Here is a 72,089-nt window from a genome sequence, read left to right as displayed (position 1 = left end):
TCACCCCGCACAGCTGATGCTGGGGGAGAAACCCGGCTCCTGCTCACTGTCCTTTCCCGAGGAGCAGCTGGTGGATTGAACTGCCGACCTTGGGCTTGGCAACCCGATGCATAACTCTCTGCACCACGAAGGCTTTCTAACTGATACCGGTTCCTCACACTGCTTGCGCCATCAAGTTCAGTGACAGACAGAATGTCATCATCACCATGTAGACAGAATCATTCCACGCTCTCAAAAAGTCCATCTGTCTCAGCCCAGCCCCACCTTGCCCCCACAACTCAGCTCCTAGCAGCTACGATTCTCCTTGATCTGCAATCCTGCAGCGTGGAGCCTCGCCCCCCAGCTACCGGCTGCCTTGACCTGGCAGTGTGCAGCCAGTGTGCAGTGTGAGGCTACGTCGTTCATTCGTGTATATCACAGAATACTATTCCAGTAGATAATCGTGTCATGTCCACTCATCTAGTTACCTGTGGAAGGATATTTCGGTGGGTCTCAGTTTGGGGTGATCATAAATAAACCTGCCGTGAACATCTGTCTGCAGATTTGGGGGGGAACGGGGGGGCATCATTGTTGGGTTACATGGTATATGAGCAGGAGCCTCATCTCTAGATCAGATGGTATGATTCTGTTCTGTGTTGACTAGAAGCTACACAGAGAAGTGACTGCATCTTCCGGAGTGGTGATTACGTCATTGCTTCTTGTCCTCCCGTTTTCCTTCCCAGCACTCTCACTGAGGGCCCGTTACACTCACAGCTCTTCCATACTCACTGGGGGTCTGTCACACTCACAGCTCTTCCACACTCACTGGGGGTCTGTCACACTCACAGCTCTTGCACACTCCCACTGAGGTCTGTCACACTCACAGCTCTTCCACACTCTCACTGAGGTCTGTTACACTCACAGCTCTTCCACACTCTCACTGTGATCTGTCACACTCACAGCTCTTCCACATTCTCACTGTGATCTGTCACACTCACAGCCCTTCCACACTCTCACTGTGATCTGTCACACTCACAGCTCTTCCACATTCTCACTGTGATCTGTCACACTCACAGCTCTTGCACACTCTCACTGTGATCTGTCACACTCACAGCCCTTCCACACTCTCACTGTGATCTGTCACACTCACAGCCCTTCCACACTCTCACTGTGATCTGTCACACTCACAGCTCTTCCATACTCTCATTGTGATATGTCACACTCACAGCTCTTCCACACTCTCACTGTGATCTGTCACACTCACAGCTCTTCCACACTCTCACTGTGATCTGTCACACTCACAGCCCTTCCACACTCTCACTGTGATCTGTCACACTCACAGCTCTTCCACATTCTCACTGTGATCTGTCACACTCACAGCTCTTGCACACTCTCACTGTGATCTGTCACACTCACAGCCCTTCCACACTCTCACTGTGATCTGTCACACTCACAGCCCTTCCACACTCTCACTGTGATCTGTCACACTCACAGCTCTTCCATACTCTCATTGTGATATGTCACACTCACAGCTCTTCCACACTCTCACTGTGATCTGTCACACTCACAGCCCTTCCACACTCTCACTGTGATCTGTCACACTCACAGCTCTTCCACACTCTCACTGTGATCTGTCACACTCACAGCTCTTCCACACTCTCATTGTGATATGTCACACTCACAGCTCTTGCACACTCTCACTGTGGTTCTATTGCACTCACAGCTCTTGCACACTCTCACTGAGGTCTGTTACACTCATAGCTCTTCCACACTCTCACTGTGATCTGTCACACTCACAGCTCTTCCACACTCTCACTGTGGTTCTGTTGCACTCAGAGGTCTTCCACATTTTATTCTGTTTTGTTTGTCCAACTTTTGTCTCTGCTGTTCAGCTGAGCAAGTGTCTGCTGGCATGTCCTCAAGCTCTCGGATTCTTTCCCTAGCCTTCCCGGTCCACTCATGAGCCCAGCAAAGACACTCCTCATTTCTGATTTAGTGGTTTTGGTTTCTGGCATTTCCTTTTGAATCTATTTTAGAGTTTTTGTGGCTACACTAGGCATTTGTTCTTTCATGTTGTTTTTTCCAGGTGCCATCGAATCAATCCTGCCCCGGTGCACAACAGAACGGGATACTGCCCGGCCTGCACCCCCGTCAGAGAGGGTCCCCTGCCGGAGCCCATTGTTGCAGCCACTGTGTCCATCCATCTCATTGTGGGTCGTCGTCTCTTTCGCTCTCCCTCTACTTTCCTGGGCATGATGTCCTTCTCCAGGGACTGGTCTGTGTTACGTGCAGTGTACTTTTTTTTCCCTCTGTGAGCCTGTAGCCTCGCAATCAGGGTTATTTAAAATTCCTTGTCTAATCGTCATGACATTGCCGTTATATCTGAGACTGGCCCAGACGACTGTTTTGTCTCTTCTGATTGAGTTTTATCTTGCCGTTTGGCATGTCTTGGAATTTTGGGTTGACAGCATGTTTATTAGTTAAAAGGAACAGAAGGAAATAGGCTTTGGAGTGAGGCTTTATATTAAGAGGGCTAGAAGTTGGGGCTACATTAAATGTTTGCTTCAAGTCCCTCTTGTTTTCCAAGTCCTTGTTTCTATCCCCACAGTTGATGTTGGGCTTCTGAACCTTCTCCCCCTCTCAGAGAGCGTCTTAACTTGATAGCATTTTCTAGCACCCCGCTGTTGACCTGGATCCTTCCATGGGTTGTGCTGGATGGAGCGGAGGGGGAAGCATTCTGTAATTCTAAGATTGGATTTCAGCCTTTTAGTGAACCCGAGTCTCTGAAATGTGACGTTCAGAAGTTTTTCCCCACGGGAACAGTATATATTCCCCTATAAATTAGCCTTTATTTTATAGGTGAGACAGGAGTGCCAGAGGTTCTGAAGTGGGAGGAATGCCCTTCTCCCAGTTGGGATGAGGTTCTGGGTAAGTCTTCTTCTAGAGAGTAGGCCTTTGTCTTGGGGAACTTTGGGGCGTATTGCACAATGATTAATCTTCCCCACTCATTGTCAGTCTCCAGGAAATCTTTCTCAGCACTTTACTTGAGACAATGGTTCAATTCTTGCAGGTAAAACCCAGCAATGAGTGGGATGCCCCTATTGGCTGAAGCTCCTAGCAACTTCTCACTCTTAGTTGGCCCACAGTCAGCCTCCAGAAATTCACCAAGCTGACGGTCTCAGGGTTTCTCCCAGCTTACATCTCCAGCAGCCTCTCCCCAAGGGGAGCAGACCTTGCCCGTGACTCTCTGGGTTTGCCGTTTCCTCTCGATTTCATCTTCAGTTCTCTGATGGATCAGAGAACCATCATTGGCTTGCAGGGTTGTGTGTGTGTGTGTGTGTGTGTGTTCTCCTGTTTTAAGGACAGAAAGTTCCTCCTTCTGCTCTCTCTCAGAAGCCCATGCCATCCTTCCATTTCTGCCAACACATTATGTTTTATACTGCCAAGCAAGACAATATCTATGTTCTGATTTGTTAGCATAATAAAATTTCTGGGATTCTAGATGGCCCATATCTATAGTTTCTGTTCTATGTCAGATCATAATGTAAATACAGATATGAATTCTGATTTTCTCTGAATATTATACCTCCTAAACCAAAGCTTTAGCAACATTGAGAATTTTTTAGGCAACAGTGTTAGATGCTGCAAAAATAACATTCACAGGCTTCCTGTAACTGACGCAATCAAGGTTGAACTCTTTAGCCAGATCTTCAAAGGCCTCCACATTCTTACTGCAACCCAAGTTGCAGCCTCGTTTTCAAATAATAAAACTTGCATTTATTTTCCCCCTCCTGTTCATACACAGGGGCATAATATCATAAGGATGATCTCTCCATTTACAGATGTGGCCACTGATTGCAATGTCACCCAGCATTAATACCCAGATTAAATACCCTTCTCAGCCCAGACGATGTCTTTGCCGTGCTAATTGGGTTTGCTCTCTTTTCACGGATTTCACACGAATTGTTTCTACATGTGATTAAGCTTAAATTGTTTCATTGTCTTATACAAACGATATTTTAAACTATATCATTTAAACAAAATGTCGGACTACATGTGTAGGGAGCATGCCGTGTGCAGTTTGCTCTCCCACGTGCCTGGTGCAGGGTGGGCTCTCGGTGAATAAGCACTGAGGCACAATGATGGCTTGGCGAGCAAAATCACCCATCAGTCTACTCCTTTATATCAATTGATTTCTTGAGTATTTAAACTCCTAATTTCCCCTCTTCCTCTGGCACATGTAAAAGGAAAATTTGAGAAAACAAGTCGATTTTAAAAGGTTGTTTTTATTGTGTTAGGTGCCACCTAGTTGGTCCCACCCCTAGCACCCCCGTGCACAGCTCTGTGCCCCCTCACCATCGTTCCCTATGCCTGCTTACAACATGATACAAATGATGTAGAGACACAACTACATCCTGTCCTCCCCGCAATGCACAGTGAGGTAGCAGGAGACCTTGGAAACAGAGCCTGATCGCTGGCGGTCAAGGGAAGTCTAATTCACAAGCAATGAAGCTTAAAAGACTGGCTTTACAATATATCATCTCCCTTCCAGTTTGAAAATAACATCCAGGAAAAAAAGGAAGCGTCTTCCATTACCCACTTTGAGGATATTATTTGAGGCACTGAGGTAACGATGTCAGTTAAGGAGGACTATTGAGAACCCGGCAGACCAAGCCGTTTGCAGCAGGGCTGCGCTTTTGGTGTAAAATTCCAAGCACACATTTAAACATGATACGCTGAGAGCTGCAGGATTACAGGCCGTTTTCCAGTGAAGTCGGCGTGACACAAGGCACGAGAAGGCAGACTAGTCCCTGGGAGGCAGGCAGGGGTGGTGCTGGTGGGGGTGGTGTGACGATGGCTGGGTGTTCATAGAGGAAACCCAGACCCACCAAGTCAATTCTATTTATAGCTACCCTACAAAGGGTTGCTGCTGGTTTGAACCGCCAACCTTTCGGTTAGCAGTCCAATGCTTACTTTACAGCACCACCAAGACTCCAGTGTTCACAGAGGAGAGTGAGCAAGGCTTATTGAATAACAGACTTCAGAACTTTACTCAATAATCCCAATGAGAAAAGTCGCTTCTCCCTGCTGTCGACAAGATACGGTGCTGGTTAATCTGTGCACATTGTTCTTAAATCACTCTTCTAGATATCCAGCACAGGTGATTTTATTATGCCCATTGTACGGGTGGGAAAACTGATAGCACAACTGCCTGAAATGACAAAGGCCGTTAATGGCAGGCCTGACGTTTTCATGCATATTCATAACCCCAGGTCCAGACTGCCGTTTCTCTTACAAAGCATTGGTTTTCTACCTGGCTTTACACTAGCATCCTTTGGGGAACTTTGAACACTCATACTGCCACACCCTAGCCCCTGGCAATTAAACCAGAATCCAGTCTAGAGTTGGGATCCAGACAGACTATTCTCAAGTCGCTCCCACTATGGAGCCCAATGCGGGGTGAAATTTGAAACCCAATCTTAAGAAATCGTAGCTCATTAACACATCATCCATTCTCTGTGCTCATAAAGATATTTGCCTAGATGATTCCCCTTCAAATCTGAGTTTTCACATCTAGATCTTTAAAGCACCTGGGATTTATTTGGGGGTTAATTGTATTATTCAGGAGAGTCTAGATTATACCAGAGAAGCAAAACAATGCCCTGATCTTACAGGTTTAGATGAACTCACATCATTCTGTCACTGCATCCCATCTGGGGCTTTAGGTGTTTGACAGCTAACAGCAAAGCCAGTGGTTCAAACCTGCCAGCTGCTCCGTGAGAGAAAGAGGAGACTGTCTGCTTGCATAAAGATTACAATCTCAGAACGCCGTAGAGAGATGCTGTGTGTTGGACTTGACCCGATGGCAGTGGCCTGGATGATTGTGACAAGGAGCACAGTCATGGCGGCCCCCCTAAAGGGGGCATTTGGACGCTCTCAGCCCCTCTTTACAAGGACGAAGCTGGTTCCTCTCCTAAAGGGAACAGCCTGGGGAGGTCCAGGCCTAGCCCCGCTCTGTCCTCTAGGGTCGCTATGAATCAGAGTTGACTCCATGATAGTGGGTTTGACTTTGTGGATGCCAAGATCAATGGAGACTTGAAGAGACACCAGCATTGGATCGGGATCGTGCTTCCATCGGGGAGGCTGTGTAGCAAGTAAATCACCGGCAGGTGAAACTTCTGCTTGAAGGGGACATTCACCTCTTCTGATCGCGTTTCTGTGACCAAATGCAGTCACGTGACCGCTTCAAACTCCAAAAGGGACAGGGAAGCCCAGCCCCACCCTGCACCCAAAGGAAGTAAAGCATTGAAGTACCTGGTGAGCATCACAGACACCAGTTCCCGGGTTTGAAGCCCACCACCCACCTGTCAATTTGTCCTGCCATGATGATTTACATGTGGCCATGATGCTGGGAGCTGGTCCCTGGCATGTGAAAAACCGGGGTATGAAGGTCCCAGTGTAGCGCTCAGACTAACAAGGACTTGGAAGGAAAGTCTGGCAACCTGCTTCTGAAAATCATCTAAGAACCTATTTGTGGATAGTAACAGAACGCTGTCAGCTACACCATGGAAAGGGGGGCCTTGGATTGGACTCTCACTACCATTGGATCTATTCAGAGTCAAGGTGACCCTCCGCTCCTGGCACACAATAGACACATCTCTCTCTGCAAAACCTAGCAATGAACAGGAAGACAGAGCAGGACCGGCCTATGCTGGTCTTACAAAACAGGTTACCAGGAGTCTAAGCCCACTTTATGGGAACTATTAACAACTTTGAAGCTTGGAAATAACTTTTATTTGGAGAATCAATCCTTTTACCATTTTTAGAATAGTGCATGCTTATTGGTTTGCAATTCCACCCCCTAGCACCTGTCAACTTTTCATACGGGCGTGAGTTTGTTTCTGGCTTTCTAGTCTGTACCATGGCTCCACTTACCCAATTCTGTCATGATACCCCATTGATTTAATTATGAAGGCTTGACATAGAAATTAATCTGCTCTTGCGCTGGCGAAGACCCCTGACCTCGGCATTCACTTTTCTAATTTCTCAGACTATTTCGATCATTTGCATTCCTTTTGGGTTTCTACATCAGTCTGTCAACTTTTAGGAAATCTCCTATAGTTTTTGCCCAGGGGTACACAGCAAGAAACAGTCAAGCAACAACAAAAGACGAGAATCTGAAGCTAGGTCTCTTGGATTTGCACATGGAAAAGAAATAAGGCTGTCAGCTTCTGACCTGATCCCAGCGAGTGAGTGACCAGAGAAGGACTAATGGGTTTGCTTACTGCTCAAGTGCCTTCAACACATTGGGCGTTATGTCTGTAGATCTCTGGAGAAGAAATGAAAGTTGTCAATGATGTGATTCTACTTGGAATGGAATCCATGCCCATGGAAAGAGGAGTCAAGATATCAAATGATGTATTGCATAGCATAAATCTGCTGAAAAGATTTTTGTAAAGTCTTCAAAAGTAAAGCTCTCACTTTGAAGAAGATTAAAGTGCACAAAGTCCAGTCCTCTCATATATATGTGAAAGCTGTACAAGGTAAAAGGAAGCAAGAAGACCTGATACATGTTACTAAAGAATATCCGCTATCTCACAGACTGCGGGGACAAATCTGCAAGTCTGAAAAAGAATGCAACAAGAATGCATCTTGAACGAGCAGATGTGGTGAAGAAAGCTAATGGTGCCTGGCTATCAAAAGATATAGTATCTGGGGTCTTAAAGGCTTGAAGGTAAACAAGCAGCCATCTAGCTCAGAAGCAACAAAGCCCACATGGAAAAAGCACATCAGCCTGTGTGATCATGAGGTGCCATGTTGATGGGACCAGGTACCAGGCACCAAAGACGCAGAACAAAAAATTATATCAATGTGAATGAGGGGGAGTGTGAAGTGGAAACCCAAAGCCCATCTGTAGACAATTGGACATTCCCTTACAGAAGGGTCACAAGAAAGAGACGAGCCAGTCAGGGTGCAGTGTAGCACCAATGAAACATACAGCTTTCCTCTAGTTCTTTAATGCTTCCTCCCACTTCTCCACCCACTACCATGACCTCAATTCTGCCTTACAAATCCAGCTAGACCAGAGCATGTACATGGGTACAGATAAGAGCTTACAACACAAGGAATCCAGGACAGATAAACCCCTCAGGATCAATAATGAGAGTAGTGATTCCAGGTGGGTAAGAGGAAGGCAGGGGGAAGAAGGGGGAACTGATCACAATGATCTCTATATAACTCCCTCCCAGGGGGGCAGACAACAGAAAAGTGGGTGAATGGAGATATCAGTCAGTTTAAGACATGAAAAAATAATTTATAAATTATCAAGGGTCTATGGGGGGTAGAGGGAAAAATGAGGAGCTGCTATTAAGGGCTCAAGTAGAAAGCAAATATTTTGAGAAGGATGATGGTAACAAATGTACAAATGTACTTGACACAATGGATGGATGGATGGATTGTGATAAGAGTTATAAGAGCCCCCAATAAAATGATCTTTTTTAAAAAGAGAAAGAAATTGTGACGGTCAGACGTCAGCTCCCTAGCTTGGATATGTCATCAGGGAAGACCAGTGGCTAACCAGGACATTGTGTTTGGTGAAATAAGGGGTCAGTGCAAATGAGGGAAACACTCAATGAGGCGATGTTTAACCATGGGTTCAAACAGCCCCCTGGACGTGAAGGTGGAACAGGATCGGCTGCATTTTGCTCTGGGACCGCCAATGAGAACTCACTCTACGGCAGCTAACAGCAGCAACCAAACAGCCCTTCACAGGGAGTTTGTCCACAATCAGCATCACCCAGCACACATTTGCTGTGTGATGTGAATGAGCGAGACAAGTAGTCCAGATGCATCTGGCAGAAAGGGGCTTTGGACTATAACAGTGGTGGGAAATACATCGAGAGAGCCTGATATCATCGCTGGATGGTGAATGGATCAGCATTCAAAGCCCGAAAGTCTGGAAATGTGGTCTGGCTTGCTCTTCTGAAGCTTTGCTCTCCAATCATGACCCATGTAGCTCAGAAGCTCTTCATAGAAGCTGGCTCATAAGAATGTCTCAGTCCCAGCTCCCTAGTTGTTCCCTGTGGGCAATGGTCAGTGGAGACATTGCGTATGCTTATTAGGTCAAACGGACAAGGAGATAGTAATCAAGTCCTCATTCCATCCTGACATACGGCTAGCTGGGAAGGGAGAAAGGCAGTTAATGGGACACATGAAAGAGGATGTTTCTCTCATCTACTCCTCTTCTCCAGTAGGATTTTCCCATCACCAGCCTATTGTTAGATGACTCACCTGTTTCTTCCCCTGCCCTTTTGAAGGAGGAAAGCAAGACATTGAGCTTGTGGCTCAGAACTGTGCTGCTTATGACTCAATGGGCTGGGCTGTTAACATTGCTTTGTTCTTTCAAGCCTGTGTCTGGCAGCTACTCTGTCAACCGCAGGGGTGAGTGGGAGTGTGTGCTCACTTTTGGGCTTGGATGAGCCAGGCCATGCCTCCAAGGCTGCTGCTTTCTATTTGAGTGCCAAGCCCTACCCTTGCTGCTCCCGTGGTTAAAGCATTCAGCTACTAAAGATAATTCATAAATTATCAAGGGTTTATAGGGGGGGGGGTATGGGAGGAGGGGAAAATGATCTGATACCAAGGGCTCAAGTAGAAGAAAATGTTTTGAAAATAATGATGGCAACATATGTACAAATGTGCTGGACTCGATGGATGGGCGTATGGATTGTGATAAGAGCTGTAAGAACCCCCAGTAAAGTGGCTTAAATAAATAAATAAATAGATAGATAGTTAAATAAATAAATAGAAAGGCTGGTAGTTGAAAATTAGCAGTGTCTCCAAGGGAGGGAGATAAGGCCGTTGTACATTAGCAGAGAGTTATAGTCTTGGAAATCCTACAAGGCCGTTCTACTCTGTTCTGTAATGTTGTGAGGAGTCAGATTCTACTTGTTGGCACTGGCTTTGTTTGCTTGTTTGTATAGTTTGGTGGGGAGGAGATTGACTTAGTGCTGCTAGTCCTGTAGCGTGCGAAGGGTCAATGCCTTCAGCTGCTGACCCCAAGGTTGGAGGTTTGAGTCCACTCAGAGGCACCGGGAAAGAAAAGCTTGTTGAAAAGCTTCCAACCTTTAGCCCCTGGTAAGCGCAGGGTTGCCGTGAGTTGGAGTCAACTCAATGGTAATTGGTGACTTTGTACTGCCAGCACCTCCCTCTGTCATGTGCCTGGTCTCCTATTGCTTATTGCTTGATGCTGGCAGCTCTGCCATGGGTACTTCATATTCCAACAGGGTCTCCCATGGAGAATGGGCACCAGGGTTTCTTCCATATCAAGACAAAGTAGCAATAAAGTCTTGGCAATATGTTTCTGAATATCCATCAATGAAAACACTATGGTTCCCAACAGAATACTGTCCAACACAGTCCTGGAAAAGGGTATGCAGAGGAAGAAGAAAGAAGAGTTCTCTTTAAGGCCATATGTGGAGGTTAGATGGGCACTGACCAATAGTCAAGAAGTAGTAGAATTGGCTCTTCATTTTGATTAGACATTTATATATCTTTAATCTGATGAAATCACGGGATGCAGAAGGATCCTACAGGCTATTTCAACTTCGGTTGTCTCAGTAGCATTGAAAATTCTATACCATTTGCTAGATTAATGATGCTATTATTAGAATTACCAAAAGTCCCTTGGTAGTTACTTCCATTATCTCTCAAAAGCTGATAATGCTTCCAGTACAGTGGAGCATATATATATATATATGTATATATGTATATATATATATGGCTTAGATAGATGAATAGATTCTGAGTTCTCACTTAATTGTAAGTCCTAAGAATTCGTTCTTATGTGTGTCCTCACGTACATAATAAAATTCATGATCGGATTTTATTAATGCTTCAATTCAGAACCCTCAATATATGGAAGGCTATGGGTGACGGGAAAGCCCTAAATCTATCTGAAGAGTCCCCATGTGGATAAAGCCACCATTGGAACTCCTCTGAACACCAACCAGAGATATGAATAATCTTGCCCTGGGACTGAGTGCAATGGAAAGGACATTACCTCCATCCACCTGAAAAGCCCGGGGAGAGGCAGTCTCCCTTGGGGCCTCACCTTGGTGTGTCCTTGATGGAGATCACTGTAGGGGGGTTGTTACATTGACATGAGCGCAGCTTGGACCAAGACCAAGCTGCTCTCTCTACCAAAACATATGTATCTTGATCATGGCCCCATTCCTGCTCTGTTAACCCCACCGGTAACTATGTCTTAATATGCTGCAAACCAGGCACATGTGATAATTTTCCTCCAGCTCCCATGACATTCCTAAAGTTCTGTATATCAGCGAACTCTTAGACCCCGTGGTGACCCCCTGTGAAATGCTATTCCCCGCTGGATACTATGTCTTTGTCCTTGTTTCCTCCTTGTTCTGTCTAAGGCAATATTAAATACTCTTAGAAAAATAAAGCTATTCAGCTCTACTTCCAAGCTGGGGCAGGTCATGTTCACTAGCCTCTGGGATACTTCCAGTGACGGAGAGCTTGTTCCTCTGGAGACACCACCCTCCATGATTGAAGGGCCTTAATGATCTCATTGTGTGGGGATCCATGTGTTTATAAAAGAATTGTTAGTAATACTAGCTAAGCTTAAGCTTAGTTCATTTTACTTTCCATAGAAACCTCCATTCTGCATTCAGCAAGAAGAAGCCACAGAGACAAGCAGGAGCATACCTGCCGCTTAGCTCCTAACCTGGGCCCCATCATTCACCCTCGGGCGGCATGAGCTCGAGGTCTTGTTGTGAGTTGTCAGTGAATTATGGAACTGTTGACAGTTCCCACTCATGATGACCCCGTGTACACTAGAATGAACTAAGTGTTGCCCGGTCCCATGACATCTTCATGTGTTTGCTACGATGGACTTAATGGTTGTTTGTGCCCACTGTCCAGCACTATAGCTGACAATATTCCCCAAGGTGCTCCTTGGCAAGTAGCGTTCCAGACCATTCTTCCCTGACTGTCTTGGATGGGAAACTCCATGAAAGTCCGTTCAACACCTTGGCAACACACCCACCTGCACTGAAAGACAGGTCACGACTGCAAAGGGGGTGCATTGGCTGAGCATGAAACCCAGGTCTCCCATGTTGACGGGAAGAATTCTATCACGTCTCCACCCCTGCCCCACGGATTGTACTCAGTAGATTGTATAGCCTAGGCTTAGATTAGCATTGAATTTGATTTTTTCATGAATCCCTCGATATTTGCCAGCCTACAACTATTAGAGCTGTTCCTTATCGACTTTATAGACTTCCTCCCAACAAGCATCTCACACGTAGGGTGGAAAGCAAAGTCACACAAACCACACTTTCCCATGTCTAATCAGAAAACAGTGATACTTTGAAACAAAAATGTGAAAAATGAGGTGACTGGTCCTTTCTTAGGAGGACCAAGGCAAACCAGGGGGAAAATCTTCTCCAAAGACTTTCTCATTAGAATGGAAATAGTATTCTTCAGAGAATACTGAGTGATGCTGTGGTTAAAACAACTTGACTAATCACCCCAAAGTTGGTAGTTGGACTCCACCAGGCACGCCCCCAAAGAAGGCCGAGGCAGTCTCTTTTCATAGCAATGACCAAACCTACCTTTCGGAGTCCATGAGAACTCAGTGACCCTATAGGACAGGGGGGCCTGAACCTCCCCAAAGTGGTAAATCTTGGCTGAAACATTTTCCTCCCTCAGAAGAGCCAGTGGGTTGGAACTGCTGCCCTTTGCTGAGCAGCTGAGCGCTTATCTGCTGCGCCACCAGGGTTCCTTCCATAAGGATCACGGTCTTGGAAACCCAATGGGGCAGTTCTCCTGTACCCTGCAGGGTCGCTATGAGTCAGAATCGCGTTGATGGTGTGCTGCCACCACAACAGTGCTCCCAGTGTTGAAAGCAGGGTAACTAGACAGAAATATCTCTTTCATCCAACTCCAACAGGGAAAGGGCTGGCTGGAGAGCAAGATGGGAGCCGTGGTTATGGCCAGATGCAAGAGTTGAGCTTTTCATTTTCTGATTTATATTTGTCCATATTTAACAACGACTCCTCAATCCATGTACATTTCTTTCATCCTTGGTCATTATTTTGTTAATAAAGGTTGCTGAAGTTATAAGTCTTTGCTTCTCAAAGGCAGCGGCTGTGTCATATGACCAACCTACTGGGCTTTAGTTGTCCACCAGTTGAAGACCATCACCATACATAGATCGAATGACTATTGAAAGAAAATGGTGTGGGCCATTAAGTTTCATGAGAAATGATGCGATGCTTCCTTTTTTCCCCCTTTCTTTCTCATTTCACACTTCTAATTCACGTCATATGCATATGCCATAAGGAGTTATGCTAAGGAGTTGAAGTGTAGTTGACAATGTGCGTTTAGGTTAAAGTTCAGACAGGCACTGTAAGCTCCTGGTGGTGAAGGCCAATGAAGCGTGCTGCTGACCTCCCCTGGAGCTCCAGAGTGGTACAAATGGTCAGCAAGCGAAGCAAAAGTGTGGCCGTTGAAGTTCACCCAGAGGCACCTGGCAATCTACTTCTGGAAAAATCAGCCATTGACAATCCTATGGAGCAGAGTTCTACTCGGACATCACGGGGTTGCCATGAGCCAGACTTGAGTCAAAGGAAACTGCTATCTTTTAATGTATCCTGAAAATTATTTGTGAATTTTGTTGCTGGAAACCACAGCTACTGAGTTATTTTTCTGACGATCTCTGAAGTTTTTCTGCTTCAGTCCTCAAGGACTGTAGACTCCTCCTCTCAGAAAGAGAAACACCAGCTAGATATTTACCTAAGGGGAGGAACAAACCAGGGAAAGTGGGTGGAAAGAGATGGGAGGAGTAAGCCTTGCTGTCTGATTTAACTGGCTGTCTTACTTGGTTTATGTCGAGGTGTGGGGAAACTGAGGGTTATGTCTGCATGTATCCTTCGTGAGGGTCAGTAGTAACGAGGGAACCATTACTGACATGGTTTAACACAATCATATCAGCTATGGGCTCAAATATATCAGAGAAAACGGAGCTGGCGTAGGGCCAGGCAATGTCTTGCTCTGTTATAAAATAAGGTTGCCCTGAGTTGTACTCCATTCAGTGACATTTAACATCATCAACAACGTGAGTATAATAACTGATAGCGAAGGGAAAGCAGAGGAATTCCATAGAGAATATAGTTCCTATTGTCAAATGTTGGAAACAAGTTTTGAATGTAGACACCTACTTTGCGCTTCTTAATTGATCTCATTATCCAGCATTTTGTATTTGCAACAATAGAAAAAAATCTGGCATATGAATGGTGTGTGGTTTTTTTTTAATGGTGTATGTTCTTCAGTAACGAATGCCATTACGAATGAGGTTCAAGAGCAATGTCACTGACAGGGTGGGTTAGGTTAGCTACCTGCCTGGTCCTCAGCGTGTTGGCAGTTCTGTGTGGAGGTAACTTGACAGTTACATGATGATGCAGTTTGGACAGTAGGTCATGATGAAGTCATCCATCATTTTGTGATCTGATGGGGTCATCCTCTGTCTCTGAACAATGCTGATTTTTGCATAGTGACTCGATCTTTGGAATCCAACCATGCTGCTTGCTCTGTGACGAGTGGGTGTGTGTTAGTCTAGATTGACTAGAGAAACAAATTCATAGATACTCATATATGGGTCATAGATAACTTTATATCAGAGTCATTGTATGTTAAGAAAACATCCCAGCCCAGTCAAGATCAAGCCCATAAGTCTGATATTAGCCCATATGTCTGACACCAGTCTATAAATTCCTCTTCAGACTCACGTAACACATGCAATGATGCCGAATGCAGGAAGATCACAGGCCAGTGGGTGGGAAGTCTTGTGGATGCTGTGGCGGTGGAAACATCTGGGTGCTGGTGTGGGTCACCCATGTGGCTCATCCAGCTTCAGGGCTCTGGTTCCATCAGGGGTCTCCAGGTGGCTTGTCAGCAGGAAGACATGCAGAATGTCTGCGTGTATCTGGCCTCCAGTGAGCTATTTATCTCATGGTGCCTCCAAATGGAGGTCATCAAGTTGCGACCTGATCGACAGGCTAAACACCCCTTCACAAAACAGGAAAATTATGTAACTACCATGGGTGTATTACATTTTGATGTATATAAATTCTGGGATTAGGAGATGGGCCATGGAAAAAGCTGGGGAGATTTAGATCAATTGGATAAAAGATAAGGAGTTTTATTTTGAGCATCCTTTATCATCCACAGAGAGAGATAACGTGGATGAGATAAGGAAAGTGAAATCTGAGTAAAGTGCCCAGAGAATCAGGACAGAAACAAATCTAGAAACTAAGTAGGTTTCTTTCCTTTTGGACTAGAAAAGCACAAATCCGTGTACATATCTAACCTGAAATGATTATAAGAAAAATGATTAAAATAGGTCCTCCTATTGTTTATTGATGCCTTTGAGTTAGGCATGAATGCTTTTGGGGTGGGTCTCTGATCTGACGGAATTCCATCTTAATTTCCATCTGAGAATCGTTGTTTAGTCTTTATCAAGCAGCTCAAGTCCTAATGTATCAGAAGTGAAATAAAGCTGCATTTTTAAAACCTAAATAAAAAATGCATTTTAAAACTTTCCAGTTCCAGGGGAACAGCAAAAGTGAATGCTCTTCTCGGACCAATTGTGAATCTCCTTAGCAACGGAAGTCGTCCGCCGTGCCAGGTCTGACGAGAAGCCTTTGAGAGCATTAAGGAAGCCGCTGCTCAGTAGCTGCAATGGTTCTCAGAAACCCTCTTGTTCTGGCGCCCCATGGCTAACTCCAAGGTCAACTGCTCTGAACATTAGATAAAGGCAAGGTCCTCTCAGCTAGACTTTGCTTTATGCCCTGTTCTAGGCTACTCTAGAAAGAGTTCCGGTGAATAACCCCACGGGGAGGGAGACCGTCTGTCTCATAGCCTTATAAACCTCACCAGGCCCACCCAACCAGAGTCTTTGGGCTCAGGACGCTCCCTAATCGTGGAATTTGGGAACCGAGTCTCCTTCCGTCCCAGTTTCTTCCTTATCAAGGAAGCACCTTCTACGTTCGGGGTCTCCAGATTGTCCACTGCTCATGTGAACATGCCACATGACTCCTGGCCAACCCCTTTCTGTATCTGCTCCCAGTGGGGAGAGAGGGAGGGCTCTTCTGTACCTAAGAGAGATGAGTGGAGACTTGTCGGGAGTGACCCAGGGAAGGGGTACTGACACCCACGAAATGAAGCTGACCTCGCTCTATCTTCTGGGTGCAGGTAAAGCACTGCTAGATTCGATGCCTATGTACGCCGTGTCTTCTTTGACAACCTCCGGTCTTGACTCAATTGCTTATCACACTAAGCATGTTCAACGGCTGAGCTTTCTCCTGGGCAATCAATCCTCAGCACAGCGCTAGAAGAATCTCTGATGTGTTTGCGGGGGTGAAGATAGAGACCTAGCCACATTCCTTGCTCTACTGAATGCGTTCCCCTTTCCTGCAATATAAAAATAAGAACCAAGAACATGTGCTTCTGTGGCCTGCAGGGAAGCATTTGCAGGAAAAAGTTGGGTTCTTCTTTGTCATCACTCCAATAAGGATTCGTCTGTGGAACTTCCAGGCCTTGCTAATCCAGATAACATCACAGGACATGTACTTGGGCCCCAATAAGCGGCACACCCCCCTGCTACTTCACAGAGAGCCGAAGCCGAGGCAATACTGTGCACCCAGGAGCCAGCACTCTGCGTACCAGAAGCTCTAGGCTGGGTTGAAATTTGGCTTCTTGGGAACATTTTCTGGTTAAAATAGAAAAATAACTTCTTGTGTCTTCAAACTCGTTTGAACACAAGACCGGCATGGAAGTCAACCCTGGGTCCAAGTAGGACTGTAGAAAAGGTGCTTCCTGCATCCCCTTCCCCCATGCAACATCACACTGTGTTTGTCCGATCAACTTAGCCTCAGCAGTTTCACCTCCGAGTCGGCCTCTTAGGCTCTGCCAAAAGGGAGACCCTGACGCTTCCATTAGAAACAGAGCTTTGGACTTACATCTCACTAGCAGTTTTTCCAAATCATTTATGCTTGATTCTTGTTTCTCTTATATTACCAAAAGGTTGACTCATCTGTTCTTTGTGGTGCCACATCTCTGTGCATGAGTCACACCTGGCAGGCAGCAGACGCGGTGGGAAGGGGCTTTCAGCACAGGGCTGAGCAGGTGTTTTTACAGGTTAGGACGAACTCTTTGCCCTCTCTCCTCTCTTCCTTTCCTGGTCTCTATTAGCAATCCCCACTCCGCCCAGGAATAAATGCATCTTACAATTCATGACTCTCTTAGGGTGGAAAGAGTTTCTATAAATAGTTGTTATTCTGGTTTTTTTCCCCATCCAAATTCTGGGAATCTGTTTTTTGGAACAGTCTTATTGGCATATAATTCACAAGCAATTTACAATCCAGTAGTTTGATCATATTAAGAAGAACTGTACAATTGCCACTCCACTGTTAGAACATTTCCTTGTACTGTATTTGTCGTGAGTCGCTCCCCATTTCAACCTCCCCTGCTACACCCTCAAGGGACCATCCTGTGAAATGATTAACGTACATTCCCGGTGACATGTTTCACTTAGGCGACTTTCCGTTTCCTCCTATACAAGTATTTATCTGAGCCTGCCACTGATCACTTCTTCACTGGGTGCTTTTGTCCTGACTGGCGAGCCAGGAGCTCTTTTTTGGGTGACAGTTTTGATCGCTGCATTGAAAACCGTGCATTGCTGACCACGATTCTTCCTGCCACGTGAGAGAGCCTACGTGGTTACTGTTCCTTATTTCTTTCTTCCTCTTCTAATTCAAGAAGTATATCTATAATAACGTTCTTTAACCCACCTGAGAGTTAATTTTAACATGATGATACTTGTCATGTTTTGATGGCATACAAGTCAAAACGTCAGTGTGATTATCTCTGGGAAGACTTGGATCACTTGTTACCCAGACGTCACCCAAACAGACTAATCTTGCCTTCCTGGTTCCTGTTGAATGAGGGTGATTCCACTGGGTCCCTCCCCCACACTTCCAAAATCACATGGTGGACCAAACTTTGAGTCTTCCACTATGGAGATAGGAGAAAGGAAAGTCTTAGCCAATGGAACCCCCATGGATCATAAACGAATATATTATTTGATACAGTGAGGGAGGATGAGTTCCTAGACTGGAAGACATTCAAGATGCACAGTGGACACAACAATGGGCTAGCACATATGAACAAGCTTGAACATGGCGCATGATTGAGAGTCATTTCCTGTTTTTGTACATGAGGTGCCATGAATTGAAAGCAAATCAACAGCAATGGGTCTTCAAAGCTTGCAAGCAAGCATCTAAGGTGCAACAATTGGTCTCGCCCCTTCCAGAGGAAAGCAATGCAATGAAAACCAAAAGACACATGGAAACAACTATCCAGTAGACTAATGGACCATGCAAACATCAATCTCCACAACCCTGAGGCCAGGAGAACTAGATGGCACCTGCTTACCACTACTGAATGGAAAAGGATTACATTAGAAAGTTCTGGATTGAATAAGAGAAGATGTGGAACAAAACTATAGGCTAAGATAATTTTTCTTAGTCATTCTTCAGGCCTGGAACTGAACTCCCCCTGCCCCCCACCCCCATGTTAGAATAATCAACCATTGGAGTTCAAAAGAGAAGCATTTACTTTACCCAAGGACAACATTCCAGTGTTTGGGAAAGAAAGAGGAATGGAAACAGGAAACCCAGGGAGAGACCAGGATAAGTGTTGGAGTAGTGAGAAGACTGCAATGCATGCGTTGTAACAATATCTATATGAATCACTGACTGCAAAACTGAAGTAAGCTTTCTTCTAACTCACACTACAATGTTTTTTTAGGTTCACAACTTTTAATGAGTTTACTACTAAGACCATTGCCTCTCTACAATATGGTATCTCATTCAAGTCAATAAACAAACAAATAAACCTGAAATTCACTGCCGTTGAAGTCATTCTGACTCACAGTAGCCCTAAAGGGTAGAGTACAATTCCTTCCTTGGGTTTTGACGGCTGTAAATCTTCATGGGAGCAGACAGCCTCATGTTTCTCCTGGGGAGGTGTTTGTGGGTTTGAACAGCTAACCATGAGATTAGCAGTCAAATAGGCAACCCACTGTACTACCAGGCCTCCCAAGTCAATACAAGGAAATAAAAAAAATCATTGCCATTGATTCAATTCCAGTTCATGAGATCTCAAGTGTTATAGAGTAGAACTGCTCAATAGGGGTTTCTTGGCTGTGATCTTTATGGAAGCAGATTGCCAGACCTTTCTTCCATGGTGCCAGTGTTTGGTTAGTTCCCCAAATCCAAACTCACTGCCATTGAGTCAATTTTGACTCATAGCAACCCTTCAAAGCAGAGGAGAACTTCCCCTTTGGGTTTCCAAGGCTGTCAATTTTTATAGGTGCAGAAAGCCCCATCTTTCTCCCAAGGACTGGCTGGTGGATTTGAACCAGCCACTTGTAGGTAGCAGCCCAATGCATAACCCACTATACATCAGAGTGCAAATGTGGGATAATTTTGAGTTCAAAAGCCTCGACTCTTGTTCTTTATGCACTGTCAAAGCTACCTTCTCTCTCACTGGCTGCCCTGAGAGACATAGTCCAGAGTCACAGCTCATTCAATTACCTTCCCACAGAAGCCACCATCCCCGTTATCATTCCTTGAACATGCTGTTCACTAGGGCATATATGAGCTTGTTCTGGATGCCATCACAACACAGGTGTTATCAGCCCCATTCCCAAGCCCTTATCCTATTGGTCTTGCCCCTTCCAGAGGAAAGCCCAACTCTGTTAAGTTAGTGCACAATTCACAACCTCAAGACACGATTCTTTTCAAATGCAAGCATTGCTGTTCCCCCTTGCCCAGCATGGGTTCCCTAGGACGGTCTTTTAGAAAATGAAGGGGTTGAGATCTAGGAGCATGCCCCGATGTAGGACATTTTATGGGGACAAGGCTTTCCCAGTAGACCATTCTCTATACCCCATAGTGATTTACTCCATTTTTACTTCCTGTCACCCAGAATGCATTGTAGACCATTCTCTATACCCCATAGCCGATTTACTCCATTTTTACTTCCTGCCACCCAGAATGCATTACTGATAGCTTAAAATCACCCCATGTGCTGACCCGTAGCATTTCAATGTTGCCAGTGTCCAACACTGTAGTCTCTGTCAAGCATTAGACAGGTGACCAGCATCACAGTAAGAACACAGTAACGAATGACAAGCAATAGAAGGAGTCAGGAGTGGAGGGTGGCTAGCACAGACAGACCTGATGCAAAGCATGGGAAACTCCCAGAGGAGCGAGGTAAGTGAGCCTGTGGTGCAGCTGTGTGGGAATCAACTCACAGTTCCTCAAAAAGCCCCATAGAATTATCATGTGGTCTACAGTTGGAGTCCTCCATGTGAGTCAGAGTAGAACTCTGCTCTGTACAGCTTCCGATGGCTGGTTTTTCAGAAGCAGAGCTCCCCAAGCACCCTGGAGGGGACTGGAACAGCCAACTTTTCAGTGAGCGGTGAGTATGGTACTCATTTTCCACTCAGGGATTCCAGAATTATCATACGGACCCAGCAATTCCAATTTTAGGTGTAAATCCCCAAACTTGGAAGGAAGAATGCAAACATATATATGGACACCAATATTTATTGCAGTATTATTCACAATAACCCCAAAGTGGAAGCAGCCTAGATGTCCATCAGCAAATGAATGGATGAATGAAATGTGGTAGATACATACACTGGGAGACTATTCAGTCATTAAAGGGACTGATGTTCTGGTAAGTGGTACCACATGGACGAATTTTGAAGACATTGTGATAAGTGTAATAAGCTGGGTATAAAAGGACAAATACTGTATGTATGGCTCCACTTTTGTGAAGTATCTAGGCAGACAAAAGCATAGCGGCTGAATGTGGAATACAAGGGTTGAGAGGAGAGAGGGACGGGGAATTGCTGTTGAAGGCACAAAGTTTCTTTAGGATGATAAGAATATCTGAACATGGATATGAGTGATGGTTGCGTAACATTGGGAATATATGTATGCCACTGAATTGTACACTTACAAAATGGCCCAAATGGTATATTTCATGTTATGTACATTTTAACACAACAGAAAAATGGGACATTTTAAAAAAAGTAAATGTCTAAATGCCATAGGAGTGTGTGTGAGCACTATACTTTTTTTTCTTTCATTATCACAAGGAATGAATTTACTAACAAAAAAGTGATTCTGCAAATAGTTTTAATTAGTAAATACTTGTGGGCGCATATTAACAATGATTCCTTATTTGTCTATAGCGCTTTAAAGATTGTAGGAGCTCCCAGCATCCCACTAAACCAATGAGTAGACAAGAACAGATGGAATATGCTTTAAATTTTAACAATGATTGTGGTAGTTATATAATCTGGTGTTAATTTGGGACTTGATAGGATTTAGAGTGAAGCGATGGAGTCTACTCTATCAATGGAATCATACCCAGTGAGGTCTCTTTGTGAGCATGGCCTTCTGAGAATTCTGGGAATTTCTGGATTTCCTCCTTGGAGGCAGGAGACAGTCTCTCTCTCTCTCACCTCCCCCCACCCCTCTCTCAGTTCACTCCCTTGGAGACTCTCGACTGACAAGACACATGGCACTCAGCTGATAGACCCCGTGGCCTGGAACTAGAGAAGCCACGTGGAGACCCCTGCCAGCAGAGATGCTTACGCCACTGGATCCAAAGACTTTCTACCCACTGGCTTGTGATCATCCTGCATTCCACGTCATTGCATGTGTTTCATGAGTCTGAAGAAGCCTTTATAGATTGGTATTGGACATATGGGCTAATACCAGACTTGTGGGCTTGGACTGGACTGGGTTGGGATGCTTTCTTAATGCACAGTTACCCTTTATATAAAACTCTTTCTTATAGCCATATGAATTTCTGTGGATTTGTTTCTCTAGTCTACCCAGACCGACACAATTATCTGCTGTTAATTACTCAGCCTTAGAGATTCAGTAAATTCTCTATGTGTCTATTGAATCGGTTGATTCTACACTTTCAGAAGCCCATTGAGCTATCTTGAAATGCCATGGCTTGGGCCAGCTGGTTTTAGTCCTCAAAAGTGGCAACTCTACTGCTTAACACTTTAAAGAGGTCTTCTGCAGCAGAATTGCCCAAAGCATTGGAGTTCTTGACAGTTGCGTCCATGGGTATTGATTGTGGACTCAAGTTAAATGAAATCTATTAGACTTCAATTGTATCTCCATGTATCATGATAATGGCCCAAGTGTGAAGGTGTTTTTTCTTCTTTATGCTGAGGTGTCACCTGTACGGAATGCTGTAGTCTTCAATCTTCATCAGTAAGCACTTCAATTCTTTTTCACCTAGAGCACACAAAGTTGTGCTCTCTGCAGAGTACAGGTGGTTAAAGAGTCTTCCTCCAATCTTGATGAACTCCAGCGTCTTGGATTATCTGCTCAGCATACAGATTGAATAAGTACTGTAAAAACACACAACCCTGGCACCTCCCTAATTTTAAACCAAGCAGTGCTCCCTTGTCTTCCTCAAATGACTGCAAACAAATTCTACTTACATGTGGTGTTATGATATTGTTTTGTAAGTTGTCTTCTGTTGGCTAACCTTTGGAATGGGCACGCTATGGATTGATTTCTTCCAGTTAGTCGGTTAATTAGCCGTCTTCCCCATTCCTTGGTGCAGGCATGGGAGTGTTTCTCGAATGGCATTCTTTTGTCGAGACATCTTCCTTGCTGTATTCTTTCATTCCCTGGAGATTTATCTCTTCCACAAGGCCATCTGTGTTGCTTGCATTCTTCAACATCATTATTAAGAGATCATATGCTGCTTCCTGAAATGGTTAAATGGCAACCAATTCTTTTCGGTACAGTGATGACGTATGTCTTGTGCCTTCTTTTGCTGCATTCCCCAGCACGCAATATTTTGTCCAGAGTCCTTCAATATGGCAACAGGAGGCTTGGAGGCTTGCATCAGCACGTTCAGCTTGAGAGATGTTGAGTGTGCTCTTCTCTTTTGATTATGATGATGATGGTGATGGTGATGGTGATGATGGTGATGATGATGATGATGATGATGATGATGATTTGCTCCAGGTCTTTGAAAATTTCATGATATTACATTGTCTTTCAGGCCACCATTGGCAATCTCCTATTCAGTTCATTTACTTGGTCATAGTTGTAACGTGTCTACATTCAAGAGCAAGCTGACGAGACTCTTTTAACATCCAGCTTGGTCGTTTTCTTTTTTTCCTGTCTTTTTCATGGTCTCTTGCTTTCTTCAAATATGATGTCCTTGACACCACCTCGCAGCTCTGAAGGGTCTTGGTCATTAGTGTTCATTGTGTCAAACTTATTCTTGAGGTGGTTTCTACATTCAAGAGAGATGTTCTCAGGGCCATACTTCGGCTCTTGTGGACTTGGTTTAGTTTTCTTCAGCTTCTACTTGAATTAATAGTCTGTTCCACAGTTAGCCCTACCCTTGTTCTGAATGATAATATTGGGTGTCTCTATGGTTTATTTCCACAGATGCAGATTTCATGTATTCCATAAGGTGAGGTCTATGTTTATGGCCACTCTTAATATTTTTGTAAAAAGGCATTTGATATGAATAAGCTGTTGATCTTGGGAATTTTATCATGTCATCTCTGGTATTGATTCTGTCACCAAGTCCATATTTTCCAACTACTAATCACTTTTCTTTATTTCCAACTTTCATATTCCAATCACCAGTCATTATCAACCTATCTTGATGGCTAGTTAGATTAATTTCAGACTCCATACGTCGATAAAATCTTCAGCTTCTTCAACTTTGATATTAGGACATACATTTGAATTTCTGTAGTATTAACAGGTCTTCCCTGCAGATGTGTGGATATTATCCTTTCACTAACAGCATTGCCTTTCAGGCTAGATCTCGAATGTTCTTCGTGTTGATGAACGCATAGTAGATCCTATGATTATCTGCTCCAAAATAGCCAATACCAGTCAATTTCAGTTCACCCATGTCTCAGATAGCAGCCTTTATGTGCTTCCTTTCATTTTGACAACATTTCCCGAGATTCGTACTTTGTATATTCCATGTTGTGTTTATTAATGGATGCTTTCAGTTACTTCTCCTTTTGACTTGTGCTGCATCAGCAGTGGAAGGTTCTAGAATCTTTGCTCCCTCAAGGTCAAGCGGTTGACCCTGTTTGAGGAGGCAGCTCTTTTCTAGTCAGGTGCTGAGTGCCTTCCAACCGGACGAGCTCCCCTTCCAGCGATGTAGCGGACAGACTTCTGTTGCATTCATAAAGTTTGCAGTAGCTTTTTTTTTTTTAAGACCTATTGTGCTGGGTCCTCCTTCCTAGTCTGTCTTCGTCTGGAAGTTCAACTGAAACCTATCCATCATGCACGACCCTGACTTTATTAGAGATACAGGTGGCATAGTTTTCAGCATCACAGCAAGCCAGTCCAGTAAGATAAACACAGGCCAGTCCAGTAAGATAAACTGATGGAAACATATTGGCTCAGCCAACTACCCAGCTCAGAAGCGATTTAAGCATGCCTGCATTGAGCCTGTTTGGGTGGATTCTGTTGATTCTCACTTAGATCATGGTGGAAAGATGAAGATGTAAGTATGGCAGCTTCAAGACATGGTGATGACAGATGTAGTTTCATCGGGGAGGCCACAGGGGCCTAAATACAGGCCAGACATGGTGTGCTCACTAGATCACAGTGGCTGCTAAAAAGATATCTGACGAAGACAGCCAAGTCCTGAGTTCTTACCCCCTCCTCCCTCCCCGGCACCTCGGAAGCAGCAGTCAGGAATCACACAGCATACTGCCCTGAGGAAATCTACAGCAAAAGCTCTCTTCCATTTTCATTTCAAAAATTTCTCTTTGAAGACTCAGGTGCACCTGGCCCATGCGGCAGCATGTTCAATCACCTTGTGTGCAAGGAAAGCTGTGCCGTGCAGAAAAGAAGCCAGAAGAAGAACAGCTTCATTTGGAATGCGATGCTGGTGAACGCTGACTCCGCTGAGCACTGCCAGAAGAACGGACAGCCTGGGAGGACACCAGAGTGCTCCTTAGAAACAATGATGGCGAGGCTTTGGACACAGGATCCTGAAAGACTCCGCCCTAGCAAAAGACATCGTATTCACTAACTAGGAAGCCCTGGTCGTGTACTGGTGTAGTGGTTACCAGCCGGGCTGCAGTCCTCATGGTTGGCCGTTTGAAATCTCAGCTGTTCTGCTGGAGAAAGACTGGGCTTTCTACTCTCGTGAATAGTTAGAGTCTCAAAAACCCACCAGCGGTTCTGTGAGTCAGCATGGACTCAATGGCAGTGAGTTTTGGTCTTGCTTCAGTCAGTAGAGGGTGAATGAAAATGAGGCCAGCCCTCAGGGAGGTGGGTTGGCACAATGGACTCCAACATACCACTGAATGAAGGTGCAGGGCTGGGCAATGTGTGGTTCTGTTACACTCAAGGGCATCATGAGGCAGAGCTACCCAATGGCACCTAACGACCACAGCGGCCATTAAGGGTGAGCTCTATCTTCCTACCTATCTTCTAACTGGAGAAGCCAAATAAGCAAGTGTTCAATGATGCTAACATTTCCTCTGCTGCTTCCAAGTGGATCCCCCATACACTGTACATTCGTTAAGTAATTCATAGAACTAGAGGGTTCCGAATTTAGGAGAAGACATTAATGAAATTGTTTTTTAATGGCACCTAATTATCAATAAAGCAAGGGAATCGACTCTACTGAGCATAAACTTCTCCTTTACCAATTGGGTGCTGTTTTCAGAATAAGTTTGAACAGGGCATCTTGCAAAGAGAAACACATTTTCAGGCTCAGCTTTCTGAAATTTTCTGTTTTTGCTTTTAAACTTTGAAAAGAAAATAGTATTATCTGAAGTTTAGAATTCTGCTTCAAGTTATTTAAACATTTTGTCAATACTCTTATTTTTATTTTCGATGTAATACAGGGTGATACTTTTTGCATGGCGGTAGTTGCAGTGTGTGCGTGTGTGTGTGTGTATGTGTGTTATTTCATCTAAGACCTGAATGTATAATAATTCTAATATAGCTGTCAATTACTCGTGACTCAACCAATATGCAATCCTGTCCTCATAAATGCAGAAAGTGGAGTGCCTGTTTATTATTAATAAAACGTTTGCGTTGGTTGAATACGTTTATTTACCTGCAGCCTTTTAATGACATATTTCTTCAGTAGAATGAGATGAGTCAGCACTGAAGACGAGACAACACCCACCTGAAGCATATATTTGGGAGGATTTGAGGATTTCTCCTTTTTTTAAAATTCCACTCTTAGAAGTTGCACAAGCTATTCACAAATATCATTTGCTGTTGACATCGAAACCAGTAAATATATTTAGCGCAGCACACCAGAGGCTTCAAAGTAAAGCTTTTAATTAACCCAAGGGGAATATTCTAAGATCACAGGTTAAACAAAGAGTGGGAGGGGGTTGGGTGGGGACATCCATGATTTCTCCTGATTTTTGGATGTGGCTAGAGATCAAGGACCTCTGACCAATCTATGCAAAGCAGTAGACTGTCCATTCTTTTAAAACTGTGGTAAATATATATTTAACAAAACCTTCGCTGCTTCAATATTATTCACACGTACGCTGCAGTGGCGTGAATTGCTTCTTATGTTCAGTCATTACCAGTATTAGTTTCCAAATTGTACCATCTCCCTGACAGAAACTCGGCAATCTCTTAGGAGTGAGGCTCTCATCCCCTCTCCTTCCTGTCCATCCCTGGTAACCATAGGAGACACGGGTCCCTGTGGTTGCCTTGTGCTGCTGAGCCGATTCTGACTCCCGGCAAGCCCCTGTGTTACCCAGAGTACCTGCTCCATAGGCGTCCTTGGCTGTCACCTTTATGGAAGCAGATCACCAGGCCCTTTCTTCTGCTGTGCGGGTTTGAACGACCAACCCTTGGATTTCCAGCCAAAGGCAAACCATTCACACCACCCTGTGCTTGCCAATGCCTTGGATTTCGTATAGACAGACTCGCACAATAGTTGCCTTTTTGTAGCTAATCCCTTTCCGCCCACATCACGTTTATGATTTTCCTGCATGTTGTAGAAATGCACGAGGACATCCTTTCTCTTTATTACAGGGTAATATTCCATGATGCGTATGCACCGCCTTGTCTGTACTCCTTTCTCTGTGGTGGGCATTGGGTGATCTCCACCTTTTGGCTATTGTGCGTACATCATGGAGAATGTAGTCTACACCAGGTCCAGTGTGCTGCATTGAACACTGATGTATAAGTCTCTCTCTCGTTCAAGTCTTTTAAATTTATCTGTAGGAACAGAATGGCAGCAGCATCTGGTAAGTCTTGCTTCAGCTTTCCGAGGAACTGCGACATTGTGATGAGCACCTCAGTTTCTCCACGTCACTGCCAACAACGGCTGCTTTCTGCTTTGTTTTGTTTTGTTGTGATTTTCACACCACAACTATCTACTTGGTGCTGTTAGGGGCCATCAGGTCGATCTTGACCGATCGTGGCCAGTGTCCCACATAAGGGCCATCAGGTCAATCTTGACCAATCGTGGCCAGTGTCCCACATAAGGGCCATCAGGTCGATCTTGACTGATCATGGCCAGTGTCCCACATAAGGGCAATCAGGTCGATCTTGACTGATCATGGCCAGTGTCCCACATAAGGGCCATCAGGTCGATCTTGACCGGTCGTGGCCAGTGTCCCACATAAGGGCCATCAGGTCGATCTTGACCGATTGTGGCCAGTGTCCCACATAAGGTTTAAAGGAACAGATGGACCCAGTGGTGCCACTGGGTGGCTTCAAGCCACCAACCTTTTAGTTTGCAGCTGAGCACGTAACCCTTCCATCACCACCAAGGATCCTTCATCGCCATCTTTGTTGTTGTGAGCACCTCCGAGTCAGTTTTGACCCACAGCGCCCCTCTACAACAGCAGGAAACACTGCCTGGTCCTGCGCCCTCCCCACAATGGTTCCTATGTGTGAGCCCATTAGTGCAGCCATTGTGTCAATCCATCTTGCCCAGAGTCTTCCTCTTTTCTGTTGCCTCTCTGTTTTACCATTATGTCCTTCTCCAGGGACTGGTCTCTTCTGACGACCTGTCCAAAGTACATGAGACAAAGGCTCGGCATCTTCGCCTCTAAGGAGCATTCTGGCTGTACTTCCTCCAAGACAGATTTGGGTGTTCTTTTGTGTGTTCAGGGTACTTTCAATATTCTTTACCAGCACCGCAATTCAAATACACTGATTTTCTATGATCTTCCTTATTCAGTGTCCAACTTTCACGTGCCCTGAGCTGACCCAGCAGATGTTCAATGCCAAGAACATGATGGCGGCCTGCAACCCATGCCATGGCCTCTACCTGGTGGTGGCCACCGCCATCCAGGGCCGCATGTCCACGAAGGAGGTGGGTGAGTTCCACATGCAGAACAAGAACAGCATTGATTTTGTGGAGTGGATCCCCAACAATGTCCAGACGGCCATGTGTGACATCCTGCCTCAGGATGTCAGCCACCTTCATTGGCAACAGCACGGCCATCCAGGAGCTGTTCAAGGGCATCTTGGAGCCATTCACAGCCTTGTCCCGGTGCAAGGCCTTCCTGCACTGGTCCATGGCCAAGGGCATGGATGAGATGGAGCTCACTGAGCAACATGAACGGCTTGGTGTCTGAGTTCCAACAGTACCAGGTCTCCATGGCTGAGGAGGAGGGCGAGTTCAAGGGGGAGGTCAACAAGGAGGTGGCCTAGGGTGGCTGCCATGCAGGGAAGCAGAAGTGGTCGTTGTAGGAACTCTTTGTTCACTCACAGCCTGTCCTTGGGTGCGTTTCACTCTCCTGCACTTGCTGTCCTCCTGTGTCACGTCACACTCTGTACAGACGTCTCATGGAAACATTTTCATAGTGACCGAAGAGGCCATGGCTGGGGTCAGGCACACCTTAGTTCTCAAAGTAACATCCTTGTTTCTCCACAGTAGCCTTGTGCATCAGACTCACCCAGAATGAAGTAGTTAGTTTATTGTCCCAACCTGGCCAATAAACACATGTGGGGTTAATTGATGGTGGAGAGATAAATGGCTCCGTGAGCCTCGCCTTTCAAGTTCTTGGGTCTCTTGCTTTGTGATGGTCGGACCGGAGTGTAGCTGCCTTAGCCAGTTCCCTGCTTCGGCTGGCAAGGCTCACTTCCTGCAAGACATCCCTGAGGAGAAGCTACATGGACCTACCCTGACACAGCCCTGGGTGCTGGAGCAGCCATGTGGAGACCCCTGCCAGCACTGAGATGCTTACACATTCACTGATTCACTCTTCCCCCTGCAGTCGGCATCATAGTGTGTGTTTTGTGAGATGGAGGAGGACTTTGTGGATTGGTGTTGAACATATGGGTTAATGTTGGACTTGTGGGCTTGGGCAGCGCAGGGCTGGAATGTTTTCTTGAGGTGTACTTACCTTTTATATAAAACTCTCTCTTACACATGAGTTTCTGTGGATTTGTTTCTCGAAAGTACCCAGACTAACACACAGAGCAATGTGCTGTTGAGCTCTTGACTCCTGCTCCCATGCACATTGATTGTGACGTCAAGCAAGATAAACTTCAATCTTTTCTCTGTTTTCCATGATGCTACTACCTGTTGGCCCAGTTGTGAGGATTTTGGTTTTCTTTGCATTCAGTTGTCATCCATGTTGAAGGCTGCAATCCTTGATCTTCATCAATAACTGCTTCAAGTCATCCTCACTTTCAGCAAATAAGGTTGTGTTCTCTGCCTAGCAAAGGTTGTTAATAAACCTTCCTTCAAACTCGATGCTGGATTCTTCTTCTGTTCCGGTCAGCTTCATATAATCTAGGTTCTCTGATATTTTGCTCAGCATACCATTTGAATAAGCCTGACATATGCCTTTCCCGATTTTAATCCATGTCGTCTTCCCTTGTTCTGTCCACACACTGCCTCTTGATCCATATCTAAGTTTGGCATGAGCACAGTGAAGCATTCTGAATTCCCATTTTCCTCAAAGTCATCCATAGTTTGCTACAATCCACACAGTTGAATGCTTTAGCATGATCAACAAAACACAAGTAAATGTCTCTCAGGCATTCTCTGCTTTTGGCCAAGATCCATCTGACATCAGCAATGGCATCCCTTGTTCCACGTCCTCTTCTGAATCCAGCCTGGACCTCTGGCAGCTCCCTGTCAGTGTACTGCCTGCAACGACTGTTGGATGATATTCGGCAAAATTTTACTTGCCTGTACTATTAGTCTTATTACTGTATAATCTGAGCATTCCTTTAGCTCACAGTTCTTAGGAATGGGCACACATACGGACCTCTTTCAGTCAGTTGGCCAAGTAGCCATATTCCCAATTTTCTACCATAGAGGAGTGAGTGTTTCCCGTGCTTCATCAGCTTGTTGAAATATTTCAGTCGGCAGTGTAGCAATTCCTGGAGCCTTTTTTTTTTTTTGCCTAATTCCTGCAGTACAGCTTGGACTTCTTCTTTCAGTACCATTGGTTCTTGCTCTTATGCTCAGTATTGAAATAGTTGTGAATCTGTACTTTTTCCATATCCTTTAAAAATAGTTTTATTAGAATATAATTCATCTGTCATAAAATTTTCAAGTGCCATCTTATTAAGAGTCCATCATTGTTCTCTGGGCTGTTTTTTGCCTATATAATCTTTTAGTGTCATAACTAGGGGCTTGGATTTGTGTTGTTTGTGTTCTTCCAGTTTAAGGTGTGCTGAGTGTTCTCTTCCCCATTGGTTCTCTAACTGCAGGTCTTTGCATGTTTCATTATAATATCTTACTTTGTCTTCTCAAACTGCTCTTTAAAATTTTCTGTTCAGCTCTTCTCCCATTTGCTTTAGCTGCTTTATGATGAAAAGCCAGTTTCAGAGTCTCTCCTGACACCCACTGTGATCATTTCTTTCTCTCCTGTCTTCATAGATGATGCTATTGTTCTCCCGAAGATCACCACATCTTCTGTCATTGGCGCTCAACACATCCATTGTTCTTAGGTGCTCAAATTTCAGGTGGGATGTACTCAAGGTCGTATCTTGACTCTTGTGGACTGTTCCCATTTTCTTCAGCTTCAACTTGAACTTACATATGGGTAATTGATGGTCTGGTCCAGTCAGCTTCTGACCTGGTTTTAGCTGCTAATATTGAGCTTCTGCATTGTCTCTTCACACAGAGGTAGACAATTTGATTTCTGTGTATTCCATCAGGAGACGTCTGCATTCGAAGTGTGCATATTCCATCGGAAGAGGTATAATTGCCATTTGTGTTGTTGACGAAAGAGAGTTGTGCTAAAGAAATTGTTGCTCTTAAACAAAAGTCCATCATGCAATCTGCAGCTTTGTTTCTGTCACAAATATTATATTTTCCAATTACTCTTCTTTCCCCTGTTTCAAACTTTTGTATCCAAATTGCCCATAATTATCAGTGTATCTTGATTGATTGGTGATCACTTTCTGACTGAATGCATTGGTGGAATTCTTCAATTTCTGCTTCACTAGCTTTAGTAGTTGGTGCACCAATTTGAATCATGGTTGTATTAATTGGATTTACTGGATGTGGATATTATCCTATCATAGACAACATTGTACTTAAAGAGGGATCTTGACATGTCCTTTTTGGTGATGCATGTGACGCCTCTTGACCCTGTCATTCCTGGCACTGTAAACCATGTCTTTCTGATCCCAAACGGCTGATACCAATCTATTTCAGTTCACTCACATCTAGAATGCCCATCTTTATGCATCCCTTTTCATTTTTTACAACTTCCAATTTTCTTTGATTCATACTTCATGCATCCCAAGTTCCAGTTATTCATTGGTCTCTGCAGCTGTTTCTTCTCGTTGTGTGTTGTGCCTCGTCGGCAAATGAAGGTTCTGGGGGCTTTGCTCCGTCCACATCATTAAGGCGGACTCTATTTTGAGCAGCAGTTCTTCCTCAGTTGCCAGGGGAGCTGAGCCAACCCCTAGCAAATCATGATGGGTCTGGTAGGTGAAATTGTATAGTGATAATAAGCAACTATTGTAGTAAAGTCATAGAGAATACGAGAGATAGAAGAGAGATAGAAATAATGGAGTCAGACACCTTTCATATTAGCATGCTCACCTCAGCCCCGGCTGGTGGTCCACATGGAGATGGGAGACAAGGGGGCAGGAGAGAGAGGTAGGGAAAGGAGGACAGTGGGAGGGGGGACAGAGAAGCTAGCACTGGGGGAGAGAGCACCGTGGGAGCTTTGAGCGAGAGCCTTTTATTGCTAATCAAAGCTTATATATCTTTGGGGGGCATGCAAGTCCCCTAATTACAGGTAAAGCCATACATCACAGGAAGGGGTTGTACTATAGGTAATACAGTAATGAGAGGGGGACGATATAGGGGCACACATGCAATAGGAAGGGGAGGGATTGGGGGTACACATGTGACAAGATGGGCAGATCCTAGATTCAGGATGGCAGCCTAACTTTGGATGTCACTGAGCAGGTTTGACCTGTTCTCTGGATCGCCATGGAAACAATTACTATACTTATCAATAGGGTATGAGCCCCACCTACAGTGGACCAGACTGATGGCTGAATGCCTTCAGATAGAAAATCTCCCACCACGTGCTGGCAAACAGCCTCTAATGTTTGGCATATCTTTGGGTGAGACAAAGCCGGGAGTTGTGGGGGAGTTGTGGGGGGCGGAGGAGGGAATCTTATGTTTGGAGTGCCTTCCAACCTGAGGGACTCTGCTTCTGGCACTAACTCTGACAATATTCTGCTTCTTGCCATGCGGTTTCCAGTATCTGACAATATTCTCAGGCTGTTCATAAGGTTTTCAGTGGCTGCTTCTTCTGAAGCAGACGGCCTATTCCGTCATCCATGATCTGTTCTAGCCTGGAAGCTCTGCTGGAGCCTGGTCACTGCGGCTGACCCCGCTGACATTTGAAATGCCAGTGACATCGCTTCCCGCATCACAGCAACACACAAGTCACCACAGTGGTTGTCATAACCATCTGAGTGGGAAATTTAAATAGATATTTGTACATGTTGAGTGACTCAGTGCATTCGTGCTGCTGAAAAGAGTGAGGCCCATCCATCAAAGGTCTTTCTGTCATGGGATGGACATTGAAGAGCCCACCAGGCCCAAGCAAAACTGTGAGGGGGCGGTTCTATTCTCCTTCCTTTAGAAACCTCTTTTTTTTTTAATGAAAAAACAAAAACAAAAGCAGAGTTATGAGCACTTCATCCACATGTCATACGATTCAAGAATCCAGCCATATCAAGAAGAGTCATACAATTTTCACCTCCCTCCATCCTGGGACATGTTCTCCTTCCTTGTACTCCTTGCTAGTCACGTGATTATTATTTTTCTGATGGTGACAAAAATATACACAAGAAGATATTCTCCAATTCCACAGCTTCCACATGTATAATTCAGTGCCGTGATTATACTCTTTGCTTTGTACAATGATTATTGATATCCTTTGTCCAAATTGTTTCACCACCATCGACATAATGCCCCAACTCTTTCTCCTTCGCTCATGGTAAACATTGGTCAAGTTTGGTTTATTTTCTTTTTTTTTTGAAGTAGTTTTCTTGATATAAAATTCACAAATCACATACTTTTATAGTTAAATCACTTTTTAAAAGAGTTGTATATCCTCATCACAATCAGTTCTAGTATCTCCCCCACCCCCTGCATGCATTCATTGTTTGTTCCCCCAGTCCCCTCACCCCCTCCACCACCCATCTCCCTGATAAATCACTGTATTGGTTACTGTCTCTATAAATCCACTGCTTCACAGACTGGAAAACCCTATGAAAACAATAAGAAATAAAAGCAAAACAAAAGGAAAATAATAATATAAAGATACAATTAGAAATAAAGAGTAAGAAAGAAAAGGCCACCGTCAACATTTAAAAGGCCAGAGAAGAAATTTCCATCAGACAGGGCAAGAGATGACAAAATAATAATTTATAAATTATCAAGGGCTCATGAGGGAGGGGGGGTAGTGGGGAGGGAGGGGAAAAAAGAGGACCTGATGCCAAGGGCTTAAGTGGAGAGCAAATGCTTTGAAAATGATGAGGGCAAAGAATGTACAAATGTGCTTTATACAATTGATGTATGTATGGATTGTGATAAGAGTTGTATGAGTCCCTAATAAAATGTTTAAAAAAAAGGAAAAAATAGAAATTTCTATTGTGGAACAAGCGAAAAATACTTGAGCCTAGAGCAAATTCAGGTTGAGTCAAGAGAGAGGTTAACCGGCTATCATATTATACCATGGGTTGATCCACCAAAATCAAGTTTACAATACTCTCTGTGTATTAGTAAAGCTGTCTATACCCATTTACGTGACGAGAGGGGGTCTGCCAGAGGCTTATTCTGACTAGACACTCTGCAGATGGAGTTTGGCCTCCCGCTGTCCTCCATAGCCTTCTACGATTTGGATGTTCACAATCTAAGCTCTGGTACTGTTCTTCATAATATTTGGATTTTGTTACTGTCATCTTTGGGTATCCCAGGCTGGAGTGCTTAGTTAAGCCTCCCTTAGATGGCTGTGGAAACCCCCTCTTCGATCAGAGAGGCCCCTGAAACATGACATCCCCCTGCTCCTTGCTGATTGTCAGGGTGCTAAGAGTTCTGCCCTTGCTAGGCTGACCTCAAGCTCTAGTGGCTGACCTCCCCACCCACTTGCTGGGGCTCCTCTCCTTTTTCCCATCATAATGAACCTTCTGAAGTCCAGATAGTACTGAGTCTATGATCTGAAGCAGAGTTAGTATCTCTATGGGAGGCGGAGGTTCACAGGTGCCAGTCCACGTCACACGTACGTGGGAGTGGCCACTCCTTTCCTTCTTGATCTCCTTTTTAAGGGAGTTGTAGAACATTTATTTTGGGGGCGCCCCTTGCCACCCATCCTCTTCCAAAATCCTTAATTCCCTAGACCAAGTCTATCACCAATTCCTGCCCATTCTTCCTTCCGACAGTCTGGTGCTGAAGCCAGTCCACACAGATTCTGGATTTGTCCCAAGTCCACTGACTCCAGTCTCAGCCTCACCATTCCCAAATCTATCACCACGCTGCTCTCAGACGCAGGTGTGCAGAAGGGGGGCACCAGCCTGGAGATGATGATGCGCCAAAGAGCAGCCACGGGATGAGATCTTGAAGACTTCTGTTCTCGTCCTTTGCTTCCACCTGTTGTCCTTTCTCTTCCGCACCTCACCTTCCTCTTATCTTCTGCCCTCTCCTCCTCTCCCTTTTTTCTCTCCCTTTCTCTTATGTTCTCAGGCCTCCTCCTCTGCTTCACGTACTTGGACTTTTCAGGTGGATGGGAAAGGAAACAGCCACTGGTTCCTGTGGACCGCCTAGCACGTCTCCCGCCCCACCCCGTCACCCCCCTGCCACACACTACCTACCTGGCCATGTCAGTCAGGGTCCAGTGCAGACACGGAAAACACAGAAGAAGGTGGGCGTGGACTATCTGTTCATAGACTCATCCTCTCTCTGTAGCAGGTGAGTAATGAATGATAAAGTGAGGAAGGCTTCCCTAACAGTGAGGAAGGTTGGATTTTACAGACGCTTTTCTTAGGTACATGTGGTAGCTACATAGTCTGTTGTCAATTTGAAACTAACGCTTGAAGGGGTGGGGTTTAGCCTGTCAGGCAGGTCACAGCTTGAGGACCTCAATGGGAGGTACTAGGGAGATAAGTTGCTCATTGGAGGCGGGACATAGATAGACTCCTTGGGAGACATTGAAGCTGACAAGACACATGGAACTAATCTAGTGCCCTGAGCTGGAGGAGCCACATGGAGACCCCTGCCAGCACTGAGATGCTTACAATGCCACTGGATCCACAAGACTTTCCAATCACTGACCTGCGATCTTCCTGCATTCGGCGTCATTGCATGTGTTTCATGAGCACTTTTTAAATTGGTATCAGACATATGGGCTCATATCGGACTTATGGACCTGATCTGGACTGGGCTAGAATATTTTCCTAATGTACAATTACCCTTTCTACAAAGCCCTTTCTTACACACATATGAGTCTCCCTGGATTTGTTTTTCTAGTCTACCCAGACTAACACAGCTCAGGTTTGTTTGTTTTTTAAATATTATGGGAGGGCTTTATGTAGAGACAATGATGGGAGTGTTGTTGGCACCAGTAGTGTTCCTTCCATCTCTCTGCTTGACTTCCTCCTGCATCTCCCAGCATCCAGGTGCCCTATTAAAAGTAATAGCAAAACCCTTCCAGGCAAATGGGCCTGATTGCGCTTCTGTACACCACTCCTTGCGGTGGCTGGGAGGCACTGTTAAGTACTTGCCAACTCAGAGCGAGGCAGAGCCCAGTGGAGTACTGCCCAGTCCTGTGTTGTGTTGTCCTCACGATTGCTCCATTCCAGCCCCATCATTGCAGCCACTCAGCCAGGCCATCTTACGGAGGAGCTTCCCGTCGCCGACGCTCTGCTTGGCCCAAACCCTGATGTTGTTCTTCTCCAGGCACCGGTTGGCCGTGCTTTGTCTTGGTGGAAGTTGGTGTACCAACACCATCCTGACCTCTGTCGCTGTCTGCCACTGCAGTGGTCCTCGTTCTGCGGCCCCTTCCAGCCTTCCTGTCCTTAGCCCCCTTCCTTCCTTTTGAATCAAAGTCACCCAGTCTTCGTGTGTTTTCACACTGTCCAGTGCGTGCGGTACGCTTTTGGCAATAGAGTTGGAAATTGCCCATGGGAAGACAGACTTGGGCAGGGAAACGGGCTGCCAGGCCGAAGTACGGCCTCCACTGCAGAAGGGGTGCTTGCAACCTGGGGAGCGGGGCAGGGAAGTTCTCAGGTTGTCCGTCGTGGCTGAGGTTGCAGGAAAACTCCTGCTGGGTGGTGGTGGACAAACCTGGAGGACAGTCCATGGAGGGGGTCAGGTGTTGGGAGCGGCTGAGCAGTGTCTCCCTCTGGGCTTCCATGGTGAGGTGGTCGCTGGGCTCTGGGGGGCCGTGAGCGACAGGGCTGAGGGTGTCTGAGCCTGAGGCAGGGAGAGAAGCCTTTCCCCCCTCACTGTCCTAGGGCACCGTGCACACTGTGAAGAGGAAGGCGGTAAGCCCCGTGCTCACAGGGCAGGTGAAGAGGGTGCATCTGGAGCACTGACCGCTGGACTCGGGGCTGCCCCTGGCCAAGCTGGCCCCACGTCGCCTGGGACTCTTTCTCAGCACATGCCATCTGGATGGTCAGACTGGCCATCTAGCCCTTTTGGAGAGCCTCTGTTCATCCTGGTCTTCATGTGACACTTCCTTCCTTTCCTCTTGGTCCAGTTCTACCCATCCTTGTAGGCCTGACTCAAGCCCCCCACCGGCGGCATCCGCAAAGCAGCCCCCATATCCCTTTACTCACAGTGCAGTGTCCCGACTTCTCTTTGCTGCCGCCTGGTAGCTGTTGCCCTGAAGAAAATGTACAGGGGGTACCCCCTGCCTGTGCCCCAAACCCCGATGTTCGTTTGTTTTTTTTGATGTGAGGGGAATAGTACATTTGGAGTTCATTCCACCTTGTCAGACTGTTCACTAAACTTACTATTATTAAAGAAGTTCACTAAACTTTCTATTTCTATTTTGTGTGACGGTGTGTGACAAAGCAAGTCCTGATTTGTGGCAGGTGGGGGGCTGGTTTTCTCACCACAACAGTGCACCCGATCACACAGTCCTCTGATCAGTGTGCCAGTTTTTGGCAAAAACTAGCATGCCTCTCTTGCCTCACACACCTGACCTTGCTCCATGTGACTTCTTTCTGTTTCCACGAGTGCAGAGGGACATGAAAAGACAGCAATTTGACAATGTAGACGAGGTGAAGAAAAAAACGAGGGAGGTGCTGTCCGCCATCCAAACAGATGAGTTTGAGCAATGTTTCCAAGAATGGAATGGCATTTTTGACAAATGTGTTAAGTGTCATGGGGAGTACTTTGAAAGTGATAAGGTTGTTTTGTTAACAAATTTAAACGCATAGCTTTGAAAAAAACCTGGGTTTTTTTTTGGGGGGGGTGGGGGGAAACCCCGTTGTAAGTTCCTTGCGAACAAGAACGGTGCCCCTCCCCCCACCCTGTCTTTCTGGAGGAGTGGCTGGTACCCCACAGACCTGCCATTGATGCTAACATGTGACTGATTGATTAATTATCTGAAAAGAAGCGAGGAAGGGTGGAGATTTGAGAGTTAGGGGAGTCAGCTGGCAGTGTCTAGAAGTCTCTGGACTAAAAATTCAGTGGCTCCCACTTGTTCCATTTCCATCCAAGACCCAGTCTGAGTCCTCGCGGGGGATTAGGCACCTCCTTGACACCCTGTGCTACCCGTGTCCCCTGTGGGGCTGCGAGCTCTAGTTATTACAGCAGGACTAATGAGTAGTGTGTCCCTCCCTCCCATAACCATGCTCTGGGGGAGGGAGGCGTGAACCTGGCAGACAGGCATGAAGCGCTTCTGTTTGCTCTGAGCTGAATCTGATTAGGAGAGAACAGCTTCTTCCCGTGGTCACGTTAGAAAAACAGGGCTGTTTTCACAATTGAGACTTGTTCCAGGAGATGTAAGACTGGACGTCATCAAGACGCGGTGCGTGAGAGAACATGACCAAAGTGCTTCATAAGGGACAGCTTGCTGCATCGACATTGCTTTGTCTGATCCCTCTGTGCTTTTCCACCTGGCCTGTGGGTGAATGTTTCTGGGATCGCCGTGACCGTGGACTCGGTCCATTTAATATGGCCAGAACGAGGTCATATTAAATGCGTTGACCTGGACAATGAGTCACTTATTCTCCATCAACTTCCTCTTTTCTCTGAGCAGGTTCTTTCCTGCCCACCTCCGACTATTAGTCTGGCCTGCAGTCCCCCAGAGAATCCACCCCCAAAGAATTGCTACACGGTTTCAGTTCACACGGGCGCAGGTTCATTCCAAGCACGACCTGCTCTAACATGCCATCCTTGAGGTCAGGGGCTGGCTGCAGACAAGTTCTCTCGGGAATACACTTGGCTTCGTCCAGTGGGAGTGCCTTCCAGAAAGGGGTCCACTCAAAGCCGGGGCTTCCCAGGGGGTCTGCTTGGCCAGTTAAATTATTGCAGAGAGGTCGTGTCGGAAGGTCATGCTGACTCTGTGTGTGTGTGTGTGTGTGTGTGTGTGTGTTCGTGGTAGTGGGAGGGGGCTGTGGAGGATTCTAAAGTAATAATCTTGACAGATTTTCTCCAGGGAGACAGGAGCGTCACAGGGGCTCACTTTGTGAGCAAGGGTGTTGCTGAGGAAGAGGCCAGGACAAATCCGCCAATGAAGTGTTTCCCATCATGTCAGGACACCTGCTCTCTTGTCTGGGGGTAGCAAAGGCTCTCCTAGGAGAATTCCGCTGGGACACCTTATCCCTTTCACCCCAAAGTCCAATCTCGCCCCTTCAGACCTCAAGTTGTTCCCCAAACTCAAAGATCTTTGAAAAGCAGCACCCTTTGAGGTCCTTGAGGATACTCACGCTGCTGTTGTGCGTGGGGTCAATCAAGGTGTGCAGAATTCTTTGGGGGAAAATGCTTGCTCACTCACTGAATCAAGGCACATCATAGCGACCCCACAGCATGGTTAGAGAGTTTCCAAGTCGGTAACTCTTCAGGGGAGTAGGAATCCCCATCTTTCTCTAAAGACCGCTGGTGGTTTCTAACGGCTGACGTTTTGCTTAGCAGCTCAATGCATAACACCTACACAACCAGGACTGGAAGGGTTAGAGGGGTGGAAACGCTGGCTTCAGAAGGGGGATATGCCCGGGGAAAAATAGACCCTGAGGGAGGATATGCTGAGAAACAACAGCTTTGGAGGTTGAGACTTTCCTTTAGTTGAGGGGTTCCATGACTCTGTAGCAGTATTTTTGGACTGTCTTCCTATATGTTCCATATGTGGTTGAGTTAGTCCCACTCAGGGCACCCTGTGTGTGTCAGAGTAGGGCTGCGCTCAGTGGGGTTTTATCAAGGGAGTTTTCGGATGTATATTCCCAGGTCTTTCTTCCAAGACGACTCTGGATGGACTGGAACTTGTAACCTTTGGGTTAGCAGCAAAGTGTGTTAACGATTTGCAGTACCTGTTGTTAGGCGTCGTTGAGTCAATTACAACCCATAGTGACCCTATGCAGTACCTAGGTTCCCCTATGTGTACAGGTGCACACGTGTAGCTGTCTGTAGCCGCAGTGGAGTTAAACATGCTAACGACCAGGAATGTGGCACAGGACAGGGTAGTGTTTCATTCTGTTTTCACCCAGGTCACTGTGTACTGGAACTAACCGGATGGCAACCAACAAGGACGACACAATGTTCTTATTTATAACTCTCTATGTACCTATAACTACGAAACATATGTCACTCCAGGTTGCATGTATTAGTTAACCCCGGCTCATAAAGTGCCGTCTTTGTGTGCTCCCAGAATCTGGAGCAATGTCGAGCACAGAGAGAAAGCTCAATGAACAGCTGAATGGAAGGATGGCTGAATGATTTAGTAGCCATGACTCTTGGTGGCCAACACTAATAAGCTACCTTTACGTGTCTTGACCATACAAGCAGTACATTGGCCTCATGTAATTGAAAGAGCACAACTCCTGCCTCTAGGCGTGGCTGGATCAAAGTGCTCACAGTACATGATCAGAATCCAGTCTTTCATTCAGCGGATCTCAGTACTACCCTCTGCTAGGTATGCTTCCACCTCCCAAAGCTCTCCGTGTTTCCAACAAGGTGGCCGCTGGCAGCTCGGGGCCAGCGTTTCCCCACAGGGCGCTGTTGGCAATGGGAACTGAGCACTTTTTGTTGGTCTGGACAGTCCCATGAATGACAGGATAGTCAGCATCGCTGGCTTCCAGACAGTCAATGCCAAGAGCACCTCTAACCATGGTGATAACTAAGAAACCCCTTACTCTCTCTCTCTCCCTCCCCCACTGTCCCTTCATGAGGCAGTTCTGCCCAGTTGAGAGCCACCGCTCTGGGCTTCTTCTACACGGCAGACTCTGGGTCATTGAGTTCTCCATGCCAGTACTCGATGCGGATTCTGTAAGTCCTGCTTGCACCAGGTTTCTGCCCTTGGGCCAGTCAATGGCCAGCACTCATCTGATTGTGCAATGTAGCAATGACCTGATGCCGCACTGCACAACACTCCAAACTGAGCCATCTCCTTCTGCCTTTTCTGTGAGCCAGCAATCCTGGAGCAACTTGGCAAGGGCCCCTCATGAAGTTGCGGCCAGAATGGTGTCTCTCACCATCGTTGGCTCAATTCTGACTCACAGCGACCCTACAGAATAGGGCAAAACGGCCCCCGTGGGTTCCAGAGATGGTGCCCCTCCTTGCAGGAGTCGAAGCCTTGCCTCGTGCCCGAAACAAAGGCTTCGAACGGCTCACCAGGTGGTTGGTAGCCCGACTCTGAACCGACTGCACGCTTCTCCAAGCTGCACCGGCTCTTGAGGCTCCACAGGGACTGGGGAATCTGCCTCCAAAGCCACGGCACGGCTGCTTTCAGGCCTTTGCCTTCTTGCTGCCACGGGGCTGAGGTTGCCTTTCCTCGCCATGTGGCCTCTCCCGAATGAACGCCTTCTGGCCTGTAGCTGGCTTCCCCCCACCCCCAGCTCCTCTAGGAAGACAGGGGCAAGATAGGCAAGGGGGTAGCATATCAGAGCAGGGAGAGGGCAGGGAGAGGCGAGAGAGCAGAGAAAGGGGAGGTCAGGAGAGCCTTTCACTCCATAGGGAAGCCCTGGTTTCCTATAAACTCCTGCTCAGAGCGACCCGTCCTCACACTGCCATGTGACCAAGTGGTTCTGTGCAGATCATGGCCCAGGGGGTGACTCCTGGTTGGCAGGGTGGTGGGGACTACCTGGAGCCTGTCCCCAGAGACAGCAGGTGACACGCCATGTTCATTCTGATGCATAGAAGGCAAGGCCCCAGAAACAGGGCTCTGAGAACTCACGGGGCGGGGGACGCTCCCCAAATGGAAGTCGTGCAGAGCAAATAAACCAACCCAACAGGTGCCAGTCACTGGGGGTGGAGGGGGGGGGGGTGGATAGCTAAGTGAGCAGGGAAAGGGGAAGGCCTAGTAAGCCCGGCCCAGAAATCATCCTTGTCCCCTCTGACCCTTTCCAACAGTGGAGCCGTGTTCGCGGCCTGCATTCATGTGTGCAGAGCAGTGTTCTTACACAGTCCAGTTGCTGCGTTATAGGTGGGTGCTGGGGATCCAGGGAGGAGGCCAGAGGTTGCGTGTCTGGGGCTTGGCATAGAAATTGTTCTGACAGCTGCTCACACCCCGCTCGAAGGTCTCCTTTCTTGGGTGCAATATGCATCGTGTTTGACTCAGGGAGAACATGTCAGCTCTGCTCTGCCATCCACTGCCATCAAGCGGATTCCGATTCATGGTGACCCTCCTGGATGGAGTGGCACTGCCCCTGTGGGTTTCTGAGACTGTAACTCTTTAGGGGAGTAGAAAGCCTCGCCTTTCTCCAGGGGAGCCGCCAGTGGATTTGAACACTCTCCGCAACACTCCCCTGTACTCCTCCCTGCTGGCTCCATGCTGAACGAGGGCAATGCTGTGTGGTCAGGGTGGGACTGTGCTCCATGGACTTCCGATGGCTGATGTGTTTTGGAAGTAGGTCAGCTGGGCTTTCTTGCACGGGCCTTTGGGCAGAGTCAGCCCTCCCGTCTTTCAGTCAGCAGCCAGGGTCCCCGAAGCTGCCCTCTTTGTTGTTGTTGTTAGGTGCCATCGAGATGGCTCCAGCCCATAGCAACCCTATGCACAAGAGCACGAAACCCCGTCAGGTCCTGTGCCAACTCACAATTATTTCTACGCCCGAGCCCATTGTTGCCGCCACGGTGTCAATCCATCTCTCAGAGGGCCTTGACCTAGCATGGTGTCCTTCTCCAGAGACCGGTCTCTCCTGACAACATGCCCAGAGCACATGGGATGAAGGCTCACTATCCTTGCCTCTGGGGAGCCCTCTGGCCGTACTTCTTCCAAAACCGATTGGTTTGTCTGTTTATTTTCCTTGGTAGCAATGTTAGCTTCCTGGATTGGGGTGCCTCGGTCCTTGTTGCATGGAGCTGAAAGAATTCGCCCAGCAGAAGCAGCGCATTTGCCACCCAGGCGACTTTTATGAGAAGGGCAGTTTCAGGTTTTATAGTCTTCAAAAGCATACGCGGTTTCAGGAACATGTATAAGGCCGCGCAGAAACCATGCAAGGGTTCACGGCCGAATGCGAAAGCCACAGGGAAAGAATACAGGAAGGGGAGCATGAAGCCACACTTGCAGAATGAGGAGGTCGCAGGGCCAAGAGAGACCCGAGAGGGAGCTGTGTGAACAGCATGTGTGTGTGTGTGCTCACGCCGCACACAGGAGAAATTCCCACCCACACCTGCCAAGCACGCCCTGACAGAGGGGTAAAGGAAGCGTGACCTTTCTGTGGCAGGTGTTTAGCTCCTCTGGCTGGGGAGGCGTGGCTGAAGGCATTGGTTGACCTTATTGGCTGAGTTTAGGCACACCTGGGGGATGTCATGTGGACCTCCCACCTGGACCTAGGGGGCTTGTGTCTGAGCAGGCTCAGTCTGGACCTTTCCATAGGTATCTAATGGCTGCCTGATCTCTTTCAAACCCCTTTTGTCATGACCCTATGCAGGCACTGGGGAGACGACCCCCCCACTTAGTCCCTATTCTACCCAGCTACCTCACATTAACAGAAAGAAAGAAGGTGCAAGATTGCAGCAGCTCAGAGAGAAGGAAGAAGAGGAGGAGGAGGAGGAAGAAGAGGAGGAGGAGGAGGAAGAAGAGGAGTAGGAAGAGGAGGAGGAGGAAGAAGAGGAGAAAGAAGAGGAAGAGGGGGAGGAGGAGGAGGAGGAGGAGGAAGAGGAGGAGGAGGAGGAGGAAGTTCTTTTGGAAAGTAGGTGTTTGTGCATTTGGAGCTGCGTTTAGGGTTGCCCCCCCCCCTCCGAGACTGTGTGGGACAAGGGAGTGCTGGCCTCACATTAGGCACTAAAGACGCTAGGGCAAGGGGCGTTCTACCTTTTGAGGCTTTAGCATTTGGTCAAAGTACTGTCAGCTACTAAGTCCTCCTGACACCCCACAGCTGTCTCCCTCCTGCCCTGTCAGCAAGGAGGCGGCCAGGTGCCGCACAACCAGCGGTTGAAACCGCTGACGGAAAAGCTGGATTCTTTGGACTTTTTTTTCAGGGGGTTTGGAAAGTAATACTAACCGCGCAGGAAAGAGGGACTTGGAAGATGGACTCACAGGAAGTCTGTGCCAGGGTTTAATGACAGCAGAGGAGGAACCGTATTCCCCAACGCCAGCAAGCTCCGAAACTCAATCCACTGCCGCGGAGGCATTTCAGAACTGCACTCTCTACCATCTGCTTGGCTGAGATCACTGTGGCAGCAGATCCCCAGGCCTGTCTTCTGTGATCTCCCTGCAGGGATGCAAAGCACCAACCTGGAGATTAGCTTTGAGGGGTCAACCAGTTGACTCATGTGTGACAAAACACAATGCTTCCTGGGCCTGTGTCATCCTCACAACTGTTACTACGCCGATGCCATTGTTGCAGCCACTGTGTCAGTCCATCGCGTCAAGGGCCCTCCTCTGCCCCAGCCCCTCTCCTCCATCAGGCATGGTGTCCTTCTCCAGGGACGCTCTCTCCTGAAAACACGTCCAAAGTACATGAGCTGAAGTCGCGCCATCCTTGCCTCGAAGGAGCATGCTGGCTGTACTTCTAAGACAGATGTGGTCGTGCTTCTGCCAAGCCACAGCACCTTCCCGATTCTTCAGACACCGTGCTTGATTCAAGGGCACCAGGTTTTCTTCAGTTCTCTCACGCATTGTGCAGTTGCCACGTGCCTGTGAAGCACTTGGAAATGCCATGGCTCATGACAGGTGCACACAAGCAGTCACGTTACTTCAGACACCCAGGAAGCTCTCTCTCCCCAAACTCATTAAAATAGATGCGACACGTGCAAGGCCTTCCTGTGCCAAGGAAGTTCAATTTCTTACGTAAATCTGGTGCGTTGGATCGCGCCCCGCCAGCAGTGAAGATTTTGGGCAAGATGAGAGAGGTCGTCTTTGATGTGGGCACCTCAGTAGATCAGAGCTGACAGCAAGAAGTGTCAGGCCTCAGGGTGGAGGTTTCTAGGACAGCAAAGGTTTGCACAGTCACTGCCTGGGACCTTGCAACTGCTTTTCAAAAACGGAGGGGAGGCATGATGTATGTTGCCTCTGAAAGCAGCAGGTGTGTGTGTGTGTGTGTGTGTGTGTGTGTGTGTGTATGAGAGAGAGAGAGAGAGAGAAAGAGAGAGAGAGAGCTACATCCTATATGATTCCTACTACATAACAACGTGGAAAAGGCAAACCGGTAGAGACAGCAAGAAGATCAATAGGCACCAGGGGGTCAGGGGAAGGAGGAGGGGAGCATAGGAGGAGCGCTGGGTATTTTTAAAAGTCATTATATGATGTAATTATCTACAGATGGGCTTTGGCTCTCCACTCTGACCCCTTTCCTTCACCTGGAGATAATTGTTTCTTTTTGATCATCTGATACCTGATCCTGTAGAGACCTCATGATCACACAGACTGGTGTGCTCCTTCCATGTGGACTTTCTTGCTTCCCTGCTAGATGGCTGCTTGTTTAACTTCAAGTCTTTAAGATCCCAGACACTATGTCTTTTGATAGCCGGGCACCATCAGCTTTCTTCACCACATCTGCGTATGTACCATTTTGTCTTCAGGGATTGTGTCAGGGAAGGTGAATATCACACGGTGCCACATTATTAGAACAAAGTGTTTTTGTGTTGAGGGAAGACTTAATTAGAGGCCCAAAGTCCATTCATGACCTTAATACTATAACATATAAATATATATACATAGATGAATACCCCTATCCTTATATATCAATCTATTTACATATATGTCTATATACCTCTAAAACTGCCTTTTACTTCCTAGTTTTTTACTTTCTATTTCCTTTTATTTTCTTCCTGCCCCACTATCATGTTTGCCCTTCATTTGGCTCTCAGTAATTCCTCTCGGCTACATTACAATTGATCAAACACCACCAGGCACTCTACACCCTCCTCAATCTCGATTTTCAGTCCTTTATTGTTTCCCTGCCCCTGAGTTATTGGCTCACCTCCCCCCCCCCCCCCCGTACCCACCTCCCCCACGCTTCCTCCTCTCCCATGCCTCCCTGGGACCATCGGTCCCACTGTTTTTTCCTTGGGGTTGCTTATCCTGTCTATCTTATGTATATGTATCTATATTTATGTCTGTCTATGTCTATCTATCTATCTATTGATAGATTTTAAAGCCTATAAATAGATTCCGGTCTATCTGCTGACTTTTATGAATGTCTCCCAAGCAGGTCCGGTGCAGTGCCAAGTACATCCCCCCATAGTCAGAAGTCTATTTTTTGGAATCTTCGGGGACTGTGTGGGTTTGCTCCCACTGCTACTCTGTTATGTTCCCTTTGTGGTTCACCATGCTGTCCGGTGTGTGTGTGTGTGTGTGTGTGTGATGGCACACATTCTAGTGTTGTCCCCTGTAGCACTGTGGGTCAGTTAGGGGACATCATGTCTCTTTTGGGGGCTGGCCTTATGGTCCTCTCTGTGCATTAGCTGCTCTGAGCAGGAATGTCTCCCTCAAGGATTGGTGAGCCAGAATGAGGTCCACTCTCTCCTTCTCCCTCTACCTCTTTCCCTTTTAGTTTGCTCCCGCGTGGACAAGACAGACCAGCCATTCTCCTCAGCCTGTATCTTCCATGCTGGCCTCTGTGGCACCTTCTTCTAGGGAAGGGGTCAGCGTAGTCCTCTCTGTTAATGCGATGCTCCATACAGGTATGTTGCCCTCAAGGCTTGGTGCACTGGAATGAGGTCCGGACTCTCCCTTTCCTGTGGAGAAATAAACAACACCCTCCCCACAAGTGGATTAGTGCCTTGTTCCCCGAATGCCATCGTCTCTCTCTCTCTTTTCTCTTCCCTCCTCCCTCTATGGTCCTTAAAGACATGGGAGAGATGGGAAAGATGTCTTTTAGCCCCAATGCATTTTCTTCTCATTATTATTATTAAGTTTTAGTTGGATACCATATGCATCCCTAGGTTCTGTCTGATCCCTGCCAGTGTTCCTGGACCCAGAAATTATGAATTCAGTTACATTTCCTCTATGCCCATTGGAGCACAGGATATTTTGTTGTGCCGGCTGCTGTTGGGGGTTGGGGGTGGGCATATGCCAAGGTATAAGTGTCAAAACCTATTGGGCCACACAACACAGAGGCTGATGAAAATGATTACTTCAGTTAATCATAACACAGCAGTGTTGGCTCATCAATTATATCTAATGTGCCATGTCAGAGGAAACCAGCCGCTAACAACTGAAAGGTCCATAGGTCCAATTGTATGACGACACTCTATAAAGATTATAGTAAAGTCATAGATGAGGGGAAAGAGGATAAAACAAAGGAGTCAGAGCATTTTATGCTAACATGCTCCCCTCTGCCCCTCTTGGTGCTACTTGTGGGGGTGAGAGAAGACAGACCATCTTTACTAACGTGGGATTTTTCTAGGAGCCATAAGACCTGCACAGTAGTTACATCCGTCACAAGGTGGGTGGCAACTACAGTAAGGTCTGTGAGCTCACAGGTGCATAAACCTAATAACTGCATTGGGGGAAGGTATGAGGAGGGCTGGGTGACAAAGTGGGAGGAGATAACAAAAAGGAGTCTGCTGCTTTAGAGAGAGAGAATCAACCATCTGCTCACTTTAAGGCAGACTAGCCATTGGGGAGAATCCGTGGGAATGATATTTAAAGCAGGATAATGTACTTGGACTTGAACTTACCAAAGTGGTGGCTTTCCTAGCATGGAATACTACGTTTCCAAGTTCCCTCCATTTTAATTTGGGGAATATAGTCCTAGTCATATTTCCCCATGGGTTAGTTCCCACAGTGCCACAGGATGATGCCAATAGGATGCCTGTAGGAGAAAGGAGGTACCTGGGGGCTCTCTGAACTTCCTGCAAAGTTTTTGTAACTTCAAACTGCTCTAAAAAGTTCTATCTATTAACCCAAACCCCAAATTATTAAATCCACTGCCGCTGAGTCGATGCCGACCCATGCAACATTACAGGACAGAGCAGAACTGTCCCGTAGGATTTCCAAGGATGTAAATCTTCACAGAAGTAGACAGCGCCATATTTCCCTCCTGGGGTAGCTGGTGGATTCGAACCAACAACCTTGCAGCAAACCGGTTATGATACCACTGTTCCTTTAAGTAATCATTATTATGACCCACAGGTGCGCTCTTGTTGGTTTCAACAGAATGAAACACTACCCAGGCCTGCTCTATGCTCATGATTATTGCTCCATTTGCGCCCACTCCGTGGAGCACCCCTGCCCTCACAGCACATCTGAGCTAGAGGGACTTTCCTGGGATCTGAGTCCCTCATTGGCTCTTAGGGGTCAAGTTCAGTGGTTTTATGCTTCATTTTCTTGTCAGTCTTCATGACTACTCTTTCTGGTGTGTGTGTGTGTGTGTGTGTGTGTGTGTGTGTGTATGTGTGTGTGCGTGTGTGTGTAATGCTCTGATTGCTTTATTTTAGGGGGTTGGGATCTTTGACATTGTGGTAGTCTGGGTGGACGAGAGAAACAAATTCATGGAGACACACATATGTGTTTGAGAAAGAGATTTATATACAAGAGCAATTGAATATTGAGAAAACACCCCAGGACAGTCCGGATCAAGTCCGTAAGTTCGATATTAGCCCATATGTCCGATACCAATCTATAAAGTTCTCTTCAGACTCATGAAACACATGCGATGGTGCTGAATGCAGGAAGAACACAGGCCAGTGGGTGGGAAGTCTTGTGGATCCAATGGTGTTGGAAGCATCTCAGTGTTGGCCGGGGTCTCCACGTGGTTCCTCCAGCTCAGGGCAATGGCTGCATCAGGGTAGGTCCATGTGGCTTCTCTGCAGGGATGCCAGCCAGGGAGTGAGTGGAGAGAGAATTTCCCACCTCCAACAAGGAATACCGGAGTCCCCAGAATCCTCAGGAGAAGGCCATGCGCACACAGAGGGAGGCCTCATTGGTGATGACCGGATTGATGGCTAGACTCCACCCCTACTTGCTTAATCCTCAGATTGACACCAGATTATGTCACTACCACAGACGCAGACTGGGAAATGATTTGCACGCGGTTTTACTGGGTGGCAACACGCAGCGCTCTGAGAAACCACCACATGCACATTCTTGGAAACGCTTCACCTTAACTTTAGGAGGTTCCACAACGCACTCCCTGTATCAGGTTGGTGCTGACTCACAGCAACCCTATAGGACAGATTCTCTCTCTTTCAGTGGCTGGTGGATTTGAACTGCTGACCTTGTGGTTAGCAGCCCAGTCTGTAACCACTACATTACCAGACTCCTTTTAATGAGGTTACAAACTGGCCGTGGATCCGACGGTTCTGTCCTGGTTTTCCTGAAGGAAAGAAAGGTGATGTGCGTGAACTGCCATCTTCAGGAGCAAACACACGACACCCTACTTAATTAGATTTTCCCCATTTTCTTCATGTCCAGGAGGGCTTTCCCCCTTTGTTTCTTTCCAATGGGAAAACCCTGTGTCCACTCTCCCCTCTCTGAAAAGCTGTAGTAAGAGACAAACTCTGGAGGTGGGGGTGCCCTTCCTCCTCCTTCTGAAAGCTCTTTTAATCACATTGAACTGGCTGCAGCAGCCACTTAAACCGGTTTAGGAACAAAATGAGGACCTAGTGGAGCCCCCGCCTGCCACTTCATTGGCTGAGATTATACGTTTGGGGACAGGCTCTGTCCTAGACCCAGAAATGTGGGCATGAGGGTTCCGGCCTGGAGCTTCATGCCAAGTACCAGCTTCTCAGATGGAGGAACCCCAAACAAACAGGCAAACAAACCTACGGCCACTGAAGGGACTCCGACCCCTGACACCCCGGGTGTGCCGGAGGACTGCGCCCACCTGGCTTTCAGTGGCAGGGTTTGCTGAAGCTCTTTCTTCCAGAGGGCCTTTGGGTGGCTTCGAACTTCTGATCTTTCTGTTAGCAGCTGAGCACATCAACCATGTGCACCCCAAGGGTCTCCACCTTGCATGCGATGGGACCCTAAACTCTTTTTTCCAGATATTTCTTGGAATCCTCAGTTCACAGTCATCCTCAGACTCAACTGAGAGAGTTGGGAAACTGAAGAGGGGGAGTCAACATAACTAAGAAGCCGTCCCCAACTGGCCCCTCCTCCCTGTGAAGGCTTCAGGTGGCAAATGAGCCAACGTGGTCTCCTTCTCTCTGGCCACCCTGCAGACAAGGGCCCAGAGCGAAGCAGAGCAGCTGGAAGTCCAAGCATGCTGGAGAGATGGGTGTGTCATCCTGAGTGTCCAGCAGAGCATGTCAGAGCCCAGTGTGAGCCTGCAGCTGTCTTACTCCCATTAGGAATGACATCATCTCCACCCAGCCTCGGTGGGGCTGCCTTTTCTGGGTAAGAATTACTGTTTTGTGGGGAGACCATGTGTGTCCAATAGGACGGTCTGTAACTCATTGCATGCTCAATGGTTGAGTTTTGGGGAGTAGATTTCCAGACCTTTCATCCAAGGTACCTCCCGGTGGACTTGAACCTTTGACCTTTCCATTAGGAACCAAGGATGTGAGCTGCTTTGCACGGTCTTTCAGACTGTGTGTACATGGCACCGGATACATAAGACGGACTCGGTTAGGTCCATGGCCTTGTCTGGGTGGGCGGGACAAATAGATGGCAGTGCAGGTGGCATCCCTCACCCACCCCTGAGTTTAATTCACTCAGCGGTCAGTGAGCTCACCCTGTAGCATGGCCACATGAGTAACCTTGCTCTAATAACTTTCCTTGCAAAGACAGAAGTGACAGCCTAGCTTATCATTACGTCACCGCCACCCACCCACCCCCCGCAAACCCTTGCCTAGTCTAGACAAAGCCTCAGTGGTCTACCCTGCATCTGAACACAGCCACGTGACTGGGGCCCACATTCCAGGATGCATCCCACTTTCCAGCCTCTTTCTTTCTACGCCCCATCATGCCGCCTGTGTTGTAGGAAAATGGTACCTGACCTTTCCTGAACATTCCCTGCATCTTCTTGCATCCCTGCTTTCTCTGCAGAAAGGCATTCCTTCCACTGGTGCACCTTCTCCCGTCTCTGCTGGGGTGGCAGCTGCTGTGGAATCTGCTCTAACTATTGACAACCCGGGCAGAGCAGAGGGAAGCGGTGCCCGGTCTTGTGCCATCCCCATAATGGGTGGAGGACCAGGCCATTGTGATTTCTGCACAGCGTTGGTTGATTGGGGGGGGGGGGGGCTTTCTTTCTAATTCATGTTAGGCTGAAAACTCTGCCTAAGCTTGTTCAATACCATACACTGAGTCCATGCTGACTCACAGCGACCCAAGAGGACAGAAGAGAACTTGCCCCGTGGGCTTCCCAGACCGTAACGCTTTACGGCAGCAGTCACGACCCCTTTCACAGGGGTCACTCGATTCATAACAGTAGCAAAATTATAGTTAGGAAGTAGCAGCAATGAAAATAGTTTTATGGTTGGGGGTCACCACAGCATGAGGAACTGTATGAAAGGGTTAGGAAGGTTGAGAACCACTGTTCTAGGGGAACAGAAAGTCTCATCTTGCTCCTATGGAGTGGCTGGTGGGTTTGAACGGATGGCCCTGCATTGAATAACCCAACTTGTAATTCATTATTCCACATTTCTGACTCACAATGTTACCATTTCAAGAAGTAGCATAAGATGGAGAACCTATGGTCCTGAGGGAAGAAGTCCAAGGTGAATGGAAGGCACTAGGCAAAACACAAGGCTTTAGGAATTGACCCAATACAAATAGAAATGTTTCAACTTGTTGACAAAGCACTGAAAACACTCACTGGCCAAGACATTTGGAAAATGGCTACTTGGCCAAGTAAGCGGAAGAGATTCATATTTTTACCCATCTCAAAGAAAGGTCTCCCAACAGGATTGCAGAGTTATTGGACAGTATCATTAATCTCACAGGCAGGTATAATTTTGCTAACGATCACTCTACAACAGTCTCAACTGTATATAGACACGGAGCTGCTCGAAATTCAAGTCGGATTCGGAGAGGATGTGGCATTTTGGACATCGTTGCTGGTATCAGGTGAACCGTGGCCGAAAGCAGAGACTACCAGAAAGCTGTTTGCTTGTGTTTTATTAATGATGTAAAGTCGTTTGACTGTGTGGATCATCACAAAGTGTGCATGGCATTGAGAAAAATGGGAAATCCAGGCACTTCCTTGCCCTTGTGGGGAACCTGTACCTGGGTCTGACCGGAACAAGGGAATCCTGCCTGTTTAAAATCAGGAAAAGCATGTGTCGGGGTTGGATCCTCTTACCCTACTTATTCAATTTGTATGCTGGGAAGCTAGACTATATGAAGAACAGCAAGGCACCAGGATTAGAGGAAGGTTTATTAACAACCTTTGATATGCAGATGACACATTGCCTGCTGAAAGGGAGGAGGACTTGAAGCACCTGTTAATGAAAACCGAGGATTGCTACCTTCAAGATGGATTGCAATTCAATGTAAAGTAAATGAATTCTCACAACTGAAGCAACAGGTTACACGGCGATAAATGGAGAAACAATAGAGGTTGTCAACGATCCCAGCTTGCTTGGAAGATCATGAAATCGGTGCTCATGAAACCAGCCGTGAAGAACCCAAATGACACATTGCCCTGGGTAGATCTGCTGTCCAAGACCGCGTGAAAGTGCTGAAAAGCAACGATGTTCCGTTGACCCTACCCCTGCGAGCGTTAGGGATTGAATAAGGAAGACTGGAGAAGAATCTGGGCATCGAATGATGGCGCTGGGAAACCATCCTGAAAGTACCATGGACCGAACTGCCCAAAGAACAAACCAAGCAGTCTTGGAGGAAGTACTTACGGTCAGAGTGCTCCTTAGAGGCAAGGATGGCACTATTTGGTCTCACGGTCTTGGACATGGAAAAGGGATGTGATACTTGGCAGAGGAAGTAAAAGAGGAAGACTGCCAAGGAAACGGATGGACACAACAACTGCCAGCAGGGGCTTCAACATCACCCCAGCTGCAGGAGGATGCACGCGGGACAAAGCGGTGTTCTGTTGTACATGGGATTGCGATGAGCCAAAACCAACCTGATGGCATCCGTCAGCCACACAGGGTTTGGGAGGCTGTAGGTTTTTTGGAGAGCAGACCACCATATCTTTCTCCAGTGGAGAGATTCTGCTTAACCCACAGCACCACCAAGTCTCCTTCATTCAGTACAAAGCAACCCGGAAGTCTCCATGGAAGTCGGGAGAGGCTGGGCTTGAGGTGCATTGATGAACCATTCAACCTGGGTCTTCCGCTAGAAAGGGGAGATTTCTACCTCTGAACCACCACCGCTCCCTCTTTTCCTGTCGGTGCTTATTGAAAGGTCCCCTGTGATTTCCGGAGCGCAGAGCTATTGTGGGCTAACTTGCTGAACTCACAACTCCTTGCTCATCCCTGGACCTTCATCTTTCACGGGAATCTTCTGATTTCCAGACCATCGTTTGTTCAACAAATATCCATGGAAGGTCTCTGATGTCCCTCCTCTGGTGCTAGAGTCCAGCAACATAAGGATGAATAAGAGCCTGGGCCTGGCTTTGAGGACGTCAGAAGTCCAGTAGGTAGACAGGTAAGTACAATGATTACAATAAACTGTGATGCCAGCCAGGACCAGGTCCCGGGAAGTACTGAGGAGTGGGCAAAGGCACAGAGAGAATGTGTCAGAGTTCTCTAAAGAAGGAGAACCAGTGAGATCTGCTTACCTACATAACTACCAACCTACCTACCTACCTGCCTATCCCCTTCCCAGCACTGCCTCATGTGATTGTGGGGTTGTTGTCATTGTTAGATGCCGCTGAATCAGCTCTGACCCTTAGCAACCTTATGTACAACAGAACAGCGCACTGCCTGGTCCTGTGTCCACCCCAGAGCTGCTGCTCTGTCTGGGCTCATGGTTGCAGTAGCTCATTGAGGACCATTCTCTTTTGCATGAACCCTCCACATCCCCAAGCATGATGCCCTACTTCAGGGACGGGTTCTCCCAAGAACATGTCCGAAGTACAAGAGATGAAGTCTGGCCATCCTCACTTCCTAGGACTAATCTGTTGTAATTCCTCCGAAACAGCTTTGTTTTTTCTTATGGTAGACTTTCTCCATTCCCCATCATCCAAATGCATCCCTTCTTCTGCCAGGCTCAGTAACTGTCCAGCTTTCACATGCAAATGGAGCCACTGAAAGTACTAGGGTTTGGGTTAGGCCCACCTCAAGCTTCATCTTTGCTCTTTAATATTTTAAAGAGATCTTATGCCTAATGTGTTAGGCCAGGATGACTAGAGAAACCAATTCAGTGACACTCATAGACGTGTAAGAAAGAGCTTTATATCAAGAAGTGATTCTGTATAAGGAAAACACCCCAGCCCAGTCAAAATAAAGTTCATAAGTCAAATTCTATTCCGCCTTTAGACTCACAAAGTCACATGCAATGATGCAGGCAGATCACTGGCTGGTGGGTGGAGTCTTGTGGATCCAATGGCAGAGGACACATCTCTAGGGCTCGCGCAGGTCTCAGCCTGGCTTGCCAGCATAAACGTTAAGGCAGAGAGAGAGAGTGGCCCGCCTCCAGAGAGCCATTGATTTTGGTGGCCCCTCCAAATGACGTCATCCAGCAGGGACCTGATTGACAGGCTAGGCTCCACCCCTACACTTCATGTGGACAGGAGATTATGTAACTACCACACCTACCACAGCACATCTGCCCCCTGAAGGCTGGAGGCTCTTGTAAGCTTGGTTTCCAAATCAGGCCATAGAAAGCCGAAGAACGAGTTTTCAGCAGTGGAACATAAAGCTTTCTTTGAGTTGGCTCTCTGTATATTTGCTAACCTTTCAGGCAGCAACTGAGCACGTGAACTGTTGAAGCAGACCAGGGACTCCTCCACTTCTCAATAAAACTCTCTGCCTCGAGTCAATGCTGACTCATAGCGACCCCTGTGGGTTTCTGAGACTGTAACTCTCTATGGGAGTAGAAAGCACAATCTTTCTCCCGAGGACCTGTGGGTGGTTTTGAACAGCTGACTGTGTGGCTCGCAGCCCAGTGTGCTACCACTGCAACACTAGGGCTTTTTCCACTTCTCGATAGGTAGCAGAAAATGAGTGGCCCCCATAGGGTGAGAGCCAGGACATGGCAGATGACCTGTAGGTACTAGGACAGCCTTGCTCACAGAGGTCATGGGCCCTGCACACCAGGAAGAGTTAGTAGTGGTATCCCAGGTCCACACACAGGATCCACATGGAAAAGGCAGAGAGTGCTCAACTTGGGAGCTTGGCAGGTTGGTTGGGCCTGCCTTATTGGCTAGCTCAAGACAGAATATGGGGAATAAGGGGAGTTAGTCAGCAGGAGCCCAGAAGTTATAGCAGGGTTCCTGGATCTCCCTCGGGCGGTGGGGGGGACGATGTGGCTTTATTCCATGCCACACTGGTTCATGTGACCGAGGATGCTGAAGCATGCATTTCCTGCTGCGGTCACATGGGTGCCAGTACTGGAGAGGCCCCCACTAGCCATGGTTGTGGGTCACTGCAGATGGCAGAGGCCAGGGGAGTGAGGCAGGGCTGCCAGTTGCCGGGTATCATGCTTAGATTAATGGTGGAGAGAGGAAATAGGAAAGATGGGCCAACAAGTCAGCAGTCAGACTTTTCCCTACCATCTGTGATGGGAAGCAGAGAGCTTCCAAGAAAGCCATGTGCTAGATAGAGCTGATGGGCAGAACCAGAAAGCAGTGGTGTGTTACCCTGCTAAACCAAGAGGCCCTTCCTTTCTTTTCCTCTCTCTTCCCATCCCGCTCTTTCCCTTCTCATTACGTCCTTCCTCTTCTCTCCTCTCCCGCTTCCCTTCTTTTCCATTTCCTTTCTCTCGAGAAGACTTAGAAGGCTCTAGAGCACCTCAAAGTTAAGGGTACTACTAAGAAAAGCCAGATCTAAAAATTTGAACCAATGGCGAAAGGGATCACGTAAGCTCACGAGCCAAGATTGCGGGAGTCGCGTTTGCTAGGTTAGGGTAAGCATATGGTGACTCTGAGTGTAGGAATTGGATTTTTCCAAGTCTTGAGGCAGATTGGATCTCAAATTTGTAATACCTTTTAAAAAGGGGGTATTATTTTTAAAAAGAAAATCACTATCATTGACCTGAATAGCTCCTCTTTTGTATTTGGGATGAGGGCTGGTTTAACCATAGGGCCTGGCCTGTATCAGTTGCTACCGGCCCATTCTTGAAGATCTAAGGCAATGGTTTTCAACCTTCCTTGTGCCGCGACCCTTTAACACAGTTCCTTGTGTTGTGGTGACCCCCAACCATAAAATTATTTTCGTTGCTATTACATAACTAATTTTGCTGCTGTTACAAATCGGGCGACCCCTGTGAAAGGGTTGTTCTACCCCCCAAGGGGTCACAACCCCCAGGTTGAGAACCGGTGCTCTAAGGCGTTGTTGGAGGTGTGCCGTCCCAGTAGAGGTGGGGTCAGGTACTAGAGGAGGGAAGCCTGGATTGGCCACACAGTCTGTTGTTTCCAGAGCTGGCAGCGAACTAGGTGTGTGTGATCCAGAAACCCGTTCTTCTGCTCCATCAGGCTCCCTCTCCCCACGGCCTCTTCGCAAGGTCTCCTGGGCCAAGGACACTGTCGTCTAGAGATGGGGAGGGAAGCTGCCTAAGTGCTGGTCATGGTGAAAGGGCCTGGGGAGCCCAAAGCCAGAGAACTCATTTGAATGGAGGCTGCCTCACAGAATGAGCCCCTTGTCCCCGTCCCCCGGCAATCTTCTTGTGCACACCATGCAAACCCCCGCCTGAAGAAACATGTTCAGTCATCCCCCACCGCCTGCGGAAGACCCTGACTGAGTCCTGGAATTAGGCAGGACCCAAATACCTCGCCTACAAATGTCCCTGAACACTAGTCCCTTGACTTGTCCGATAAAACCCTGCTAGTCTGTACAGAGAGGACCTCTTGACTCAAGTCAGAGCCCCTCTCAGATTTCCTCCAATAAACCTGACTCCTGCCCGAGAGTCTGCCTGTCTTTCCTACTATCAATAGTCCTGTGAGTTGGGCTGCTAACTGCAAGGCCAGCAGTTTGAAACTTCAGCTGCTCCGCTAGGGGAAGGAGGAAGTTTTCTACTTCCTGAAAGCGTCACAGCCTCCCAACACACAGGGGCAGTTCTACCCTGCCCAACAGGGTCACTGTGGGTCAGAATCGACTCAATGGCAGCGAGTTAGTTTTTGTTGGTGCTTTTATTTAGCCCAGGGTTCATTCTCTGGCCTTCTGCTCCTGGTGTATGACGAAACCGCTGTTCTCAGCCAGCCCCTTGTGAAACCGTACCAGCACGTGGCATCCCGAGCGTGAGAGCACACGTACGTGTGTAACCTTTTGTACCCCACACCATGAGTCAGGCGGCTCCTCTCAATTAGCCTCTTCCTCTTGCACACAGTCCATGGTGTGATCCACCCAAGGGCGAACACAGTCTGTTAGTGCCGAAGGAGAGGAATCCTGTGTTAGGCTGGGTTGACTAGAGAAACAAATCCAGAGACACTCAGATGTGTGTAATAGAGAACTTTATAGCGAAGGGTAATTGTACATTAAGAAAACATCCCAACCCAGTCCAGATCAATCCATAAGTCCAATGTTACCCCATATGTCCGATACCAATCTATAAAGTCCTCTTCAGACAAATGAAACACATGCAATGACACTGAATGCAAGAAGATCACAGGCCAGTGGATGGAAAGTCTTAGGGATCCAGAGGTAGTAGAAGCATCTCAGAGCTGGTGTGGGTCTCCATGTGGCTCCTCCAGCTCTAGGGCTCCAGCTCCATCAGCGTAGCTCCATGTGGCTTGTCAACAGGAATATGTAACAGAGAGAGTATGTGTTCCATCTCCTGGGAGGAAGATGGGAGTTCCCAAAATCCTCAGGAGAAGGCCATGCCCACACAGAGGCCTCATTGGCCATGACCTGATTGATAGGATAGACTCCACCCACCCCTTGGAAACTTGACAGGAAATCATGTAACTGCCACAAATCCCAAATGTGGTCTACGGGGACCAGGTCCTGAAGTTTCTCCTCTTTCTCCTCAGAGTCGTTGGTGAGTTTGAACCACCGACCTTGCAGTTAACTGCCAAATGCTTATCCCCCGGCACCATCAGAGGTCCTTCGCTAGACTTGGGAAAGGGTTCCTTGGTTGCCAACAGATGCTGTAATACACACAGTACAGGTGATGGTTTTAAAGAAAACAAATGGTCTCAGGCTAAACGTCAGACTCTGATTCTTGAATGTGCTGCATCCTTCCTGGGCATTCCTTGTAAATGATGCTCACATGGCCTCTGCCTTCCTCCAAGTGTGTAATAAGCTCTTTTGGTATCCAACGTGATTAGGTATAGGAACCACTCTGATTAGTGTAGCCAAGAAAAGCCCACTTCCAAACAGAATCAGATCTATGGGTATAGGGCTTAAGAAGCTAAAGCATATTTTGAAGAGGACATAGTTTAATCTAAACTAAAGAGGTAGCTTCAAAGGACATCTTCGGTATTGGCACGAAGAGTGTACTTTGCTTGATTTCTTCAGTTAAATTGATCACTTTTCAGTTTGCTGTTGGGTGTTAGTGGTATGGTTTAATTATGCTGATTACCTGAAAGCTAGGGACACATTGTTCTCTCCCTATTGATGTGTGAAGCTGGTAACATATTCATTTCAGCCAGTTGGACACTTGAGATGTTAAATAGTCACAAGGAACATTGTTTTCCATGACCCAAAGACACAAACCAGCCATGTGTTTCTGGCCACTTTAAGGTGAAATGGATTAAGTCCTGAGCTTTGAATGAAACGGTCTAGTTTCAAATTCCAGCTGCTTGACCTTGGGCAACTCACACACCCCCGTGGTCTTCGGTTTCCTCTGATACCAAATGAAGATGGTGGTACCTGGGGTAAATGCCTCACAGGGCAGCTGGATGGGAGGGAGCTCTACAAGTGTAGCACCCAAGTAGATCTCGGATGTCGAAGGCTGAAAAATAGACCACGCCTTTTCTCCTCCAGGATCTACAGGCTCTTACCTTAGTCCGTCTCATGCTGGGGGTGAGGAGTCATAGGGGTGTGTGTGTGTGTGTGTGTGTGTGTGTGTGTGTGTAAAGGAGATACACAAGATCTCAAAATGCCACCTGGGAATTCTTATATCCTCACCCCACTTCATCCTCAAGAGAATCATTAAGGAGCACCAATCTGATGACAATTTATTTCTCTTCACGCCATATAAAGGAAGAATGAAGGTTCATGCATCTCAGCACATTATGTAAAAATGGATAAGGTCAACGTTTCTGCCTTTCTATTGCTTATTGTATCAAAGAGGCAAATAAGTGGGCAAATAATTAAAATACCATATGACCAAGTGCCTAAAACTAGTCAAGCAGCCTCCCCTCCTTCCTTTCCATTCATTCTTTGCTGCTCCAGGGGACTTTGTGGAAGCTGGAATGCAAATGGGAGGCCAGGGCAGCACAAGGTGGTGCTTCACGCTGTTGCACATAGTTGGAACCAACTCATACAACAACAATACTTTATATTCTAATTTCATATAATTGTAAAGTATAGATATAGATATATTTAAAAATACTAATGTAGAAAGGAAATAATATATTTTAAAAACTGCCTACCTGTAGTTTTCCTGTCCCTCCAGCAATGGAGGGCAGCCTCCTTCCGTGTTGCCAAGTAGCACGTTGATGGACCTTTGGTTATGAAACCTGTGGATCACAGATAATCTTCTAGAACAGACTGCCTCAAGATAGCAAGCATTCGAATGCTTTTGCCTTATTAAAATGCTTTCATGGAAGACTGGAGAATTGTAAATCTTAGCAGATACCCTGATAGAAACAACTTTTATCTATGTCTATCTATCATATCTCTATCTATCTATCTATCTATCTATCTATCTATCTATCTATCTATCTATCTATCTATCTATCTGTCTTTCATGGGAGCTACAGAGAAGTGCCTGCCTGGACTTCACATTAGATGTGCATGGCATTTTTGGGAGGAGCTGAATTGGCCTCTTCCTCATGACCACGAAGCAGCATAGAAGGCAGGTTCCAGGGACTAAGGAAGGTCTCCGTTGCCTATCTTTCAAATGGTCCTAATGTGACAGTTTCAACATAGGCTGGCAGCCAAGCCACTGGCATCTGAAATACCAGCAGGGTCATCCATTGTGGACAGATTTCTGCAGAGCTTCCAGACTAGCACACACTACGAACTACTTCTGAAAATTAGCCACTGAGAACTTATGGATCGTAGCTGAACATTGTCTGGTGTGGTACTGGAAGATGGATGCCAGCTTGGAACGATCCTGAAGATGGTCCAGGACTAGACTATGTTTCATTGTGCCATACATAAGACTGGTCTGTTATACCGGACAATCACTCTCCTTTATGGCCAAGGCAGCAGCTGGCACTTGGGGCCAGCTCCACAGAAACAGGTATACTTGATATGAAACTTTAACAAGACCTATGTGTTAGGCGGTGTTCTCTAGAGAAACAAAACCAGGACACTTCTCAATAGACATAAAGCAAGAAGGAATATAACAGCTAATTATTCCACACAATGGTTCAAAGGGCTCAGTTCAACTCACTTTCATGGAACAGTTAATATCTGAAAGTCCTTCAACTCACATGGGCTTCTGGATCCAAGGTCAAGGAAGCAGACAGCTGAGTCTTCCCTCAGGCAAGGCAGGCAGAGTCTGCCCGCAGGCAGCAGACAGCAGGGTAGGTCAACAATAGTCAGTAGCTTGGGAACTTAGGAGGGAAGGCCCTGATAGGATCTGGAAACCAAGTACGGTGACAGGACCCACCAGCCTCAAACTCAAGCAGGTCTCAAAGGAGCTTCAAGCTCTAGCTACATGATCCATGGGTTGGCTTGTCCCACAGGTAGCGTAGCACACAGGTTGAGGCGGAGAACTAGCTAAAGCAGTTGCATGCTAGTCTGAACATCAGGTAGCAAGAGAGACAGGTGACAGGCCTTGCAGAACCATCTATCCTTTTGCCCTCTAACCAACCTTCAACCTGCTTAAACTCTGCCCACACATTTCTATTGGTCTGGTAGGCAGGATAAACCTAACAATCACAACCTATATCTGCTACTGTACCACTTTGATTGCTTTCCTGAGCACCCAATTGCTTATACCTTGCACTCCTACAAACACTGTATGCTCTAAGTCCGTTCTCCCCCATCAGGCTGACCCTCCCTAAAGACATCCCTCCCCTAACAGGATTTCCCTAAACACGGGAAGAACAACTCCACACCTCAAGTTCCGCACTTCCTTTTCCACAAGGCCTGTTGGAGGCACAACAGAACCACTGTTTAGCCACCTGGAATCAAAGAGAAAGAGAACATTAGATTTAATAGCCAGGAGCTGACTGCCTTTCTAGAAGTAGCATTCCCTATCAAGAATCCACCCATTTCTCCCACTTCTATCAGGCTCCAAAAAGCTACCCAAGTGACCAGTCTGAAGGAGAAAAAAATCGCCATAATACCCAGGGGTATGAGAAAGCCTCTCATTGGCAGAAACTGTCCCTTTCTAGAAAGTCACACTAGCTCAGGGCCAAAACTTAAAACATATCAGACTGTACTTCAGTTATCCAGCTCTAGAATCTGAAAGATCTGGGTTCTAGTCACCAGTGTCCACTCACAGGCTATATGACTGTGGGTATGCTATTTTATACATTTAATTTTCAGAAAAACCCAGAGATAGAGGTGTCATCATTTCCTTTGCAAAATAAGGGAAATGGTTTCTTGGGGATATATCAGGGAAGGTTGGAAGTAGGGGGGACACAGAATGGGGAACTAAAAACATGAGTACCAGAGAGAAACAAATGCTGTAAAGTTGATTGTGGTAGAGACTGTACAACTCTTCCTGAACTATTGCATTGTATGATTTGTGGATCATGTTTCAGTCAAACTGTTTAAAAAATAAAAATTTACAAGCTTGTACCAAAATAAAACTAAGAGACATGAAACTTATAAATGTAAAATGCCCAACACAGTATCTAACCCCTATAGTGTGTGTTCAAAATATGGGAAGTGCTTGCTTGTTCAAAACATGGTTGCTGCTGTTCGCAATGATTCTGAAGATCTCTAACACAGTATAGAGCTCATTTCCCCTAATGATGATGACTACAAGATAACCTTTATATAAACACAAACAAACCCCTGCCTCAGTTACTGTCAAGTCGATTATGACGCAGGGTGACTCTGAGCGCTTCGGAGTGTTCATGCCTTTCTTCTGAGATGCTCCTCGGGGGGTCAAACTTCCAACCTGTCAGTTAGAAGATCAGCAGTTTCCTGCAGCACCCAAAGACTCCCTATATTTATGTAGCCTTTCCAGATTTACAAAGAGCTAGTTCATTCTACGGAAGAGAGTCATGGCCATTGGAGGAATTGTCCTTGGGGAAGACCACCTTGCCCTCATCATCAGTGTTGGTTTTCTACTTTGTGAAAGAGAAGGACTTTTAATCACTTTAGTTCCTGAACACCCCCAGGCAGAGGTTGGTCTTGGTGCAAACCTTTGGGGGAGGAGAATACCACCTGCATCTTCTTGGTCCTAATGTGTCTCTGGGATCCAGAACTCGCTGATTCCAAGGGAGGAAATGGTATGGAGGCCCTGTGAGGTGTTCTATCTGGAGCTGCGGAAGGGGCGAAAGTTGTACTTCCGAAGTCCAAGAGCTTTCCCATGAACTCCACCAGTTCCATATCTTGAACTTTAAATATGAGAAGCTTAGCATTGCATTGCTTTCCTTTGGACTTCTGAAATGAGTTGAATGGAGCCCCAAAAGGTATGTCTACAGGGACATGAGACTGTAGTTAGAAAAAAGGACCTTGAAGATATGATGAAGGATTTGGGGATGAAATCATCCTAGATTACTGATGGCCCTGAATCCAGCAACAAGTGTCTACATCAGAGAAAGTTGTCTATCTATCTATCTATCTATCTATCTATCTATCTATCTATCTATCTATCTATCTATCTGAGAGAAGATGGCTGTGTGAAGGGGGAGGAGGCAGAGATAGAAGTGATGCAGCCATAAGCCAAGGAACGCACAGAACCATGAGAGGCTGGAAGAGCCAGGAAAGATTTTCCCCTAGAGCCTCAGGGGCACATTCCCTGCCAGCACCTGGAATTTGAACTTCTGGCCTCAAGAGCTGAGAAAGAGCATTTCTGTTTTAAAAACATCCAGTTTATGATAGTTTGTTACACTAACACTAGGAAACGAACAGAGCACACTCATCAAATTCTGCTCTCCTCCCCCCTAAAACAACGACGCAAAGCAAGAAACTGTGTGCGCAGGGAGAGCTATTGAGGTGTGGCTCTTCAACAGTCCTTGAATGGTAGCTTGTGAGAGATTCGCGTACATGGAATAACCTTGTTTCCACCACTCCCGAGAGTGAAAGCCTTTCCCCATTTGTATTGCCTCCGATCTCATGCGTTGCACTTGATCACAAGGGACTTGCTGAGCCAAGCCTGACATTTCCTACTTCTTAGGTCTGTGCCTGGAATCAACAACCGGGCACGAGGAAGGTAGAATGAATTCCCAACAAGTCAGCACACAATTCCTTGGGCTGCCTGGCTGCGGCTCTTCTTTGCCCCCCCCCCCCGATGACGATGCAATATGTCTTAAGGCCCCAAGTGAACAGATGAATGTTCTCCGAGTAAAATCATGACAAGAAGCCGTGTGAGTAGCTTCAGGAAGGTCCCCGGGTAGTGAAAACAGTGTGCACTCGACGACCAACGTAATGCAGTGCAGTGAGCGATTTAATATGGTTCTTCCCAGCAAATGGCTTTGTCCTGATTGATCTGGGTAAGAACGTAGAGGGGGAACATGTTGATAAGATGAAATAACTCAGCTATGAGTGATTGTTCATAGGGTTAACCTGCTGAGTATCAGGGTGAGGGATTTATCATAGATCTCCATGGCAGCCAGAGAGAAGACCCAGAAGTGGAGCCATTCTTTGGACCTTGAGATCCCTGTGTGCTGACTGAACCTCCTTGGTCCAATAGGCAGCTGTGGCAGAGAGCAGTCACAGAGGAGTGACAGCAGCAGAACGAGGAGCCTGGCCACGAGACAGAGCAGTGGACTTCCTAGGCCACAAAGCAAGTCAAACTGAGTCAAGCTTTGGGCAGAAGGCCAGCTTGTGGAGTGGGGTGCTTCCAGGCGCTTAACAGGGAGAGCTGGGTTGGCTGGCCCAAGGATCTAAAGCTTTTAGGATGAAACTAATCATGGAGTGGCCTGCCCTTGGGCATTTGTTGTCAGCCTTGGATGAGGCTTGTAACATTTCCCAAGCAGGGCAGAGGCAAATGGGCCATGTGGCTGAGAGGCCAAAGACAGGAGAGAGCTGTGCTCTCTGCACAACTGGGCCCAGAGCATTTATCATCCGTTAGCTGCCTTATTGAACCCCACGATTGTGTGTCCTGCATGTTCTCTGTGGCCCTTGCAGTGAATTATCCATCCCCGGCTGAGAAGTCGGGTTTTCCAAGAGAAAGAGCTGCAGGAGGGACAGCTGGTGTCAGAACTGGTAGGTGATGCCGATGGTGATTGGGAAGTTGGAGAAGGTCAGAGGCCAGCCCTACATCACATTCCTTTTGACATTTACACATTATCAATTGGAACCCACCCAAGCCGCACCATGAAGAAAGCTCTGGCCATTGGCTTTCGTGAAGGTTCCCAGCAAGACAATCCTATGGGACAATGCTACTTTGTCCACATGGGATCACCGTTTGCTGCAATCCATTCAACGGCCATGGGGTAGCAACTTGAGGGGAGTTGAAGACAGGGTGTCCTCTTGGCTGGAAAGAGTCAAACTATCTTTAAAAAGGACAGGTGGTCACTGTGGAGCAGTGGTGTTAAACACCTACCTGTGTGCTGGTGGTCATTGATTGAACGATAGCCTCCATTAAAGAACCTGTTGAAAGCTTAACCCCTGGTACCTGTGAACATGACCTGGCTTGGAAGATGTTAAGACAAGGTCATATAGGAAGAAGGGGGAGGGTAGTCCCATCTGAGTGGTGTTTTATGAAAGAGAAGAATTGACAGAAAGTCAGAGAAGATGGATGGTCCTCTGATGATGGATGGTGGCGGGTGAAGAGGCAAGCCAAGGAATGCCAAGGATTACCAGGAACCCCCGGAAGCTAGGAGCGAGGCATGGCAAGTTCCTGGGTGTTGCAAACAGCTAATGTCCTCAACTGCTAACCGAAAGGTTGGGAATTCAAGTCCACATAGAGAGACACCTCGAAAGAAAGTCCTTGAGACCCATGTCTGAAACACTGGCCATCAAGGACCCTATGGAACATAGTTCTACATTGGCAAACACGGGGCCAACAGGTGGTCTCACATGAAAGCATTAGTGTCTGATGATTTAAAGGTCCTTGTCTGCCTGCACCTCCAGCTTCAGCCTGGGCTCAGCCCACAGTGGAAAGTACTCTGCTTCTTCACTCCACCCTCCTTCCTGTCTCACACTCACCTCTCACTCACTAGGTTGGCTTAGAAGACAAGAAGATGGGAAGAGTCACTTCGTCTACCTGTGAGAGGGCAGGTGCTCAAATGCTTGAAAGAGGCTCTGTGTGTCGCAGAAAGGACACGCCTCCAGAAGCTGGAGTGGACCGAGAAATCAGCTGCACCAGTCACACAGCAGATAGAGGGTCCTCCAAGGGGTCCCCATTAAGGACATTTGAAATGCTCCTTCAGCCCCTCCAAGCCCCCAGGAGTCAGCTTGCTCCCACTGAAATTGTTTGTTTCCATCCTCTCACAGCGAAGGCACCTCTGGGCATTCTCATGCCACCTGACTGCTACAGGCAGGTGCCAACACCAGTCTCTGTCTGGGTCTTCCAAACCCCAGGGCTCATGACAAGTTCTTGCAGTACTTCTGTAGACCCTCTATCTGGCATCAGAAGGATAAGAGAACCCCTTCCCTTTCTTGGTTGGGGAGGGCACACAGAGCCCTCCTCCCACCAAAAAACTCCCTGCCCGCTCTTCTTCCTGTTCACCCTCATCCCCAAGGTAGTGGTGCAGACATAACATCAGCTTAGGTCATTCCTTAGGACATCCTGTATCGATGGGGAAGCTCCTTTTTAGGATGTGGATGCAGGTGTCATTTTTTAATTCTCTTCTTTGGGGCATCAGGGAGCCCCAGGGGTGTAGTGAGTTACTATACTCTGGTGGTGTAGTGAGGTTACTGGCAGCGAGGTTGATGGTTCAAATTCACTAGCTGCTTTGAGGAAGAAAGGTGAGGCTGTCTGCTCCTGTAAGGATCTACAGGCTTGGAAACCCTGGACTCTAGGGTTTTCTATTCCCTAGGGTCTAGACCTAGAGACTACTTCTATTTGGCTCCATAGGGTCTCCATGCGATGGAGTTGGCTCCATGACAGTAGGTTTGTTTTTCTTTTTCTTTGCTTTTTTTTTCTTGTTTGAGGAGGTGTGGGGGACATCAGTAGAAGATTCTATCTTCAGAATGTTTTAATTTTTCAATCTTTGATCACTTCCTTGTCATTCTATATGAGACCTTTGGTGGAACACACAGTTAGCACGCTCAGCTGCTAACTGAAAGGTTGGCACCCTCACCTAGGTGCCTCCGAAGAAAGTTCTGGAGATCTCCACCGCCCTCCACTCCCCAACCTCCACCCTACTCCCACCCCTGGAGCACAGTTCTCCTCTGACACACATGACGTCTGCTACAAATCAGAATCCAGTAGACAACAGCTGGTGGGGTCTGGTGCTGCTCTGGGGACCGTTGGCGATACGGCCTGCCTGGAGTGTAACGTGGAAGGAGAGTTTTAGAAAGAGGTGAGGACCAAGTGAAAACTAACTTCGTTGGGCCCTAATTGTGTGGGTCAAAGATGATGAGTTTTGACCTGAAGGTAAGGAAGAGATGATAAGGATTTTAAGCAGGGCATTGACATGATCCATCTTCTAATTTAGAAAGAGAACCCTGGTGGCTACATGAAGAGTAGACGGGAGCAGACCAGCCACTCTCCATGAGCTGTATCAGGGCTGTCCTCTGCTGGACTGTCCTCTAGGGAGAGCCCTGCAGTCATCTCTGGGAATGAGCTGCTCTGAGCAGGAACATCACCCTCAAAGACTGGCACAATGGAATGAAGTTTACTCTCCCCATCCCTTTCCTGTGGAGATATAAACCACACCTCCCCTTGGGTTGTTTAGTGCCCTGACACCCCATTGCAGTCATTTTTCTTCCCACATCCCTCTGTGGCCCTTAAAGGCATATGGGGGGAGCAGGGAGGGAAGATGCCTTTCAGCCCAGGTGTTTTCTGCATCTGTTCCTGATGACGTATGAATCATTGGGTTTGGTCTGGCTCATGTCACAATATCTGGTTGTCAGTCCAGGCATTGTGTTGTATGCCATTTTCCCTTATACCTGTTCTGCTGTTTGCACTTACCGCTGTGGACTCATGTTGTACTTGACCTTTTGTGCTTGGCTAATTTCACTTAGCATACTCTCCTCCGATATCTTTCCATGAGATGAGGTATTTTATAGTTTGATCACCATGTTTTAGGGATGCATAGTATTCCACTGTGTGTACATACCAGAGTGGTTTTTTTATCCATTTGTCTCTTGATGGGAATTTAGGCTGTTTCCAATTTTTTTGTAATTGTAAATTGTGCAGCAATGAACATCGGAGAGCAGATGCTTGCTTGTGGTCTGTTTCTGATATTTTTTGGGTATAGGCCCAGTAGTAGAATTGCTGGGTTGTATGGTAGCTCGATTTCCATCTATTTTAGGTATTGTCAAGTCATTTTCCACAGTGGCTATACATCTCTACAAAACTACCAGCAGTGAGTGAGAGTTCCTATCTTACCATAGCCTCTCCAACATCTGTTGCTTTCTTTCTTTCTTTTTGAATTGGGCTATCTTTGTGGGTGTTAGGTGGTATCTCATAGTTGTTTTTATTTGCATTTCCCAGATGGCTATGGATCAGGAACATTTTCTCATGTTTATTGACCATCTGGGTTTCCTCCTTTGTGAATCTTCTGTTCAGGTCTTTTGCCCATATCCTCAGTGGGCTATTTCTTGTTGACTTTGAGAATTCTGTAGATTTTAGTAATAAGCCTTTTATCTGATATGTCATTACTAAATACCTTTTCCCAGTCTGTGGGCTCTCTTATGACTCTCTCAATGAAGTCTTTCAATAAACACAGCTGTTTTCTCTTTACTGTGTCCCACTAGTCCATTTTATCATGCTTTAACTGTGTAGCCTTCCTTAATTTTGATAGCCCATGTATTCCCTGTGCTAAGGTTCTTAGATTTGTCCCAATTTTCTCATTAATGATCCTGATAGTTTTGGGTTTTACCTTGAGGTCTGTGATCCGCCTTGAATTTGTTCTTGTGCACGGAGTGAGGTAAGGGTCTTGTTTCATTCTTCTGCAGGCCTATATCCAGTTTCCCCAGCATCATTTGTGATGAACAAGGCATCTGCTTCCCATTTGATATCTTTTAGGCCTTTGTCAAAGATCAGTTGTCTCTGTGCTGCTGTTTTAAGTTCTAGATTTTCTGTTCTTATCTATTGGTTTGAGTATCAATCATTATGCCAATACCATGCTGTTTTGACAACTGTGGCTGTCTAGTGAGTTTTAAAGTTGGGTTGTACAAGCCCGCCCACTTTGTTCTTCCTCTTTAAGCATTCCTTTCGATTCTGGGCTTCTATGTTCATCTGTATATTTAAGATCATTTGATCCATGAAAACCAAGATAGGTGACCGTTCAGAAACAGTAGCAGGAGTAACAGTTGTCTGAGGGTCCAGGACAAGGTGGGTGTGGGGGGGATAGGGAGTTGCTAGCATCGGTGACTGTATAACCCCCCTCTATGGGATTGAACAACAGAATTGTATGTGAATGGGTATATGGGAAAAATGGTTCCTGGGGGTATGGGGGAGGAGGTAGGGAATAAAGGGGAGCAGATATCAAGGTGTTCAAGAAGAAAGAAAATGTTTCGAAACTGATTGTGGTACCAAATGTACAACACTGATGTGATTGAACGATGGAATGTTATGCTTTCTGTAAGAGCTCCCAATAAAACGATTAAAAAGTAAAAAAAAAAAAAGAATAGATTGGATGAGGCACAGCAAATGGGAATCATGGAGACCAGGTAGGCAATTGTTACAGAAATTCAAGGAGGGATGCTGAACCTGAACTAAGACAATGGAAGTGGTAGGGGACATTGAGTTCATTTGAACAGTGGTAGAATAATTTAGAGAGTGATATCAATAATGTTTGTACAACATGATGAGTATCATCAATGGCACTGAATTATACACATAGAGGTGTTTGGATTGGAGAATTTTTATTGTGTATATTTTTGTCAAAATTGAGAGAAAAACATGAATAATGAATACAGATAAAAAGAAAATGTTCTAACATTGATTGTGGTAAAGATTGTACAACTTTTCTTGATATAATTGAACTATTGAATTGTGTTATATGTGGATTATGTGACAACAAAACTGTGAAAGAAAGAAAACGGAAGTGGGGGATGGAATGCAAGATGAATTCGAGAGAGAGCCGGGAGGTGGGTCACCAGGAAGGAGCCTCTGAGCAGTCAGAAGGTAGAAGAGAAGAAGAGACCATCCTGACCATCTGTGTGGATGGTGGAGCCATTCCCTGCAGGACACAGGAGGGACATGTGGTGTGTGTGGAGGTGTGCAGTGTGATTTGCTTCCTCGGAAGTATCTCCAGCTGCCAAGGATAGTCTTGGGCCACATATCTGAATAGCCTGTCTGATTCCTTTCTTAATCCCCTTGTCCTAATGTCACAAGAACACAACATATTTATAGAATAATTTTGGAGACCTGCCCCTTTCCTTGTTTCTCAGTGGAGACTGATGTACTCACGGAGATCTGCTCACCACTGAGTTGCAAGGACAGCCTTTTGATCTTGCCAGACTCCTTGGATGAAAGACGTTCCTGAAATCCAAGGTTCCCATGCATTTAAGAATAAAAAATACCTCTTTAGGTCTAGACGTTGAGTGATCCTATTCTGATTTAGCTTCCATTGTGTCTGCTCTTTGGAGACATCCAGTCCATGGTACCAAGTTCTTGTTTAACTCTTTGCGTTCTGCTTTCTTCCTTTGCTTATTCAGCACACCTGCAGGGTCGTGACCGAATAGGCTGAGTCGTAGATCACCCGTGGCAGACACTGGCTCCGTTCCAACCAATCCCTTTTCCTCTTCTCTTCCTGACACATGGACAGACTGTGTTTCCAACTTCTCTTGTAATCAGGTGGGACCACATGATTAGGTTATGGCCAATGGAATGTTACTAGAAGAGCTATAAGCCTTTTCTAGACCTGGCCATGAACTTCATGGGTAGTGATCATGTTCTCATTTTTCTTTCTTTGACATTTGTGAAGACTACATGTTAAGACACTGGCAACACAAGACAGAAGGACCTTTGATCCTGGGTCACCTCTTGGAAGAGAGACACCAATTTGCATTGGAAGTGACTTGAGCAAAGTCTAAGTCAGTACCAAGACTCTGGAGTCAGTATTGTGAGTGTCAAGATTCTGGAGATTTGGGGGTTGTTTAGATAGGATTCTTCCTATTCTTTTTTTAAATAGGATCATTCTGACTAATGCACAAGTATAACATCAGATGAGGATTTTCTTCCAAGAGGACTGGAAATCTGTCATAACTAGAAACTTGCTGATATTCTCTACTGAAACTTGCATGCTTGGGCCTCATGTGCGTATGAGAAGATGGTAGAGTTTCTCATGGAAACACTTTGAAAACACAATGCAAGTGCTTCATCTTCAATGCAACTGCTTTGTTAGTTGCTGTCAAATCGTCACTGCCTCAGGGGGACCCCGTGCCCAACAAGAACAAAATGCTGCCTGGCCTGGCCTGGTGTCATCTTCCTGACCAGTAGCACGATATGGAACACTGTGAGCCAAAGGTTCTTCACATGCTAATTCTCAGAAGTAGATCACCAGGCCTTTCTTCCAAGTCTGTCTTCATCTCTGATGAAACCTGTCCACCGTATCTGAAGCTGCAAATATGTAAAATACTGATGGCATAACTTCCAGGCTCGTAGCAGTATGAGATGAATAGGAGACGCTGACAGACGAGTGGCAGACTATCAGTTGGAATCAACCCCATGGCAAGGGGCTTTGGGCTAGGTTCCATTTTCAATGTATAGTTTGTTTCGTAGCTCCAGTTCATTCTCAACATATGCACTGACTCACATGTTCATGCTTTGGGGAGGTCATATGAACACAGACAAGAAAAGTGAGTTAAAAAGAAAAAAAAATAAGCCTGTGTTTCTGGAGAAGTTTGTCTTTTTCAAGTTGAAATTCAGTGACAATACTGCATAAGGCTATGTCCTCAGTGCTTCTTTTCAGGGGAAGCAAAGGCTGCTATAACTCAAGTGTTCGTCATGATCACCAAGGGCCCAGCTCAGCTTTCTGCTTGCAAGTCAACAAGGGCCCAGCTCAGCCTTCTGCTTGCAAGTCAAGGGTCAACGTGTAGGCTGTGGGCACTCAAAAGTTAGGGCTACTTGAGATGAAAGTTAGGTCTTGGAGTAAGCAAAACTCTGTGTCTGTACGAATACCAAAATTATAATGTCTGGTAATTTTCTCTTCTCTTTGGAATAAAAGCCAGGCTCTCCCCGCTTTGGAATGTTTCATGATGTTTCCTTAGCAGAACAGAGAAATGTTTCTGGATTGTAGTCATCTAAGGAGGAGCTAAGATGATGTAATGGTTTACACCTTGGGCTTCTAACCACAAGGTCAGTAGTTCTAATCCATTAGCCACTCCATGGGAGGAAGCTGAGGCTGCCGGCTCCTGTAAAGATTTACCATTTCAGAAATGCAAGGGGGGCACTGCTGTGCCCTGCAAGGTTGCTGTGCGTCGGTGTCAGCTGGATGGCAGTGAGAGAAGCCATCTGCAAGGAGCAGAAATGGGCCTGCTGGGCT

General features: G+C 46.7%; 1 pseudogene; it reads left to right on the top strand.

The window, feature by feature from the left end:
• The first annotated feature begins 28,347 nt into the window (after positions 1-28,347).
• On the top strand, positions 28,348-28,799 carry LOC142437494 (tubulin beta chain-like; annotated as a pseudogene).
• Positions 28,800-72,089: the final 43,290 nt, after the last annotated feature.

This window comes from Tenrec ecaudatus, chromosome 1, assembly GCF_050624435.1.
Source record: "Tenrec ecaudatus isolate mTenEca1 chromosome 1, mTenEca1.hap1, whole genome shotgun sequence".
Taxonomy (NCBI): domain Eukaryota; kingdom Metazoa; phylum Chordata; class Mammalia; order Afrosoricida; family Tenrecidae; genus Tenrec; species Tenrec ecaudatus.
This window is presented reverse-complemented; position numbering and strand designations above follow the sequence as displayed.